Raw genomic sequence first — 72,089 nt, forward strand, 5'->3', positions numbered from 1 at the left:
AAGATTTTGAAAATAACTCGCCTCCGTTTTAAAATGCGGAATAATTTCGAAGAATGGGACTCGCCTGTCGGTACGAGGTTCAACCGTTCTTGGCGCCTTTACCAGGGGTAATTGAACCAAGGATCAACTGTGTGCTTAGCTTTCCTCAACTTGTCTAAATCATGTTCTATTTCCTAAATGCACAAAGAATCAGGCATGTGCTATGAATTTTCTGAAAAATGCAGATTTGAAAACATGATGTTTGATTTGAATATTTGAAATACTTGGAAAACTCTTGAAAAAGATGTCACTTTGAAAATCGTGAATCATGGTGAAAGAATATTTCTGGGGAAAATGAAAATCGATTTCTGAAGAATATAGAGTGTTTTGTGAAAATGGATTTATGAGGAATTTCAAGTAACTTTGGAAAACTTGATTTTTCTAAATTTAAACTTTGAAATTGAATATATAACTTGAAAGATCGAATTTTGAACTTTGAAAAATACTTGAAATACCATTTGAAAGCTCAGAGTTTTGAGAAAATCAATTTCTGAGTAAGACTTAGAAAATTTTAAGAAAATCGATTTCTCTGAGTTGGAATTGGAATTTGTAAATGAATGCAATGAATGGATATGGATTTGAAAGACTTGATTTTGAGAAATTGAGTAAATCCTTTTGTATTTTTGAGAAATGCAGTGCATTTTGAAGTTAGCCTAAGAGTGTAGGTTGAATGTGGCTAATACGAAGATCACAAATCTGAGTCTCATTTGTATTCTGACTATGGCCATAAATACAAATTCCACCAAGTTTGTCAACTCCCTAAGAGCTAGTGCATGTGCCATTCGTGTAGACCATAGTGAATTTGTAAAAATATGCATGAATTGGCATACATAGCAGTTATATATCAAAGTTTAAAACTATATGCAATGCAAATCCTAATCTAAGAAGAAATTGAAATTCTTATTCCAAATTTAATTACAATTTACATCACTAATTGAATTTAAATACAGAAAATCAAAGACTTCAATATCCCTGCAGAACTAGAAAACTTGTTAGTGAAGATATGTTGGCTTTTCTAGGTTTATCCAACAATATCTGGAAATTGCTGGATTTTGCTAGATATAAGCCTTTTTTCATGATTCCCTGATATAAACTTAATGAAATATGAAATAAAATTGAATAAATAATAAAGATGAGATTTGAAAAATCGAAATTGGGGTCAAAATAACCAAAATACCCCTGATAGCAAGACTATGGCCTTGAAATCAAGGTTTTTAGAAAGATATTTTGTAAAATGCAAGTTTTAAAATTCAAATAAGGATAAATTGAACCAAAAATGATATGGCATGATTAAAAATATGAAAACTAGGGTTTATAATTTCGAAATTAGGGTCAAATGGCCAAATTACCTTTGATAGCAAGACTATGGCCTTGAAATCAGGGTTTTCTGAAATAAATTTTGGTAAAAACTTTGGGTTTAGGGTTTAAATGAAGTCAAATAAGCACAAAATTGATCATGAAGCATCCTAATATGATTCTAAACATGAAAAAATCCTAAAAACATGAACTTATACACGAAAATCCAAAAATATCATGAAAATCACAATTTTTGCAGTGTTTCTGGATCCTACAGGTACCCTGTTTGGCAATTTGATCCATTCAAGCATCAAATGGATTTTAAAATTTACAAAAATCGGCACCTGCACTTATTATAACCCTAAAATCATATTGGAATTATAAAAATATATTTTTGACATTATTCCAACTCGAAAATTGCATTAAAACCCTAAAATAAGCTATTTTTACCCATGGTCACAGACCAGTTTTAGTGTTAGACCCAAATCAGGGATCAATTCACCATGAAAATTTCTGAAATTTTACAGAGATAAAATAGACAGGTAAGCAAAGATTTCCCTTTTTACAGATTGGAAAAATCATCTCCGGTTAGGGAGATGTCATTCCGGCAATTTGGACTTAAATATAACTTATCTAAAATGGGTTAAAACAGGGACTTCTGATTGAAAATATAGAAACAAATAGCAGACTTCATAAAAAATTCTTGAAATTTTAACAGTGAATAGTAGACATAAAAATAATGAACTTCTATTTTTATAGATTATGAATCGGATACACGTTTGAAGATCTATGATCAGTACAAGTCAGATTAGGGTTTTGGTAAACCCTAACGAGTTTTAAATTTTGAATCCGACTTTCTGTCAAAGGAAAAATACCAAAAAGAAGCAAAAAAATATAAACATTTCACAGTAAATAGTTTACATCAATATAAATCCACTGCACTTTACGGATCTCAAATCGGATATCGGATGAGAAAAATAACACAACTGCAAGTTATCTATGAATTTCCATAACGATTCTAAATGATTGAAAATCACAGTTTATTCTTTTATTTTTTTGACAAAGTTCTCGAATTTCAAAATATCTGATTTTTTTACAGTAATTCACTGACATATCCGTGTATCCAATATAAAAAAATCAAAATTTTATAGTGAATATTTCAATATGAACTAACATGCTCTTTGTTGATCTAAGCTTAAAACACACAGAAATTTAAGAAAACCTAATAAAACATGCTTTAATCAATGAAAACAATAAAAGAAATATCCAAACAGTAAAATAAAATTAATTTCTATGCTGGAACACATGTAATAAACATTAATATGTAAATAAATAAATAAAACACAGGGAATCCATGGCTAGAATTTGATTTTACCTTTGAAATCATGGATTTAACCCATTTAACGAGTAAATCTCATGTTTTCATGGTTAAGAACATGAAAATCAATGCAATAATCGATTCTAACGGATTAGAATCCCTGGTAAAACAATAAAACAGGGTTAGATCATCTTCTTGGACCGTTCTTGAGGTTGAATCCATGGTTTAATCCATGCAATAGAAGGTGCCAATGGCTAAACTTGGATTAAAACATGTAAAAGTATTAAATAAAACTCAAAAATTTTAAAAATTCATTACCTTGAAGTTGCAGCAATGGAGGAAGGGCTGGAGAGGAGAGAGAAGCTCCAAGAATCCAATAGGAGAGAGATGGGGAGGTCGACCCCCTATGGGCTTCTATTTATAATAATTTTTTTAGGTTAAAATCAAAAGTTAAAAAAAAATGGACTCTAAAAGGGGGGGGGCGATTTTGGTGTGGTGTTACCTAACTACCCCTAGCCTAATTAACCTAATCAACATCTAATCAAACTCCTAACTAAACCTAAAGACCCCCAAATGTGGTGCCACTTGGCGTTTTTCTACATTTGGTTTTTAAAGTTTTAACTAAAACCTTTAAAAACAATAGTTTAAAAGCCAAATTTTAAAATGGATTTTGACTTTTCTAAACTTCTAAAACTAACCAAGACACTGACTAACCCTAGTCTAACCTTGACTTTCTCAAATGTGGCGCCACCTTGAGTGGACCCCACTTGATTTTTCAAAAACGATTTTAAAACTTGAAATTGAGAGAATTTTCAAAAGTAAACTTGGAATTAAAAGTTTTGAAATGACATAGAGTTCCAACTGGGTCAGAACTCCTCTGGATATGGCGCCAACTGAGTGGGCCCACATCAGGTTTTAAAAATTTTGAATAAACACTGAAAATAACTTTGAAAAGGGGTTAGAATCAATGGTTGAAATTCAGAGTTTTTGAAAATAGAGTCTCAAGCGAATTGAAACTCCGGGTTAGAGTCCTGAAATTTTAGGACTCTAAGATTTTGGGTTTTAAAAGCCAAATGAAGGAGTTTTTGAAAAGATTTTATCAAAAATGGTGAAATGAGTCAGAAAATACAGCCAGGGTTAAACTCCTTAATCAGATCTCTGAAATAGAGTCCTGGATTAACTGCACTCTACAAAATGACCTAATTTTTTAAACCAAATAGAAAGGAACGAAAATGAAAGTAAAAAAAAATAGACTTCAAAACAGACTCCTGACTGGACTAGGACTCTAGGACAGAGTGCTGATCGGACTGAAACTCTAGATTTTTTGGTATTTTTCTGAAAAACAGATGAAAGAACTTGTGAAAACAGTGAAAACAGTGAAAACAATAACAAATATTGAAATAAAACAGAGTTCTGATTCAATTGAGACTCTGGGACAAAGTCCTAATTGAACTAAGACTCTCAGATTTTTGGATTGAAACTCTGAGTTTTTTACTCCTCTTTGATAGATTTTGAAAGATTTGATTAAAAACAGGTAAAAAATAGTGACAAAAGACAGCGTCCTAATCCGACTAAACTCTGAAGAAGAGTCCTAATCCGATTGGAATCTTGAAGAAGAGCCCTAATTCAACTAGGACTCTGGGATTTTGGCCAAAGCAGAAGATTTTGAAAGGTTTTCTCTAAAAACAGGTAGAAAAGGTAGTAAAAAGTAGAGTTCTGATCCGACTGGACTCTGAAAAAAGAATCCTGATCCGACTAGGACTCTAAGATTTTGGCCAAAATGGAGGAAATGGACAAGGGATATGACCATAACTGGTTTAAAATCAAAATGGAGTTTTGAAAATGTTTTAAAAGGATAAAAACAGATGAAAATACAGAGTCCTGATCCAACTAGGACTAAAATTTTTGAGAATTTTGATAAATGAAAGAATCCAGAAGTGACACCACCTAAATGGGTCTCATCTGAGAATTGAAATCAGTTGAGAATTGAGATTAAAATGAATCCAGATCATTTTCTGAGAAGACATTTCAAAATATAAGGTCCTGGGGGTTGGCAAATGACAGAATGTCGATTAAAAACCAAGGTTTTAAAATTGATTTTGAAATAAAAGTTTTAAAACCCGTATCTCGATTAAATATTTTAAAAACAGGAGTTCTGGATCTCGATAATGAGATGCAATGACATGCAATGCTATGCAATGCAATGAAATGACATGTTAGATGCATGCAATGACCTGCAGTGACACATGAAATATAAGTACTGGATGAGGGTGAAAATTTGGAGTGTTTACAGATGCCCCTCTTTGCTACTAAGCTGGTATAGGGCCGAGCTTAGTGGCAAAGAAAAACACACCAAATTTGGACTATATAAAAAAATGCCCCAGTTAGGAAAATCTGACTGGGTGTGAAAGAATTAATTCAGATGATGATGGTAGACATGGAATGGAGAATAAAGAAGAAGATTCACCTCATCGGAATGAGGCTCAGGCTTAGCCCTTAACCTGGATGGGGCGGGAAATGAAATACCTCATCAGAATGAGGCTCAGGTTTAACCCCTTGACCTGATCGGGGACGATAAACAGAATCTTCAGATGAAGAAACCTTGATGGGACCTTCGAATAAATTCGAGAGGGTTTGCAAAAGGAAGGAAAATGGGGTCCCTAAAGCTTGAAAAGGGATTGATCTTGGGCGCCTCATTGCTGAGACTAAATAACTTTTGAAATTAGTGACCTTTTGTGAGAAAATGATTGGTGGCTTAACCTCAAGCTGAAATTTGACTGTCTATGGTGAGACAGTTGGGAGACAAGAAAGTGTACGAATCTGAGAGCCCCGGCGCTCAGATTATACCAAAGAAGGGAAGGAATCTTGAAAAATCCCATTATCAAGTCCTAAAAGGGATAACAACTGATGTCAGGATGCGCCAAAGATGAACCCCAAGCTCTCGCTTCACGTCAAGATGGCTAGAAAATATTGTCAAAATGTTGAAAATTATTATTGATTCAAAATAATTGAAAACGATACACATTGTTTTGAAGATATTCCCTCTTTTCTACCTGAAGTATTACCTCTGATTGGGCTTAAACTCTGTAGAATTAAGATTCGAATTCAAATTGCTTTTAATTGACTTTCTTTCAAGGAAGCTATCAATTTCCTTGTTATGAATAGAAAAGAGATTATTCTTGATATTATGAAAGCAAATGGTGAAAGAATATTGATAAAAGAATTTCACAAAATTAAAGAAGATCCTTGGTAGATTTGGCAGTTTGATATCCTGGGATTCTTTTCTCAGAATGGTCTTTCTGCCTGTACTCTCTTTTTTTCGACAGAATTGGAGCTTTTTGGGTTTCTGGGAAATTCATTACATCATCCTTCATTTTGGAGATGTCCTAGCTTTTTCCCTCTTTTTAGAAAGGTACATCACAAACTCCTTCATCTTGGAGATGTTCGGATCCTTCTTTGCCTCAAAGATTATATTGACAATATTGGCTCATTGACTGGAAATCTCTTGGTGATAGCAGAAATTAAATATCTTTTAGGGTTTGTCGGGAGGCTCATCGCAGTCGCCTTTATCTTGACGGTGCTCTGAACTTTCCATGGAAGGATCCATCACAAACTCCGTCATCTTGGAGATGATTCAAATCTTCTTTGGCCCCAGGGGTCTACTCGCCTATATCGCCTTCATCTTGACGACAGTTGAGAGATCCCTTTTGCAGATATTTAATTGCAACTTAGATGATTGAGGAGATATGGAGATTGAGTGGATTTTTCTGTATCACTCAGGATATTTCGACTGCTTTAATTTCCAAGAATGATCTTCAAAAATGTGCCATTGACTGCGATCAATATCAATCACTTATGGCTTTGCAACAATATTGAATTTTCTTTGCTGGCCATATCACGGATTTATTCTGCATCCTTTTGGTTGGCCAATAGAAAGATTTTGAATTTTGAATCCTTTTTCGCGAAAGCTTTGTCCTTTCGGAAATAATACTGGAGGTATTCTGAAGTAATGTTTTTGTGAAATAAAAACTTTGAAATCAACAAGTATTTGACGTCAAATTGACAAAATATTCTTGAAATCCTTTGTGAAAGCGAGCATCTGAAGCACGACTCAACGCATTCCTGACAGAAATTTTCTTCTCCTTTCCCCAAAGGAGAAGATTTATAAATTGGAAATACAAATTACTCCTCTCTTCTCTGAAGAGGAGGTGTTTGCAAAACGAACTTTCGAAGAGAAATTAAGCTTTTGTCAAAACTTCCTAACATTAGGCTTCTCTTATGGAAAGTGGTCCGATAATGGTGAGGTCGGTGAATTGGTCATGAAGGAATGAGTCCATCACACTCTCCCTGAAAAGAGGGACCTTCATGATGGAATGGCCTAGTATGAAATTGTGGTCACAAGGAAGGCGAACTTCCGTTGAAGCTCTCTCTGAACTAAGAGTTCCTTGTATGAAATCAGAATTTTATTTTGCAAACGGTTCATATAGGCATGAGTCCCTTCAAACTCTCCCTGAAAAGGGGCTAGGTGAACAAAGGATAGCATGCGAAAAGAACGAGCTCCCTCGAACTCTCCCTGTAAAAAGGGTCTCTCTCAAGAGAAAATGATTGAAATTGGTATTGAGTGACCAAAAGGTCAAAATTAGAGGTTTGGAATTTGGAATTTGGAATTTAAAATTTAGAAATTGGAAATTGGAAATTGGAAACTGGAAATTGGAAATTGGAAATTGGAAATTGGAAATTGGAAATTGAAAATTAGAAATTTAGAATTTGGAAATTGAAAATTAGAAATTTAGAATTTGGAAATTGAAAATTAGAAATTGAAAATGGGAAATTGGTTGACCCGAAGGTCGAAATTAGAAATTTGGAAATTGGATGGCCCGAGGGCCGAAATTGGTAATGGGGTGGCCCGAGGGCCGAAATTTGGTAATTGGCTGGCCCAAGGGCCGAAATTTGGTAATTGGATCTTGAATTTTAATGAATGATCAACAAAAAGACTGAACCCAAGAGGTCGACTGACACGACCAACCAGTGAGACATTAACATTAGTGCTTAATTTTTTAAAGGAATACCAGTATGAATACCAAGTTTTGAAAATATGTCGATATATACATTGGATTTTGAGAATGTACCAGTTCGAGCACTGGGTTTTGAAAATATACCAGTTCAAGCACTGGGTTTTGAAAATGTATTTTATTTTTAAATTAGGTCTTTGAAATTTTTAAAAGAGACCGATGCTTCAAAAATATTTGGGAATTATGACAGGCATGATTGCTAGGTTTTCAGGATTATCCCTTATTCTGAATGGATAATGAACTTAATGCAGATGCCTGGCAATGAATATTGACGCCAATGAATGCAGATGTATGCAAATATGAAAATGATATAAATGAGTGCACATGCATGCAAAATAGAAGATTTGTTTATCCTGCCTGCATACAGGGTATTTGTAGATAAAAACAAGATTTTAAAATGCCCCAGTATAACTGGGAAAAGAGAATTTGATCATTATTTGAAGAAAATTTGGAGGAATTACAAAGAATAAGACATGATTTAAGTGTAGAATTTTTTCAAATGCCGAGCATTAATGGGATCTAGTAATTCCACTCCGTCAGCATTGATGAGCCGATATGAGTTACCAGGTAATGCCTCTTTGACAACATAGGGACCTTCCCAATTTGGTGACCATTTGCCACTTGGGTGGTGCTTGAGATAAGTCATTGATCTGAGCACTAGATCATTAATTCAAAATTTCCTTTCAATGACGGATTTTGCATATTGTCTGGCTATCATCTGACGATATGATTGAGCATGCTCTGCTGCTCTGAGCCTTCTTTCATTGAGCAAATCAAGCTGTACTAGCCGCTGTTGCTGATACTGATCAAGAGGTAATTCTTGAAGTGATGCAAATTTCAGAGCAGGTTTCTGGACATGTAGAGGCAGTACTACTTCAGTTCCGTAGACAAGTTCTGATGGAGTAGCATTAGTTGGAGTTCGAATGGTGGTTCTGTATGCCCACAACGCATCATGAATCTTTTCATGCCAGTCACAACCTGTTTCTAAGGTTCGCTTCAAGATTCAAATCAAAATCTTATTGGTGGCCTCTGCTTGAGCATTCCCTTGAGGATAATAAGGAGCGAAAAAATGATGATGAATTTTGAACTTCGAACAGAAAGTCCTCACCCTCTCATTCTTGAAATGAGTGCCATTATCTGACACAATATCATGCGGTTTGCCGAAACAACATAAGATATTCTTGTGGATGAATGAGACCACATGTCGACCTTCTACTGTATGTAGAGTGACTGCTTTTACCCATTTAGTAAAATATTCTGTTGCGGCAAGAAAATATTTGTGACCATTTGAAGAAGAAGGAGTAATAGGGCCTACGACATCAAAAGCCCACATGGAAAATGGCCATGGCGAGACAACATATTGCAAGTATGTTGCTGGCGCATCAATGGAAGGTGCATGCATCTGGCATTGAACGCACTTCTTCACAAAACGATAGCAATCTTGTTGCATAGTTCTCCAGTAATATCCTGCTCGGATGATTTGCTTGATAAGAGTTTGGTAGCCAACATGACCACCGCAAATGCCTTCATGTGCCTCTTGCACAACTTCTTTGGCTTCTTCTTCGTCCTAACATTTGGAATATTCAGAACTGAATCCACGACGATAAAGGACGTCGGCAAAAATAAAATATCGAGCAGACATACACTGAATTGCTCGTTGCTCTTTCTTTGAAAGTTCTGGAAGAAATTCGCCAGTTTCAATGAAATTTTTGATGTCATGATACCAAGGCTTTTTCTTTTACTCAACCTGGTTTATCTGCTCTACTAGGACGAAAGCAGGTTGATCCAGTCTTCCAATTTCAAAAGAGCGACAAGATTCTCCGCTCTTGAAAGACATGATGGATCCCAGATTGGCTAAACTGTCTGCAACTTGATTGAAGTCTCTCTTGATATGGAAAAGTTGGAATTCTTCGAATTTGTGGGCAAGAGCTGAGACAATCTTATGGTAAGGGAGTAATTTCTGATCCTTCACTTGCCATTCAGCTAAGACTTGATTGACAACGAGCAAAGAGTCTCCATAAGCATGCACTCTTTTGACATTGAAGTCCTGTAGAATTTTCAGACCCTGTATTAAAGCTTCATACTTGGCCATATTGTGAGTGCACTGAAAATCCAGTTTGAGAGAAAAGGGGATCATCTCCTTCTCTGATGTGATTAGCAGAATCCCGATTCCTATGCCTGCCATATTCTTGAAACCATCGAAGAATAAATTTCAAATTGGGAATTGTTGAATATTGCAGATCCGCTCATCGAGGAAATCATCCTCGACTTTAACATCCTCTGCTAGAGGAAAATCTACCAATTGGTCTGCAATTGCTTGGCCTTTGATAGATTGCTAGGAGACATACTCCAGATCATATTGCATCAACAAAACTTCCATTTGGCAATTCGTCTGCTAAGAAATGGTTGCTCAAGAATGTACTTGAGAGGATTTAATTTGGATAGAATTTTAACTTCAGATGCCAACAAATAATGTCTCAATTTCTGACACATCCAAACCAGAGCTAGACATGTCTTCTCTATCTGAGAGTATTTCTTCTCATAATCAATAAAGGTTTTGCTCACGTAGTAAATGGCGTGCTCTATCAGACTGCCTTCTTCATATTGTGCCAAGAATCCGCCGCAAGCAACTTGATTAACTGAAATGTATAGCAGTAGGGGTTTCCTCAATTCTGGCGGCTTTAAAACAGGAGGATTGTGAAGATATTTCTTTATGCGTTCGAACGATTGCTGACACTCTGGTCCCTATTCAAACTTCACTCCTTTTCTGAGCAAATGATTGAAAGGCTCACATCTCATGGCCAAATTGGATATGAATCGTTGGATTGATTGCATGCGTCCTTGAAGGCTACGCAATTCTTTGAGATTAGTTGGGGACGGCATGCCAATGATAGACTTTGCCTTAGCGGGATCCACTTCTATCCCCTTTTTGCTGACTAGAAAGCCTAACAACTTGCCAGATTCGACTCCAAAAATACATTTTTGTGGATTGAGTCTTAGCTTGTAAAGAATGAGCCGCTTGAAAACCTGATTGAGAGCTTCGATGTGATCTTCCTCTTCTTTGGATTTTACCAGAATATCATCAACATACGCATCCATGATTTTGTGCATCTGATCATGAAAGATGACGGCCATAGCACGCTGATAAGTGGCTCCAGCATTCTTAAGCCCAAATGGCATGACCGTATAATAAAAAGTGCCCCAAGGGGTGGTGAAAGATGTCTTGGACTGTTCACGAGCGGCCAACTTGATTTGATTATATTCGGAATATTCATCCATAAAACAGAACATGGCGTGACCCGCCGTGCTGTCAATCAAAAGATCAATATTAGGAAGTGGATAATCGTCCTTAGGAGTCGCTTTATTGGGATCTCTGAAGTAGATGCATATTCAAACTTTACCATTCTTTTTAGGGACGACGACGATATTCACTAACTAGTCTAAGTAGTCAATGGTTCGAATGAACCCTGCTTTGAGTAGGTCTTTCAGACCTTCCTTAACTTGTTGTTCCACTCGGGGATCCATTTTTCTTAGCTTCTGCTTAACTGGCTTGACATCTGGTTTCAGAACGAGGCGATGCTCAACCAATTTGGTATCCAGACCTGGCATATCTTCATACGTCCATGCAAACACTTCTTCATGTTGCTTAAGAAAATTGGTAAGCCTTTCTTTCTCTTTCGGGCTCAAGCTGCTGCCAATCTTGAGAATTTTAGGATCATCTTCTGATCCAATATTGATATCCTCAGTCGGATCTTGAACTAAGGATGATGGTTCATCTTGTTTTTGAATTGCTGTAAATTCTGGTAATTCTTGAAGAGCTGAATCGAATTCTGCATGTTCTTCTGACTACTTTGTAGTCTGACTGCATTCTGCTCTTATTTTGACCTGATGAATCATTGCTGGCTTCGAAAAGGCATTTGGATTAAGAACAAGCTTCTTGATAGATCGGGAAGGCATTCTGAAAATTGGAGAGAATAATTCAGAGAAATCGCCTTTCACAAAATAAATTGCCTTCATTGGAGAAATAAAAGAGCAAAATAATAGCGATTTTGCAAAGGTTTGAGAAGTAAAGAGACAAATGGCATCCGTATAGACAAAGGAAACTCGCAACTTTATTGAAGATACAATTGACCAAAATGACAATGATGAAAGTGAAATGGGATATCATCCCAACAAAAGAATAGAAATAAAAAGACAAGTAGATTCTTTTAATGTGTCCCCTTGACGAAAATAGTGCCCTTCTGAGATCTTCTGCCAGTGAAACCCAATCCGGCTCCTTTAGGATAGTGCTGAGGAATTACAGGCTCGAGACAACCATCTCCATTTTTGCCTAGGCCTTGAAAAGGCTGATAGCCATGCTTCATTAACAGATCAAATCCCCTTTTGGCCTTCATAAATTGAGAGAACAAAGGATGATCCTTGAATGTACTATAGTCAATTCGTCCTCCAATTTTGAAGAACTGTGGGCCTCTCTATTGAGTCATAGCTACTGTATGCTCTGGTTGTTTTGTCATCTGCAGCATTCCTGAGTCTTCTTTGAAACTGACCTCTTCAATACCCCTAAAGCTAGGGATATTAGTAGTGAAAGTGGGCCTGGGGACCATGGGTTGTGCTAGCCTCTGCTTCGGATCTTCGCCCAAAATTGTTGTGATCATTCCACCTTTTGACCACTTAATATACTGATGAAGAGTAGATGGCACTGTGTTCGTGTTATGGATCCAAGGTCTCCCGAGAAGCAGATTATAGGTAGGCGGCACATTGATCACATGAAAGAGAACTGAATGGACCGAGTAGTCAATGAAAATCTCTAGGAAGATTTTTCCTTTTGTTGTCTGGCCATGATTATCGAACCCATAAATGGTGATTGGGTCCGGGATGTATTCCTCCTCTTTGATGCCCAAAGCTTTGGCTGTCATTTCTGGGCATATATTGAGGTTGCTGCCTCTATCTATCAACACATGAGGAACAGTCATTCCTCTGGTTCAAATCACAACATATAGAGCATTGTTGTGAAATACTGATTCAATTGAGACTCTGGGACAAAGTCCTAATTGAACTAGGACTCTCAGATTTTTGGATTTTCTCAGAAAACAAATGAGAAAATTTTGAAAAATAGTTAAAAACTGGATAAAATTGAAGTTTTGGTTCAGACTCCTGATCTGATTAGGACTCTGAGAAAGAGTTCTGATTCGATTAGAACTCTAAGAATTTTGGTTTTCTGATAAGCAATGATGAAATTTAAATAGAAATTTTGAAAATCAGTGAAAACGGAGTGAGAAAACAAACTTGGGATAGAGTCTTGATTCGATCAGGACTCTGGGATAGAGTCCTGATTTGATCAGGACTCTGGGATAAAACCTCAGAATTTTGAAATTCTTTGACAAAAGTGTAACAATTTTGATAGATGGAAAGATTTTTGAAAGATCTTCTTAGAATTGAAATCAGGATCAGAGTCCTGATCCAACTAGGACTCTCTGAACAGAGTCCTGTTTTGATTGAAACTCTGAGTTTTTGACTCCTCTTTGATAGATTTTGAAAGATTTGATTAAAAACAGGTAAAAAATAGTGACAAAAGACAGAGTCCTAATCCGACTAAACTCTGAAGAAGAGTCCTAATCCGATTGGAATCTTGAAGAAGAGCCCTAATTCAACTAGGACTCTGGGATTTTGGCCAAAGCAGAAGATTTTGAAAGGTTTTCTCCAAAAACAGGTAGAAAAGGTAATAAAAAGTAGAGTTCTGATCCGACTGGACTCTGGAAAAAGAGTCCTGATCCAACTAGGACTCTAAGATTTTTGCCAAAATGGAAGAAATGGATAAGGGATATGACCATAACTGGTTTAAAATCAAAATGGAGTTTTGAAAATGTTTTAAAAGGATAAAAACAGATAAAAGTACAGAGTCCTGATCTAACTAGGACTCTAAAATTTTTGAAAACTTTGATAAATGAAAGAATCCAGAAGCGACACCACCTAAATGGGTCTCATCTGAGAAATAAAATCAGTTGAGAATTGAGATTAAAATGAATCCAGATCATTTTCTGAGAAGACATTTCAAAATATAAGGTCCTGGGGGTTGGCAAATGACAAAATGTCGATTAAAAACCCAGGTTTGAAATTTGATTTTGAAAGAAAAGTTTTAAAACCTGTATCTGGATTAAATATTTTAAAAACAGGAGTTCTGGATATCGATAATGAGATGCAATGACATGCAATGTAATGAAATGACAAGTCAGATGCATGCAATGACCTGCAGTGACACATGAAATATAAGTACTGGATGAGGGTGAAAATTTGGGGTGTTTACATTTCTGTAGTTTATCTTATGCTTGTATTCATATAATGATGTTCTTGTATATTGCTCGTATGTCTTATTTTCTGTTTGGCCTTATCTCATCTATGTTAAAAAAAAAAAGAAAAAAAAAAGGAAAATCCCTTAAAATCCATTCATGCCAACATGAGGAAATGTCATTGATATCCATTTTCCATCCTGTGATCTGTCTCTTGGTTTTTCCCTTGCTAGTAAACTTGCCTTGGGAGAAATCCCAGTCTAGGATGGGATCTCCCATGAATGAGCTTCAAGGAGTCCGGCATTGGTTCAGGTGATCTCTCTTGACAGGTAGGTAAGGGTATATTCTGCAGATCATGTGAAGAGTTGTGTTTGTTTCACCATTTTTGTGGTTGTTGAGGATAATCGTAGGTCTATGAGGAGAATTGATCAGTAAACCATGTTCACTTATTGGGCATTCACGATTTGGTCGTCATTTAGAGAAAGTTGATTCAGCAACATCATATGTGATGGTGCCCTGCTATTTTTGTGCACAGATTTCATTAGCATTATTTTTCTGTTCCGATCACATTAAAGAAATCAATGGTTCATCGTGTGAGTCATTTACCATATATATGTCTGAATCGTAATGTGAAGTCAATTGTCCAGTGGGTTTCTATTACTGCATGATCTCATGATATCCTGCATCTCCTCCCCATTTTCCCTTTTTTTTTGAAGCAATTTGCCAATTGCTTGATGGTATTAATCTGCTTTGTTGTCTTATAAACATTTTTAAGATACAGGTATATGATGACTACTCATATAGACATTCCCATATCTCTGCTTCCAGACCTATCAGTAAAAGCCTCTGTTAGCAGGCCATTGTAGGTCATGGTGCTGGCAATAGGATCACTACAAACGTGGACTTGACTTATGAAGGGGGTGGTGTTTATCACAACAGTTCTCTGTTGACTGTTAAAACTGCCTTGAATGATCAGCATAGGGTCGAGAATATCTGCATCATAATAAAATCTGGTGTCTTTTCTGATGGTGCAACTCTGTCTGCTGCTAGTGTTTCCTTTGGCATAAAAAAAAAGAAAAAAGAAAACTCTGTGGCATCTTATCATGTATAAGCATGCCCTGCGTTTCACTATCTCCATACCATCTATTGTCCATTGCTTATATCCATCTCAGAAACTATCTTCTGTGCATCATAAGGAAAACGCTGAAGCATGTGAATTGATTTCAGCATTTGGGGTTGAGGTAAAAGCTCCCCTTTTCCAGAGAATCAGGGGCTGAATGTTTAAGTTGCAAAGATCGATTATTGTACATTTTTTTTATCAGTTGTGTAATAGTTGCATTCAATGAATATCATCGTCACTTGCATTAGCAGCAACATTAGCTTAGGTGTTTCATCTTTATTTGACTTCATTTGTTGCGTCACCTTTGCTTTTGTAGTGGCATACTTAGCATTCAACATTAGTGTCAGCCACACACTCTGCATCTACTTTATCACATCCGTTCATTATCCTTACCACCTGTTTATGCACCTATGCGGCGTATACTATTTTCATTTCACTAACAAGGTACCCACCATCAACATATCATCTTGCAATACATGTCGTCACCTCCTTTTGCTGACACAGCCTCTTTGTATTCATTTTAGTCATTTACTAAACACTATCATCTGTGTAACTTGTAAAATTTCCCTTTCATCTGCACATTAATGTTATCTCTTGCATATGGGATTGCCATAAGCCATGTATCTGCTACTGTAGCATCAGCTTAGTTGTGTCATCTACCTGTGTGACTTGTGTGCCATTTCTAAATACATATTGTGTTTTCGCATGTTACACAGTATGTCATTACCTAGCAGTATCTCACGTCATATAGCATCCCATCTCCCACGACACTTCCATACATCATATAGCTGGTCATAAGCATATTCTATCAATCATCAGTATGCTTCACTTGCATTGATAATAGTTCATGCATCATCTGGGTGTCGTCTGACACCCTAACTATGTAGTTTTTTTTTTTAGTTTTAGGCATGATGGCTTTATATATTAGACATAATACCTAGGTTAGGCTACTATGTCACTCAATAGGTTTATTTCCCTATAGGCATCCTGTTGTCTTTTACTTCACCACAACATCATTTTCTTTTTTTTTCTTTCTTACTGTAACCTCCCTTGCGGCTTCCCTAGCATCGTCTATCATCCTTCACTGTTCATCACTTGCCATTTTCATAACCTTCCACCATATACCTCCAGTTCCTCCCATCTAACTGTTACCAGCCTTGTCCCTGTAGCTTCTCACATGTTCACAGCAGTGCCAACACACTGCTGTGTCTCACCCTTTTGAGGTTCATAGCAGTAGATGGGTACTTTTGTGGTTCTGTTTAGGCACCCATCAAGGTGTTGATTGCCTCCAGCATGTCTCACTGTGTTGCCACCAGCCCCTGTACACTCACATTTTTTTTTTCACTGCACTACCTACCACCTACTTGCTTCATATCACGGCTCACCTTTCCAGCCCATTACACATCTTCTATACCTGCTGCTGCACAGTAACATTCACTGCAATTCCGCCCTTTGCATAAGCAGCTACATAACCCATCCATTTGCATGTATTCCTTATACATGATATGCACTTATCTTCCCCACCCCATTTCTGTATATCTATCATCCATCACCTATCTACCCATCTATACCATTTTTCCTGCTATATTATCTGTTAATCATTTGCTTCAACTTGTACCAACACCTTCCCTGTGCATCTCTTCACTGATGTAGGCATAGCACAAGGCATAAGTGACTGCGTCTTTCCATTTTATAAGTAGGTCATATTTAAGCATGCATAGATATATTTTTCCCATTTATTATAAGCATAGCATTTGGGCCATACACATGCATTTTTTTTTTTTATTGTCCTATGCATCATTCACTTAGCCTAAGCATTATGCTCAAGCTCATGCATTCTCCATCATATTTGGTTCATCTAACCTATAGTATCTCACGAGAGCACAAGGTATTATATAAACTTCACTCTTGTCATTAAAATAGGAATGGGTGCATATGTATAGTCTCTTCATTGGAATATCCCACGCATGCATCAACACTTTCTACTACCTTTTAGGTCTTTACACTAACTCTGTTTTGCAGGAGATGTGTGAAAATGCTACTTTTCTTAGAATGTATGAGCATACATGTTTTAGAAATGCTTGTTTTCATATCATTCTTCCTCTTTTATTACAAATTGTCACAAATGGGAACACGAATGGCACGTGCACCATTTTACAAAAGGTGACTAAATCCTAAGTTGATGATTTGCATCAATGGCCATAGTCAGGATGTGAACAAGACTTAGGATTTTCATCTTTTATGAAATAACATTGGATCCACACTCGATTCTTTTCAAAAAATCATCATATTTTTAAAATATTTTCTTCTTTTATTAGAGTTTAAGTTAAAATTAACTCAAAATATATATCAATGACCATAGTCAGGATATATTGAGAGTCAACTTCATTTTAAACTCTATAAAAGCACCAAAATATGTTTTATTCTTCACCTTAATTCAAATATGATTATTATATAATACATTCAATGACCATAGTCAGAAATGTATTATATCCTCGATCTTATTTCAATTCATTTAAAGAATGAAATATGATTTTCAAATCCAATTTCAAATTCTTTAATTCATTTCTTCATTTAGGATAGAATTACATCATATTTTCAAAATTCTTTTTTTTTTAAGATCCAAGTGATTCTTGAGATATATTTTCAAATATCTTCTTCATTTCTCAAACCAATTTTCAATTTCTATTTCAAAATCATCTTTCTATTCAATTTCAAAGTCCAATTTGACTTTGAAATTTCGAATTCATTTTCTTATTTAAAATTCAATTTCCAATTTCAAAGTTTAAATTCAAACTTTAAAGTTCCAAATTCATTTCCAGGATTCAGAATCAATTTAACATTTCAAATCAAATTTCAAAGTTCAAATTAGACTTTGAAATTTCTGATTCATCTTCTGATTCCAAAATTCAAGCTTTAAAATCAAATTTATTCTTTAGTTTTCAAAGCTCTATCCCAAGATTGAGTCTTGATTCTCAATGCAAAATCAAAGTTTTGAGATTGATTCTGAATCTCAAAATTCGATTTTTCTTAAGTTTTAAATTCAAATTTGGATTTCTAAAAATCCAGATCCATCAACCAGTCTCATTTAGATCTTCAAAATCCAATCTCTATATTGGATCTCAGACCTCGGATCCAAATTCCATTTAGAATTCCAGATTTCGAATCCAACTCCACCTTGGGTCTCAGACTTCAGATCCAATCCCATTTAGGATTTCAGACTTCAGATCCAATTCCATTTAGGATTCCAGGTTTCAGATCCAACTTCATTTTGGATCTTAGACTTCGGATCCAATTTCATTTGGGATTCCTGATTTCAGATCCAACTCCATTTTGGATCCCAGACTTCGGATCCAATTCCATTTAGGATTCCAGATTTCAGATTCAACTTCATCTTGGATTCCAGACTTCGAATCCAATCCCATTTAGGATTCCAGATTTTGGATTCAACTCTATCTTGGATCCCAGACTTTAGATCCAATTCCATTTAGGATTCAGACTTTGGATTCAAATTCCATCTTGGATTCCAGAGTTCAAATCCAATTCTATTCCCAATTTCAGATTTCAAAACCAAATTCCATTTTCAGATCCTATCTGGACTTCTTAAATCAAATTTTATTTTCAAATTCCATTTGGAATTCTTAAATCCAAAACTCCATACTGACTTCAAACTTTAAATCTGGAGTTCAATTCTATTTCAAATTCCATCTCAACTTCGAAATTCAGATTCAAAATTCAAATTCAAAATCCATTTTTGACTTTGGAACCTCATTTTTTTCTATCTCAGCTTCAAATCCCCTTTCTCTTCATTCTTTTCAATTCAAGATTTATTTTTCCAAACTCTGATTATTTCAAGACTTAGAAACTTCAAATATCTTTTCAAGATCTATCTCAAAGTTCTAAGTTAGATTCGACTTTCAAAAACCATTTCTTCACTTTATTATCAAGTTCATCTCAGAATCACTTGGAAAAATCCCAAATTTCCAAACTGTTTTCTCAAAAGCATACATGTCTGCATTTGCATTGCACAAGCCTGATTCTTTGTGCATTTTAGACTTAGAATAATTTCTTAGATGATATTTTAGCAAAGCAAAAGGCATAAATTCGATCCTTGGTTCAATTACCCCTGGTAAAGGCACCATGAATGGTCGAACCTCGTACCGACGAGCGAATCTCGTCTTTCCATTTTCCCATAAATTTTTAAAACGGAGGTGAGTAATTTTAAAACATTTTTTTCAAAATTTTGGTCAGATGAGACCTTGCAAAAGAGTTCCTCTCTCTTTTTTCTTTTTCTCATTCTTTCTTCTTTCTTTGTCCTTTATTCCCCCTCAAAAAGGGAATAGAGGCTAGAAAGGCGAAGAGAAAGGAAAAGAGGAACGAGAGGAAAATTTTTTGCATGATCACAGTGAATCATACGAATGAGGCTCACTTTATCGAAACAAATGCCGGATATTTCATAACTTGTAAGCTTGAAACAAATTATGAGCATGATGTGTGATGAATGGTAATTGTATCGACTATGATGCAAATTGTCTATAGAAGCATGTGTAGAACAATATGTCTTGCTTGAAATGATGTAGAGAGCATATTTTGAATCATGAAAATATTTGACTGAATGCTGGATGCTATTGATAGTTTCACAGCACCTTGGCTGCCGCTGTTGCGGTGGTTAAATCATACCTTGGTTAGCATATAGTTGCCACCAATTCACTGCACCTATGACATCATTTTGGCTGCAATTACATTTTCATGTAAATAGGGTAATTCAAACCCAAATGAAGGTTATTGCCACATGAATGTGATGTAACACACTCACTTCTAAGCATGACTGTGAATCTTTCATTTATAAACATGATATTCAAGTATTGTAGTTTTGCACAATATGCGTGATTAAATTTCTTATGTCACGTGCACTTGTCACACATCTTGACACGGTTGCAAGTATACAAATGAGCATGATATGACATAAAAACATCAATGCTATAACACAAATGAAAACTTGCCACTTGCACATCATGTCACTAAACTCAAATGGATTGATTAAATCATGCTTATAGTGAAGTGCCTTATGCTTATAGTTGAGCTATGAATATGCAATGTTACTGCTTGTATAAATGTCTCGAATGAACTCTTGTATGTTTCACATCATAAGAATGTATCTGCACATTTGACACTTGACTCATCCGAATGACAAGGGGACATGAACATCACAGTAGGGTTATGACACGTGTTTGCAAATCCGGGGGCACGTTGGAACTCCATGGTGAGTTGTGTTGGGCCCATTTTGTGAGTAGAGCTCACTTGTACGTGTTGCATCATAAACCCCTAAATAATAAATGTGTGATGGTCGCCTTCACAGGCGAAGTGCTCTTTGTAGCCATGTGAGGCTTGAGCACGTGAATGAGCGGGCTAGACCTTCGTGTGTTGTTCATGTTGCCTTGTGGGGAACACAGGGCCGGATGGGCCTAAGTACCTCGAAAGGAGGGAAGGTTGCTAGATAAGCCTAATTATGATAAACCGCCCGGTTGCCCATAGACAAAACGGTTCATGTTAGAGTGGTTGGTTTGAAATCCGTTACTTATGTGAGGTTCCTTTGCATACCTAAAGCAGTAATCAAGATAGAGCAATTAAACTAACATGTTAACTATTGACTTATAAGTTTGATGATTTCTGCCATAGTTAATTGCTTAAAATACTAAATTGTTGAATTACTTAATTCCTTAATTACGCTGAGTTATGAATCTAGATGCATATTTGTTACACGATGAGATCACTCACTACTTAGTATTAACTCTGTCATTAAAGTTGTATTTCCCTGCTCATAGTTATAATTGCTGAAATGTTTATTGTTGCAATAGAATGTTAATTATCAATCACGTGAGCATTTTAGTCGCTTGATAATGTTCTTACTGCTTAGCTTTAATCATGTTGCTAAAGTTGTATTTTCCTGCTTACTGTTTCTTGCTTATAGTTGCACTTGTTATTGTTGCAAATGTTTCTAACTGTTTCATCATGTTAGATTTACTTGTGATTAGCCATTGTTGATAGTTGTGTACCATGCTATTACTGTTTATGTTTTTCATAAAATGGTATGTTGTGGATATTATCTCACCAACTCGCAAGACTACTGACCCCATTTTATGGAGATACAGATGATGATTTCTAGTGATGAGATGACATCAGATGTGCGGTAGAGAATTGAACCCACACTTTGCACTGCTGCGATCTTGGCAATTGGTTTTGGGAAAATCCCTTGTTTTGGGAGACATTTTGTAAAGTAAATGATGTATAATTTCTTTCTGTCTCATTTTATAAACCAATGGTAATGAAATGTTTCTTCTTGTTGTTCACCCTGTAACTCACTCAAAACTTCCAACTATTTTTTCCCTTATGATTTTTCGGCTTGCGTAATGTTTAAAAAAAAAAATTCTCTAGAAATCTAAGGATTTTCCAAGTTTGGATTTTGGGGCGTTACATTTCTCTCCTTACTTGTATGGTTTCTGCATAGTTTAATTCTTTTTTGCTTTAAGCAATGAATTTTTTTTTCAATCTCTTATTTTTTTTTAATTGAGCTCTACATGCATCATCAGACTTCATAACCCTTGTAACGAGCATTGGGGCGATATCTCCCAGGCCAAACAACCTTAAGGTACCAAATACAAAGATTTCTTGGCCTTCATAACTTGAGTTACTAGGTCCTAGACTTTTGTAGTATATGTAGTGTAACACCCCAATTTTTATAACCCAAAAAATGGTGATTTTTTTTTTTGAAATGCTTTAACAAATACAACAAAAAAATATATCGAGTCAAAAATTGGGCATGCTACTTCACATGAACACTTGCAAACATATAATTATGGAATTCAGAATTTAACAATTAATTAACTATGCATAAAATAAAATTAAATATCCATAATATCCAAAATTTATTACAATTATCCTTGAATTGAATTAAAATAAAATCAGAGTCCAAAATTTTTGTGAATGCAAAGGAAAGGTAGGCTTAGTCTCCATCACAACCTTTCGCCTTTACATGTAAGCAGCTATTCATCACCTGAAAAACATTAAAATCAGAGGGGGTCAGTGTAAGATCTGAAATTTTATATGAAAAGCTCGAGTCGAATTATGGTCTCGACGGATCTGCGTTAGTCGCTAGGCTTTAAGAGCCTGGAAATCGGGAGGCTCACGAGAGTGATGCTCTAGTCATCTCTCAAATTAATCAAATTATCGAAGTGGCAAAATTAATTCTCGAGGAATTATAAATGAAGAAGTATCGAATTTTAGAAAATAAAATAGAATGTTCAAAAAAATTTCATCATAGGCGGATTTGGGCTTGACCAGAGGGTCAAACCCCACCATGGCCCGACCTCACTGGGCGTCACCCAGTGAGGGAGCCTAGCTGGTCAAGTTGACCAAGCTGGGTGGTGGCAAGGTGGTAAGAAAGGTAAGAATTTTAAAAGAAAGCATGTGGATTGGCCAAGTGGGCGGCAGCCCATGGCATCCATGTAATTTCAAGAAATGTAATGATTAAAGAAGAGAGCTTCTATTGGGTGCATGGAGTGACAGCCCCATGGCACTTTTGAAAGTTTTAAAAGTAGATTTAAAAAGGATAATGCTAATGGAGCATTTGGGCGGCCATGCAAGAGTCTTTCACTCTTGTCATTGCCTTGATGGGTGTGAAACACACCATGGCTGTCGGATCCTCCAAATCAATCCTAGCAATCCAATCTAGCCATGCATGATATAAAAACTTTTTAGAAAGAAAGAGAAGGCCCAAAAAGTGGTATTTTTCTTTGTCTCTCTCTCCTCTCCACCAATTTTTTTTGGCTTGTGTGCGTGTGAGTTCTTGCTGAGATTCATTTCAAGCTAGAGAAGAATATCATCTTCTCCGCCTCCATCTGAAAGCAAGGTGAGATGTTCCACTCCTTTTTCCGTTTTTGAGTTAGACAAAATGTTGAATGCATATTCGGTTTGAGCATGAAGCCAAAACCTTCTTTGCATTTGGTGCATGCAAGGGTTTTCGGCAGACTAGAGTGTGCATGTGTTAGAATAGTTGTTTCTTCATGTTTTTGAGCACCCACACAATCATTTGTTCACATAAATGCATTTCTCATCCGCGGTTTCTCGTTTCTTGCTGAAATGAGTTCATTTGATTTTTTTGTAATGCTTAGAACCCGAAACTCCCTTCTTTCATTCTGTGGAATTCAAGGGGTTCTAGGTAAATTTATGAAAGAATGTCTTTTTTTGTTCTTGTGCATAGTGGAAGTATGCTTTCTTCTTTCAAGCATATATGTCATTGTGTGTCTTTTTCTTTCTTTTATTTTTCTTCGTCTATCCCTCTTGAAGGGGTTCGGTTGGATGCATGCATAACCAGACTAGGCTCACTCGTAGTCAGCCCAGTCACTGTAATGCCCCAGATTTCTAAAACAAGGCTAAGTTGAAATTTTCATGAATTTCTCTTTTTTTTTTCTTTGCAGCGGAACTTAGAAAAGCTTTTAGTAGCAAAATCAGACGATAATGAGTCATCAGTTTTAGAAAACCCCAGGCACCTTACAGGTATGTAGCCAAGCAATTCATTGACCACCAAAGTGTTCCATTTTATCGAAAACCACATGTTTATTACATCACTGCTTGAAAAAGCAGTATAGGTTCAATAAAAGGAAGCAGTACAACTCTATCTAGAGAAACCCTGGAACTCGATGCCGCCTTGCTCAGCATATCGCAACGCAGGTCCAATACCTGAAATCCCCATTAAACGGGGTCATAACCACTGATGGTCTGGTAAGCAAGCAATCATACATCCATTTAACTCAAGTAAATGCGTAGACCACTCAGGGTCGCAGTTTGTAATAACGACGCTCAAGCCTCCGCGACTTAGCGTATATCGCAAGACTTGAGTGCAAGCATCTTCAGGGCTGTGATTTGAATAACCGCTTAAGTCTCCATGACTTAGCCTTGACCTCTTCCGGGTCTCAAAGGGATGTCTAGCTCAAGTCTTCATACTTGGCACATCCATATCCCACGCATCTAAAGATAGCTCCTCGAGTTTCGCTTAGTCGTGAGGATACAACATGGGTCGTTGCCAGTCAGTCCAATCGTATACTGATCATGACACCTTCACAAAGGTTATGCAGGATTGACTTAACAACGTCCATTCACTCATACATTCAAGCATCGCTGAACCTAAGTTAATGCTTTGTTTTGATAATTAACCCCTCCCCCTGGGCTTAAGGGAAGTATATCTGAGCACCAACGCGACGATCTGGGGGTTGATTATTCTATGTACTTTTAGATACCTTAGAGGTCAGTTGACCCCATCCCTCTAGTAGGATGGTACAATCATACCGGAAGAAGTCCCTACTAGGTATTCAAATGCATTCTACTACTGTAGTAGTTGGGTTCAATCCTTAGAATCTAAGGATAACCATGACCTCCATACCTCTGAGTGACGGAGGCCATCAATGAACTCTATCAGGTTCAGGTGTAACATATGACACTCAAGGTTGCTCCATCACCGTCTTCCTCGGTGAGAAATTCTAAAGGGGTTCGCCGGTCTGACAAGCTAATTAATGCATGCCTATAGGGCAACCGTTGAGGAGTATATACCCGACCCCGTTCAGTATGCCCCTAACACGGTTATCAACCATGAGGTCTTTTCATTTTATTCATATACATTCTTGACTCTGCTCTTGGCACTGCGGCCATCACGAGCATCACACGTCTTTCGGGTGGACAACATACCCTGGCTCTGCGGCCCTTACGAGTCTAGTTGTGTATCAGTCTCTCAATAAGCATGCATATGACACGAGCACAATGGATCAGTTGCTCGACATATTTTTACGTAACGAGCCCATAACCTAGTCAAGACGCAACCACTACTCTGGCGCAGCGGCCCTTACGAGCAAGGTGCCCTTACAGGTATCAAGGAGATGAGCCAATCTGGCATCCTTTCAACAATGAGAATCATTGTGCCATTTAATCGATTCTGGCATTTCTTCTGCCAACAATTTTGTCAGCACCTCCCCTGCTCTATCGGCAGTGGTGCGACGATCCTTTCTACGTTATAGAAAGTATTCCATGAACTGGGTATCACTCTGCTATATGACAGAGTATTCTGCTACGTTCTTTCTGAGCTACTTATAGCTTCTTCAGAATTTTCTGCAGCACTTCCTCTCTTTGACAGAGAAAGCATGTGTTTCTTTTTATTCATTTCAGTGGCATCTCCCCTCTTTGGCGGGAAATCGCTATGCTTAACTCGAGAAATGGATACGCACCGTTGTGCGTACCTTGCATCCATCAAGGTTGTTGAGAACCTTGGGCCATAGCCAGGCCATACGTAAATGACTTAGTCTTTACATAAAGAGCAGTTTTGCCAAAAAGTGAAGCCTTTCCAATAGGGGCTTTATTCGTCAAGCAAAATCTTGAACGAGGAGCGGTAAGGGAATCATAATGGCGATTTGGAGTTGATCTCCATTTGAACACTCATTTACGCACCATATATGTAATATAAGTAGAAGCTTGTGCTTTATATGGCGGCGGTGTAAGAAAATGTATATACTAGTGTTCAGGGTGTTTAACCGAACGAAATATTCTACATATATATTTGTAGAAAGCAGGAGCCTTGGCATCATTCAACGTGACAACGTAAGTAAATGCATAATCAGAAATTGCAGAAAGCAGGGAGCCTTGGCATCATACAACACGATGACAAAGGTAAATTACAAAGCCTTGGCGATATAAGACACGATGGCAGTCACCAGATGATATACACAAAGTTCGGCATCCAATGAGAGTTACGAGGCGAGCAGGTCAACACCAAAGTGTTTTGAAGGGCTCAACGAAGAACTAGGGTAAGATACTATTTTTAAGAACGCATATACTGCGTATTCAACATATATATCCGACGATAGTTACGAGGTGAGCGGTTGAACACTAAAGTGTCCCAAAGGGCTCAACCAAGAACTAGAATTAGATACTACTTCAGAAAGTATATGCTATATACAAACAAGCAAATACTTGAGAGAGATGGATCAACGAAGCAAACTTACTTCAAATTGCGGAAGAAATGACTCTGAAACGCTCTGACTGCTTCAAACGGGGTTGGAGCCTTCCTTCGAGAGGTCAGACTAGGTTAGATGAGGTCGACCTAATTGAGAAAGAGGAAGAGTAGGTCAAGCTACTCAACCTAAGTGGTTTGAACCAAACTGGGTTCGATCCAAGTCAACTGGGTTCGGCAGGTTCAGACTTAGCCTAAGCTGGCTAGGTCTAGGTTCAGAAAATCAAACCAGGGTTTAAGACCAAAAATGACTTTGACCTGAAACCCAACTATGTTCAAGTCAAGTCAACTAGGTTTGGACTAGGTCAAGTGGGTTCAGACTAGGTCAGGTGAGCTAGGACCAGGTCAGGCAGGCTCAAACCAGGTCAGGTGGGTTCAAGCCATGTCAGATGGGCTCAGACCCACTTGGGCTCACTAGGGGAGGTTTAGGAGAGAGAGAGAAGGCAAGAGAGAGAGGGGGGGTCCAAATTATGAGAAGAGAAAGAGTGGGGAGGGCTATTTATAGCCCAAGCCCACCTCCTTTATGGATTTTTCTGGAAAAACCTAGAAAAATCTCATTCCCTTTATGACTTTAGATTTATTTTAATTCCAAGAGGTTCCTTTTGAGGTGGGTCCCACAAGATATTTCCATAGGATATTTTGTGGGTCCCACAAGATATTTTCTGATAAATATTTCTGTAGGTCCCACCAACATTTTTGTGGGTCCCGCGAAAATTTTAGGTTTTTGGCAATTTTTTTTCGAAAAATTCTGAGTATGCCATTCTCTTCGTATTGACGTAACTAAGAAAGTTGGCTCATGAAAATCTCTTGATTTCGTTTAGGTAGGAAGTTATGACTTTCAGAGTGTTCAAGCATATATTCGCGAAGATATGAATATCTTAAGTATATCTGGCTCGTACAAATCGATTTGATGCGTATTTTGAATTCAGATGTTATTTTTACTTAGAAATGCCTCTTGAATTTCTTCAGAAAGATACAAAAAAATTACAGGTCTTATAGTCACCATCCTCTTTTCTCTATTTTGGGCTGCCATAGCCCTGTTTGTGGCAGCTGCATACGCTGCAGTCATGACCCAGGCCGACCGAGTGATGGTCAGCCAGGGCCACCCTTTCCCTTCCCTTTTCCCTATCCACAGTCGATCTACAACAACACCCCCAATCCGGGGCTTGTTGCAGCCCCTCTATCTTCGGTTTGGCTAGTCTGAACCTTCTCGGTTCAAACCTGCCAAGAGCGCCCTGGTCTGAGCAGGGGCTGGCAACCGGGAGCAGGCTGCACCCAGGTAGCTGGTTGCTGGCCGCAGACCTCCCAGCATGGGCCCACGGCCTGTACCATTTTCCTCGATCTGAACCTCTCTGGTTCAGACCAGGGACCTCCTTGTTCCAGTAGGGTCTGGTCCCTCATGGACCGGACCAGGCTGGAAGCCGTTTGGCCGTTGGAGTGCCCGGACTGTCCCAGTCTGGGGCTATCTGCGTGAACCGCACCTCACCTCCCTGGTTCAGACCAAGGCGTGGGTGTGTGTGAACACCCCAAATTTTTCAAAATGTTGTAAATATCCCCTCTTTTGCCCTTTATCTTCATTTTCTGGTTAATCGAGTCAGTTTTAAATCTAAATTCCATTTTATTTCTCAAGTTTTATTGAAATTAAATTCATTTTATATATCTGACTCAATTTCGGATCCGGATCCAGATAAAAGATCTAAATCTGAGCTTCGTTGTCCAATGTTTAAAATCAAATTCTCGAAATTTCCAAAATAACCTTTTTAAAAGCTCAGACAGTTCGTCCGGTATTCGTTTAGATTAGTCAAATGGTATTTCTCAATTCGAGGTTTAAAACCCCAATATTTTCTCAAAACTTGGGTCCAAACCCATTTTCTGAAGAAATTTTCCCAAAATAGCCTTGAAAACCTTCTTTTGTAAATATTTCCCAAAAATACAAAAAATTTAATTTAAATCCTTGTTTTCTCGTAAATTTTAAGGTTTTATTCCGAAAATACCAAAAAAAAAATGGAAAAATGTAAAGGAAAATATATATATATATATATATATATATATATATATATATATATATATATATATATATCTAACAAAAATCGGTTTTTTGAGAAAACCTCTCTCTGAAAATATCCCTTTTTAAGAAAAACCACCTTTTCAAAAAAAATCCCAAAAAGAGCCCCCCTTGTTATAAATATTTTAAATCAAAAGGGGCTCGTGGAAAAGCCTTTTTAGGGTTTTGAGAACCACTCGCGAGAGAAGGTCGGAGGCCCAGGGGCAGCGCCTCTCTTCCCCTTTCAGAAGGTTTCTTCCCATCGGACGGCCTCACGAGTCTTCCCCCTTTTTCTCAACCATGGATCTGCAACAACCTCTCTCAAAATACCCTCCTTCGTCCATCTCCAACGAACTTGCATGCCTCCACCTCCCGAGCTCCTCCTCCTTCACGAAGCTTCCACCAAACACCCCCATGTGCAATCTTCCTCCAAAACCCTCGCACGCCTCATCCTCAACGGCCTCACCCTTCTCGAGCCTTCGCTTGCTTTCCTATAAGAGCACACACAGGAGGGGAAGACGGGGATCAGATTTTCGGGAGCAACATCCATCATTCGCCACAAATCGCATCTCCACCATCGATCATCACCCATCTCTTCCCCCTTTTTACCTTCATCCTCTTCATCGTCTACGAGGCTCTCTGCCCCATTTTCCATCCCCAGGCTCCCTGAGACGTCCACCTTAAGCGATTGAAGATCGACTCTCCTTCGGCAGCCGGTTTCGGAAAATCAAGATTTGCAGCAATAGAAAAGGTTTTTGTGAACAGGGGTTGAAAAATTGTAAAGGCATCGATCGTTCTTGCATCGCCTTTCACCTCTCTTTTATCACCGAGCTCGATCCGATCCCCCCCCCCCTTAGCCGACTGAAGGTCAATCACCGTTCGAGAGAATCACGGTAAGTGATCGTAATCTCTCTTCTTCTTTGATATTCTGTGAAAAATTTCTCATACCTACATTATTTCTTTGTCTTGATTGTCGTTCTTCTTCATTTTTTTTTTATGCACCAGTGGTGGTATCGACCTGCATATAGCAGGATCGATCCACCCGTTGCAACATTGACGGAATCCGCTGATTCCAACATCTAAATCTCTTGTTTCTTTTCTTTTAGTTATCTTTTATACTTTGATTTCTGATCTTAGATAGCATCAGAGGGCCTTTTATTCATTCCAGTTTACCGTGTTCGTTCATTTTTCTCTATTTTCTCCTAATTTGTTTCTCTGCAATTTCACTTGGTATTCCTAAAATGTGTCATTCATTGCGCTCTGTCGTTGGTGTTCAGATGAGGCACCTCTGGGTATTGAATACCCAACTGCCAATGAATCATATAAACAACGATCCGTGGAAATCCTGCCCCCATCTACTTTTAATTGACCTCCAGTAAAACATCCTCTGGTAAGTTTGTCTGGAGGCCAAGATCAAACTTGAACGCCATTAACGGAGTCTTACTGAGTTTCACTAAGTTTGACTTGGAAGATTAATATGGCATTTTACTGATTTCATTTTCTTTTTGTTTTTTTCTCTTTCTTTTTTGTGTTTGATTTACTGTTTTTCCATTATCTGCTTGTGCTTAAATTCACTTTGATTTCCTCTACTTATTCCAATTTCCTGTCTATGTCTAGTTTCTCATTCCATTTTTTTTTAGTTGGTTTGCATTTTCCCCTTTTGTATTTTTCAATTTAGCTTACAGTGATCGTCCTCTGATTTTCATTCTCCGCTTTTCTTTCAATTATTTATTCGTACTCCAACCTCATGTTTCTCTCTAAGTTTTGATTTGCATTTGATTTCATCACGCTCCACAACATATATGCATTTACGCTCATTTCCTCCAGCATTCATATGCTTCGCTTCACTACGACATTAACCACATCAATAAGTTTTGTTAGCATCCAGGCATCTGTACTTGGATTGATCACCGGAGAAATATACATCATTTTCCTTTTCAAATGACAACTACCAAGATCTTGAGTTCTAGAGTGTGTGTTCAGTCTTTCGCTGCACATCTGTTATCATCACAAAATTTTTACTTTTTGCGATTCAAACTGACCTTTGAAAAAGATTTTGAAAATAACTCGCCTCCGTTTTAAAATGCAGGATAATTTCGAAGAATGGGACTCGCCTGTCGATACGAGATTCAACCGTTCCTGACGCCTTTACCAGGGGTAATTGAACCAAGGATCAATCAAATGTTTTGCTTTGTTCAACTTGTCTAAACCATATTCTAATTCCTAAATGCACAAAGAATCAGGCATGTGCTATGAATTTCTAAAAATGCACATTTGAAAACATGATGTTTGCTTCAAAGATTGGAAAATATTTGGAAGATTCTTGGAAAATAAACTCTTTGAAAATTGTGAACTATTTTTGAGATGCTGTATTTGAGAAAGTGAAAATCGATTTCTGATGAAATATAAGGATTTTGTGAAAATCGATTTTGAGAAATATAAAATAACTTTGAAAAACTCGATTTCTTTGAATTCAAACTTTGAGATTGAAAATCTAACTTAGAAAATCGAATTTGAAACTTGGGAAATACTTGAAATATCATTGGCAAATCCATATTTTGAGAAAATCAATTTTGAATAAGACTTAGGAAATTTTGAAGAATTTGATTCCTTTGACTTGGAATTTGAATTGGAAAATTCATGAAATGAATGAATATGATTTTGAGGAATTGGGAAAAACTCTTTGTATTTTTGAGAAATGCAGTGCATTTTTGAAGTTAGCCTAAGAGTGTAGGCTGAATGTGGCTAATGTGAAGATTATAAATCTGAGTATCATTCGTATTCTGACTATGGCCATAAATACAAATTCCACCAAGTTTATAAACTTCATAGAAGCTAGCGTATGTGCCATTCGTGTAGACCATGGTGAATTTGTTAAAATATGCATGAATCATCATCCATCACACATTAAAATTATAAAAATAAACTATATGCAATGCAACCTAAGCTAAGCAGGAAATGTAAATTCTTATTCCAAAGTTTAATTACAAATTACATCACTATTGAAATTTAAACACATGAAAAAAAAAGTCTTCAATGTACCTGCAAAACTAGAAAACTTTGTTAGTGATGATATGTTGGCTTTTCTAGATTTATCCAGCAATATCAGGAAATTGCTGGATTTTGCTAGATATAAGCCTTTTCGCCATGATTCTTTTAAATCAAAATGATAAAGTATGAAATAAAATTGAATAAATAAAGAAGATAAGATATGAAATTTCGAAATTGGGATCAAAATGACCAAAATACCCCTAATAACAAGACTATGGCCTTGAAATTAGGGTTTTCAGAAAGATATTTTATAAAATGCAAGTTTTGAAATTCAAATGAAGATAAATCAAACTAAATATGATATGACATGATTAAAAATATAAAAATTAGGGTTAGGGATTTCGAAATTTAGGTCAAATGACCAAATTGCCCCTGATAGCAAGACTATGGCCTTGAAATCAGGGTTTTTAAAAAATATTTTGGTAAAACTTAGGTTTTATGCACTAAATGAAATCAAATGAACATCAAATTTAACCTAAAGCATCCTAATATGATTATGAACAAGATAAAACCCTAAAAATATATGCTTATGCACGAAAATCCAAGAATATCATAAAAACTGTGATTTTGGCAGTGTTTTTGGATCTTTCAGGAACCCTGTTTTGCAATTTGCTTAATTCAGCCATGAATTGGATTCCAAAATTCATCAAATTTGGTACCTACACTTGTTATAACCCTAATTTTGAATTAGAATTATAAAAATATTTTTTTGACATTAAATTAACCCGAAAATTGCATCAAACCCTAAAAATATGCTATTTTTGACCTAGTTCACCAACCAGTTTCAGAGTTAGACCCGAATCAGGAGTCAATCTTTCATGAAAATTTATGAAATTTTACAGAGACAAACTAGGAAGAAAAACAGAGATTTCCCAATTTACAGATCATAAAAATCATCTCCAGTTAGGGAGAAACCCTTCCAGCAATCTGAACTAAAATCTAACAAACCTAACAGGGGTCAAAACAGATACTTTCAATTGATAATTTCGGGATAAATATAAATACTGATCTACAATATTTGATATTTTAGCAGTAAATATTAGACAGAAAAATAACAATACTCACTTTTTACAGATCATAAATCGGATCTGTGGTTTGGGATTTATAAACAACACAAGTCTGATTAGGGTTTTGGTAAACCCTAACGAGTTTTAAATTGAAAATCAGACTTTCTGTCAAAGGAAAAATACCAAACAGAGATCAAAAAATCTCAAAATTTCACAGTAGATAGATCTAATCAATATGAATCCATGGCACTTTACGTATTTTAAATCGGATATCGGATGAGAAAAATATCATCACAGCAAGTCACCCTCCTGATTTTAACACCGATTTTAAAGTTTTAAAAACCCGACCTGATGTCTGATTTTTTTGACAGGGTTCCCAAAGTCCAAAATCACTGATTTTTTTACAGTAGTTCAATCACATATGCATGCATCACATATAAAAAAATCAGAAATAAACAGCAAGTATTTCAATCCGAAACAGCATGCTCTTTTCTGTTCTAAATTAAAAACACACAGAAATTTAAGAAACTTGAGAAAATATGCATTAATTAATGAAAAACAATAAAACAAACCATAAAACAGCAAATAAAAATTATTTCTATGCTGGAAAACGTGTAATCAACATAAACAAACACATTAATAAATAAAACTTAGGGAATCAATGGCTGGAATTTGATGTTACCTTTAAAAGCATGGATTTAACCCATTAAAAGGGTAAATCACATGTTTTATTGGTTAATAATGTAAAGACCCATGTTAAAATTGATTCTAATGGATTAGAATCCCTGTAAACACCATGAAATAGAGTTAGATCACTTTCTTGAACCGTTCTTGAGGTTCTTGAGGTTGAATCCATGGTTTAATCCATGAAGGGGATGACACCAATGGCTAAAATTGATTTAAAACATGAAAAAGTATTAAATAAAACTAAAAAATATTAAAAATATTACCTTGGTGCTTGCATCTGCAATGGAGGAAGGTGGAGGTGCTGGAGAGGAGAGAGAGACCACGAAAATTTGAGAGAAAAGACCCCCTCCTTTTGGCCCCCTTTAGGTCCCCTTTTATAGTTTTTCAAAAAGTCACTTAATTAGGGTTAATTAAGAGGTTTTTCATTTTTTCAGGACTCTTTCTAATAAATCCACTAAAGGCAACGATTTGTTGTGGTTTTCTAGCCTAGGTGGGACTCTAATTAATCCCTAATTAGCCCCTAACTAAACCTAGAAATCCCCCAAATGTGATGCCACTTGGCATCTTTCACATTTGGGTTTTTAAAACACCTTTAAAAACATTTAAAAACACTAGTTTTAAAAACTAATTTTCAAAATGAGTTTTCAAAATGGTTTTGACTTTTCTAAACTTGTAACACTAACCAAGACACTAACTAACCCTAGTCTAGCCCTGACTTACTCGAATATGGCGCCACCCCGAGTGGGCTCTACTTGAGTTTTTCAAAAAAAAGCGATTTTAAAACTTGAAATTGAAGGATTTTTCAAAAGATTTTCAAAAGTAAACTTAAAATTAGAATTTTTGAAATGGCATAGGGTTCTAACCGAGTCAGAACTCCTCTGGATATGGTGCCAACTGAGTGGGCCCACATCGAGTTTTGAAGAATTTTGAAATAAACACTGAAAATGGCTTTGAAAAGGGGTTAAAATCAATATTTGAAATTCAAGATCTTTGAAAATAGGGTCTCAAGCGAACTGGAACTCCAAATTAGAGTCCTGAACTCTTAGGACTCTGTGATTTTGGATTTTAAAAACCAAGTGAAAGAATTTTTAAAAGAATTTATCAGGAAATGGTGAAAACTAGTCAGGGTCAGACTCCTAACTCAATCAGAACTCTGAAATAGAGTCCTGGATTAACTGGACTCTACAAAATGACCTAATTTTTGAAAACAAATGGAAATAAATAAAAAAACAGAGTAAAAACAATCTTCAAAACAGACTCCTGGTTGGACTAGGACTCTGGGACAGAGTCCGGATCGGACTGAAACTCTAGATTTTTTTGGTATTTTCTGAAAAACAAATGAAAGAACTTGTCAAAACAGTGAAAACAATAACGAATATTGAAATAAAACAGAGTTCTGATTCAACTGAGACTCTGAGGACAGAGTCTTGATTGAACTAGGACTTTCAGATTTTTGGATTTTCTGAGAAAACAAATGAGAGAATTTTGAAAAACAGTTAAAAACAGGATGAAATGGAAGTTTTGGTTCAGAGTCCTGATCTGATTAGGACTCTGAGAAAGAGTCATGATTCGATCAGAACTATAAGAATTTTTGTTTTCTGATAAGCAGATGATGAAACTTGGGCAATGCTTTTGAAAACCAGTGAAAATGAGGTGAGAAAATCAATTTTGGATAGAATCCTACTTCGATCAGGACTCTTGGGTAGAGTCCTGATTTGATCAGGACTCTGAGATAAAATCTCAGAATTTTGAAATTCTTTGATAAAAGTGTAATTGTTTTGGTAGATTGAAAGATTTCTAAAAGATTCTCTCAAAATTGAAATCAGGATCAGAGTCCTGATCCAACTAGAACTCTCTGAACAGAGTCCTGTTTTGACTAAAACTCTGAGTTTCTGACTCATTTTGAAAGATTTGATTGAAAATAGATAAAATAGTTATAAAAGATTAGAGTCCCAATCCAATTGAAACTCCGAAGAAGAGTCCTGATCTGACTGGACTCTTGAAGAAGAGTCCTGATCTGACTGGACTCTTGAAGAAGAGTCCTGATCCAACTAGGACTCTGAAATTTTGGCCAAAACAAAAGATTTTGAAAGGTTTTCTTCAAAAATAGGTAAAAAGGTAGTGAAAAATAGAGTTTTGATCCGACTGGAAAAAGAGTCCTGATCCAACTAGGACTCTGAAGTTTTTGGAGATTTTTGACAAGTAAAGAAATCTAGAAGCGACACCACCTAAATGGGTCTCATCTGAGAATTGAAATCAATTGAAATCAATTGAAATTGAGTTTGAAATGAATCCAGATTGTTTTCTGAGAAAATATTTCAAAATATGAGGTCCTGGGGTTGGAAAATGATAGAATGTTGAATAAAAACCCAGGTTTTGAAATTGATTTTGAAAGAAAGCTTTAAAACTCAAATCTGGATTGAATGTTTTGAAAACAGGAGTGCTGGATCTCGAAAATGAGATGGGATGCTATGCAATGCGATGAAATGATATGCAAAAATGCATGCAATGATATGCAATAACACATGAAATGTAAGTACTGGATGAGGGTGAAAATTTGGGGTGTTTACAGATGCCCCTCTTTGCTACTAAGCCGGTTGAAAGCCGAGCTTAGTGGCAAAGAAAACACACCAAATTTAGACTATAAAAATGCCCCAGTTAGATGAATCTGACTGGGTATGAAAGAATTAGTTCAAGTAATGATGATAGATATGAACTGGAGAATAAGGAGAAAATTTTATTTCAAAAGAAAGTAAGATTCAGGTTTTGCCCTTAACCTGGATGGGACGGGAAATACCTCGTATGGAACGAAGCTTAGGCTTAACCCTTAACCTGACCGGGTTGAAAATGGAATACCTCATGAAGGGAGGCTCAAGTTTGTACCCTTGACCTGATTGGGCAGAAAATGGAATACCTCATCAAATGAGGCTCAGGTTTATACCCTTAACCTGATTGGGCAGAAAATGGAATACCTCATCAAAGGAGGCTCAGGTTTATACCCTTATCCTGATTGGGCAGAAAATGGAATACCTCATCAAAGGGGGCTCAGGTTTATACCCTTAACCTGATCGGGCAGAAAATGGAATACCTCATCAAAGGAGGCTCAGGTTTATACCCTTATCCTGATTGGGCAGAAAATGGAATACCTCATCAAAGGAGGCTCAGGTTTATACCCTTAACCTGATTGGGCAGAAAATGGAATACCTCATCAAATGAGGCTCAGGTTTATACCCTTAACCTGATTGGGCGGAAAATGAAATACCTCATCAAATGAGGCCCAAGTTTGTACCCTTAACCTGATTGGGCAGAAAATGAACGGAATCCTCGAAAGAAGAGACCGTGATGGAACCTTCAGATTTCCGCACAATGAATCCGATAGGGGTTTTGCAAAAGGAAGGAAATTGGGGTCCCTAAAGCTTGAAAAGGGTTTGATTTTGGGCGTCTCATTGCTGAGAATAAATAGCTTTTGAAATTGCCTTTTGCTGGAATTGGTGGCTTAACCTCAAGCCAAAATTGGACTGTCTATGGTGGGACAGTGGGGACACAGGGAAGTGTGCGAATCTGAGAGCCCGTGCGCTCAAATTATACCAAAGAAGGGAAGGAATCTTGAAAACTCCCGTAATCAAGTCCTAAAAGGGATGGTGTCAGGATGCGCCAAAGATGAACCTCAAGCTCTCGCTTCATGCCAGGATAGCTAGAAAATATTGTCAAAATGTTGAAAATTGTTGTTGATTCAAAATAATTGAAAATGATGCACATTGTTTTGAAAGTATTCCCTCTTGTCTACCAGAAGTATTACCTCCAACTGGGCTTAACTCCGTAGAATCAAGATTCGAATTCAAATTGCTTGCAATTGGATTTCTTCCAAGGAAGCTATCAATTTCCTTGATATGGTCGGGAAAGAAAGTATTCTTGATATTGCGAAAGCTATTGGTGAAAGAATATTGATAAAAGAATTTCACAAAATTAAAGAAGATTCTTGGTAGATCCGGCAGTCTGATATCCTGGGATTCTTTTCTCATGATGATCTTTCTGCACTTTTTTTTAACAGAATTGGAGCTCTCTTGGATTTTTCGGGAATTACATCATCCTTCATTTTGGAGATGTCCTGACTTGTCTCTCTCTTTTTTTTTTTGGAAGGGTACGTCACAAACTCCTTCATCTCAGAGATGTTCCGATCCTTCTTTTCTCTCAGGGATTATCTTGATAGTTATTGGCTCTTTGGTAGGAAATCTCTTGATGATAGCAGAAATTAAATACCTTTTAGGGTTTGTCGGTAGGCTCATCACACTCGCCTTCATCTCGACGGTGATCTGAACTTTTCCTGGAAGGATCCGTCACAAACTCCGTCATCTTGGAGATGATCCAAATCTTCTTTGGCCTCGGGGGTCGACTCGCTTAATTCGCCTTCATCTTGACGACAATTGAGATATCCCTTTTGCAGATATTTAATTGCAGCTTAGGTGATTGAGGAGATATGGAGATTGAGTGGATTTTTCTGTATCACCCAGGATATTTCGACTGCTTTATTTTTCCAGAAAGGTCTTTAAAAATGTGCCATTGACTGCGATCAATATCAATCACTTATGGCTTTGCAACAACATTGAGTTTTCTTTACTGGCCATATCGCGGATTTATTCTTCATCCTTTTGGTTGGCCAATAGAAAGATTTTGAATTTTGAATCTTTTTTCGCGAAAGCTTTGTCCTTTCGGAAGTAATACTGAAGGTATTCTGAGGTAATAATTTTGTGCAATAAAGATTTTTGAAATCAACAAATATTTAATGACAAATTGGCAAAACTTTCTTGAAATCCTTTTGTGAAAGCAAGCATTTGAAGCACAACGCAACACATCCATGACAAAAATTCTCTTCTCCTTTCCCCAAAGGAGAAGATTCAGAAATTAGAATTGGGAATTACTCCTCTCTTCCCTTAAGAGGAGGTGTTTGCAAAACGAACTTTCGAAGAGAAATTAAGCTTTCGTCAAAACTTCCTAACATTAGGCTTCTCTTATGGAAAGGGGGCCGGAATTGGTGAGGTTGGTGAATTGGTCATGAAGGAACGAGTTCATCACACTCTCCCTGAAAAGAGGGTCCTTCATGATGAAATGACGTAGTCTGAAATTATGGGGCCACAAGGAAAGCAAGTCTCCGTCGAGTCTCTCCCTATAAAAAGGGTTCCTTGTGTGAAATCTGGAATTTTGTTTTGCAAACGGTTCACAAAGACACGAGTCCCTTCAAACTCTCCCTGAAAAGGGGCTAAGTGAACGAATTGGATAGCATGCGAAAAGAGCGAGCTCCCTCGAACTCTCCCTATAAAAAGGGTCTCTCGCAGGAAAAAATGATTGAAATTGGTATTGGATGACCAAAAGGGTCAAATTTTGGAAATTGGAATTTTGAAATTGGAAATTGGAAATTGGAAATTGGAAATTGGAAATTAGAAATTGGAAATTGGAAATTGGAAATTGGAAATTGGAAATTGGAAATTTGAAAATTGATAATTGGAAATTGATTGACCCGAAGGTCGAAATTGTGAATTGGTTTACTGAGAATGACATGGGTTCTATAGGGATTCATCCTAAGAACGACATTGGTTCAATTGATAATGACATTGGTTCACTGGAAACGACATGGGTTCTGATAGGTATTCAGCCTAAGAACGACATTGGTTCAATTGAGAACGACATTGGTTCCGCAGGGGTTCGACCTACGAACTATCAATTCCATAGGAATTCAACTTAAGGATCATAGCTTAAGAAGGAATGATTCCAACTTGTGAGCTTTGAATGGACCAGGTGCTAAACATGGTTTTTGAGGGAAGATTCGAATCGGAATTCAATTCTTCAAGGAAAACTAGATGAATTGGATTTTGAAAGACAATTCGAGTCGGAACTCGGATCTTCTAGACCAACTCGCAGGATAGTTTGAGTAGAAGTTCAAACTTTTAAAGGAAAACCAGGCGAATTGGATTTGAAAGAAAATTCGAGTCGGAACTCTGATTTTCTAGACCAATTCTGAATTGGATTTGGAAGAAGATTCGAATCGGAACTCGACTCTTCTAGACCAATTCTAGAATCTGGAGGAAAGAAAATTATACGAATTGGATTTGTAAGAAAATTCAAGTCGGAACATGGATTTTCTAGACCAATTCTGAATTGGATTTGGAACAAGATTCGAATCGGAACTCGAATCTTCTAGACCAATTCAAGACATTTAAAGGAAAGAAAATTATACGAATTGGATTTGTAAGAAAATTCTAGTCGGAACTTGGATTTTTTAGACCAATTCTGAATTGGATTTAGAAGAAGATTCGAATCGAAACTCGAATCTTCTAGACCAATTCAAGACATTTAAAGGAAAAAAAATTATACGAATTGGATTTGTAAGAAAATTCAAGTCGGAACTTGGATTTTCTAGACCAATTCTGAATTGGATTTGGAAGAAGATTCGAATCGGAACTCGAATCTTCTAGACCAATTCAAGACATTTAAAGGAAAGAAAAGTTTATAAGTATAAAGATGACATTTGGGACAAGTTCAACTAGTATGAGCATCAGATTTTGGAAGAGTACCAGTACGAGCACTGGATTTTGGAAGATTACCAGTACGAACACTGGGTTTTAAAAGGTTACCAGTACGAGCACTAAGTTTTAAAAGGTTACCAGTACGAGCACTGGGTTTTAAAAGGTTATCAGTACGAGCACTGGGTTTTAAAAGATTACCAGTACGAGCACTGGGTTTTAAAAGATTACCAGTACGAGCACTGGGTTTTAAAAGATTACCAGTACGAGCGCTGGGTTTTAAAAGATTACCAGTACGAGCACTGGGTTTTAAAAGATTACCAGTACGAGCACTGGGTTTTAAAAGATTACCAGTACGAGCACTGGGTTTTGAAGGGTCATCAATTGACGATGACTTGGACGACTTGCCGGGGTCTCAGGATTTATCCCTTATCCTGAATGGGAAGTTCAATTCAAATTGATGTAGATGAATGCAGATGAATGCGAATGAATGCATGCAAATGCAAATGAATGTAAATGGGTGCACATGCATGCAAAATGAGAGATTTATTTGATCCTGCCTGCATACAGAAAGTTTTGAAGCCAATTTTCAAAATAATGCCCCCGTATAACTGGGGAGTGAGAGTTTGGATGAAAGGATAAGTAGTTGATATTTGATGAGAATTCTCTGAGGATAACGAGGTAAAAACTGACAATGAGCTTCTTGGTTGATCAGAGAGGCACTTTGAAAAAGGTTACCCCTTATAAGAAGACATTTAAACATTTGCAAATGAGGAATATGAAAGATGACGCCAGGCCATAAGAAAGATTGACAAATTTATTAATGCATAACAAATTGATAGAAGAACTGGGACTACATTGTCCCTTCAAAATGACAAAATGATGAAAGTGACATAGTCTCGACATTGTCAATTTTTAGAAAACTTGCTCAGGATGGTCGACTGGTATTTTTCTCATCTTCAATAAGGATATTCTTGTTGATGCAATCTTGAATGATATTCTTCAGGATGAAACAATTCTCAGTGTTATGTCCCACCGCCCGATGAAATTTGCAAAATTTTTCTTTGAATCTGCCCATGATTGTTGCGGGATCAACTGCTTTAGGTAAACAGACCATATCTTTCGCGAGCATGTATTCTAAAAAACTTTCAAATATTTGATCCAAAGGGGCCATCTTGCGGTCCTGATTTCGATCATCATGTTGTACCTCTTGCCGAGTGCTTGATTTCTGCTGAGACTTGGCAAAGACAGTCGACTGGTATTCTTTCTCATCCTTAACAAAGAAATTCTTGTCGATATAATCTTGGACAATATTCTTAAAGATGAAACAATGTTCAATATCGTGCCCCGTTGTTTGGTGGAATTTGCAGAAGCGGTCTTTCCATTTCCCTAGGGCGACCAGAGGATTAGCAATTCTTGGAAGCTTAACCATTCCTTTGCTTAGCATGTATTCCAGGACCTCTTCGAGGGGCTGATCTAGAGGAGTGAATTCGCGATCGTAACCCCAACCGTCATGCTTTTTCTTCTCTTTCTGTTGACTCAATTTTTCACTCTGCTTTAAAGATTTCTCTTTCTGACTTGTATGATTGCCTTTGCTATCCTTGCACCCCTCGCGGTGGGCCTTGACAAAATTTGTCTTTTTTGAATCTTGATTATTCCTGACGGGAGTGATGCTCTTGTAGAAATCTTTGCTCGTGAAGACCTTCTTTCCCTTGTCGCGGGCTTGCAAATCTTTAATCTTCTTTGCCATTTCCTTCAGTTGTATTTGGACCGGATCGTCCATTGCTTGATTTTTCCATTTATAGGTTGTCCCTTGCCTATGAGGGGATCTTTAAAATGCTTGCCAGACTTCATACTCTTCATCAGTGCCACCTACTAATTCTGATTCATCTGATGTATCCTCGTGTTGGATATGTTTCTTAGATAGTTTCAAAACTTTCTTGGCTGACCGGCCTTTTGCCTTTTGCTTAAACCGAGTCTTTTTTGTACTAGTTTCAGTTTGTTCTGCCAGCATCTTGGTCATCATTTCTTTGAACATAACAGACACTCGAGGATCGATATCATCCTCTGCTTGCTGACCCTGACTTCTGACTGATCGAGGTGAGTCCATTTCCTCTTCTGAAGCGAGCAACGCCTTCAACTGATGAGGTTTTCTTTCCGAACCTTGTATGAACCATCGAGTATCATGAGTATTCTTTTAGATGTTGCTGATGCTCTTTGCAAGGTAGAACTGATGGTTAGGCTTTTGAAGGAAATTTGGTTTGGAGGAAAATATTTATTGAGAATTTTGGTAGACAATTGAAAGAGTATCCCATTACTAGGGATTGAGTCGTCGCTGGGATTACGACAATTGCGCTGCTATTCCTTTGCAAAAATAAACAACTGAAAAATATGCCTTGTTACCTAGGCGAGGTCGTCAAACCAAGATAGGATGAAATTTAAAGGAATTTTATTGAAGAAAAAGACATGATTTTATTAATAATAGACTTGACAGAGGGGAGGGGGACAGACAATTTTCCACCACTCCAGATAATTAGATGACACTTGAGGGCCAGAAAAAATGGTGAGAGTGACAAAAGAATCTCAGCCATGTCTGGCAGAATGATATGCTCCGGACCACTGATCTGATGTGAGATCGAACTCTGGCAAGACCCCCGATAGTGGACGAATCTCTACACGTTTTTGTCTCTGAGAGAACTGCCTGACACACCGCTCTGGATAGTAGTATGCGCAGAAGAATGGACCAAGTAGCCTGAACCGCTTGTCGTATGCATAAGTGTATCTAGGAGGTGATTCCTGACGATCAAAGTGGTCCCATACGACTTCTTTCTCCTGAAGGTTGTCGATCAAGAACCGGTATCGCGCAACTGGCAAAAGCTTTTTTCCATTATATCTGAATGAACTGGCTCGGACTGGCACATGCCGGAGGAACCAAGACTGCAAGGCATAAGTGCATCCTTCAACTAGGATCGACTCTCCAAGTGTGGAACGGGTCAACCCTCGGTATAGAAAGGCGAGTACGGCCATGGCTATCGAGAGGCGGCTGGTCTGTCGACTTCCCCACCTCCTTAAAAGCTGAACTATTCTGATATCCATATAATTCCGTCCATCGGGAAAGAAAGCCAATCCCACCGTGCACAGAACCATCGCATGCTGAATTCTTTCTCGAGTTGTCCTGGACAACGAGCTGACTTCTACGAATATCCCATACTGTCTGTAGATTTCGAGCAGGTCCACATATTCATTTCCATCTTCTTCAATCAAAGGCCAAGACTTGTGCCCTGTCATGCGAGCTAAAACATCTTTAGGGTCCAGACCCTTGACATTAATCAAAAACAATTTCTCCAATGGATCTCCAGGCTGACCGGCTGGCTCGGGCAATCCCATGATTTCTGAAAATTCATCCATCAGCAACGTCATTTCTCCCCACGGGAACCAGAAGGTAGAAGTGCTTGGATTCCATCGCTCGGCCAGTGCGTGGATCAAATTGCCGTTAACTGCCTGCTTTCCCACTGCGGACGCCAGTTCTAACCCACAATCATCCAAGTGGTCCGGAAACATACGAGAAAAATTCTTGAACCATAAATAGTACCACCGGGGAAAGAAGGATCCGGTGCTGAGGACTCGATGTTCTGGAAGACTTTGTCGCACCTCGTAGGAGATGTGACCCTCAGGGAAGACTGAATCAAGCTGACTGGATGCCATCAGACTGGAAAACATGGAAAATTGGAATAAGACTTGGAAAAATACAAGAAATTTGAGGAAAATGCAGGCAGGATAAAAATAAAGTAGGAAATTCGAGATCCAGAAGACAGGAAAGATGGGAAATCACCTGGAGTTTTGAAGGAAATTAAGGGAAATTTGGAAAATCGTCCAGGGTTTGATGAAATATGAAGAAATAAATGGAAAATGAAGTATTAGGAACATGGACAGTACATGGACATAGATTGGGGAATTTTGAAAAATCGTCCAGTATTTTTAGAAAATTGGGAAAATATGGAAAATAAAAAGAAATGACTATAACACATTATGCACAAACAAGTATGCACATACAGCATTCCCTAAAAGCTGACTTTAGATGCACAAATTTTGAAATAGCTGTAGGACCTTAATCCTAACTCTAAGGTTCAGATCAACTGTATCCGATCCAGTTATGCCTATATACTCAAGCCAAGGCTTGATGTACGTGGCATAAAATCAAATTCTCCGGTTCTATGTTCAAGTTTTCCAACATCCTTGAGCACCTGCCGATATACGTTGGACTATGGCCCTTGGTACGTGGCAGGGGGGTTTTCACCCAAATAAGTGGCCCAGTTGTGAGGCTCTGTCCCGAACTATGGTTCTGGAAAAGAGCCCAGCAACGTGAAGACCGGGACAATATAGGTGGGGGTGGTTTTTGAAATATGAGCACATGCAAGAAAACAGAGGGCTCTAAGTCCTAAAGAGATAGAATTTTGAAATATTTGAAGAAGCAAACATTGTTTTCATACAATTCCTAAATTGAGGAGTGTTGTATTAGACCTAAGTCTATGTGAGCATGAATAATTCTCCTCAATATGGTCCTACCAAACCATACCTAGTCTACATGCATTCCATGTCAGCTGGGTTCAAGTCTAGGCTCCTAGGTTCACATGATAGCATAAATCAAAAGCAGACATTCCATGGAATACAATTTTGACAATTTGAACTAAGTTGAGCATTAGATTGATCAAGCGAAGACAGGTCCCATCACGGTCGCCAAACCTGTTATCATCACAAAATTTTTACTTTTTGCGATTCAAACTGACCTTTGAAAAAGATTTTAAAAATAACTCGCCTCCGTTTTAAAATGCAGGATAATTTCGAAGAATGGGACTCGCCTGTCGGTACGAGATTCAACCGTTCCTGGCGCCTTTACCAGGGGTAATTGAACCAAGGATCAATCAAATACTTTGCTTTGTTCAACTTGTCTAAACCATATTCTAATTCCTAAATGCACAAAGAATCAGGCATGTGCTATGAATTTCTAAAAATGCACATTTGAAAACATGATGTTTGCTTCAAAGATTGGAAAATATTTGGAAGATTCTTGGAAAATAAACTCTTTGAAAATTGTGAACTATTTTTGAGATGCTGTATTTGAGAAAGTGAAAATCGATTTCTGAAGAAATATAAGGATTTTGTGAAAATCGATTTTGAGAAATATAAAATAACTTTGAAAAACTCGATTTCTTTGAATTCAAACTTTGAGATTGAAAATCTAACTTAGAAAATTGAATTTGAAACTTGGGAAATACTTGAAATATCATTGGCAAATCCATATTTTGAGAAAATCGATTTTGAATAAGACTTAGGAAATTTTGAAGAATTTGATTCCTTTGACTTGAAATTTGAATTGGAATTGGAATTGGAAAATTCATGAAATGAATGAATATGATTTTGAGGAATTGGGAAAAACTCTTTGTATTTTTGAGAAATGCAGTGCATTTTTGAAGTTAGCCTAAGAGTGTAGGCTGAATGTGGCTAATGTGAAGATTATAAATCTGAGTATCATTCGTATTCTGACTATGGCCATAAATACAAATTCCACCAAGTTTATAAACTTCATAGAAGCTAGTGTATGTGCCATTCGTGTAGACCATGGTGAATTTGTGAAAATATGCATGAATCATCATCCATCACACATTAAAATTATAAAAATAAACTATATGCAATGCAACCTAAGCTAAGCAGGAAATGTAAATTCTTATTCCAAAGTTTAATTACAAATTACATCACTATTGAAATTTAAACACATGAAAAATAAAGTCTTCAATGTACCTTCAAAACTAGAAAACTTTGTTAGTGATGATATGTTGGCTTTTCTAGATTTATCCAGCAATATCAGGAAATTGCTGGATTTTGCTAGATATAAGCCTTTTCGCCATGATTCTCTTAAATCAAAATGATAAAGTATGAAATAAAATTGAATAAATAAAGAAGATAAGATATGAAATTTCGAAATTGGGGTCAAAATGACCAAAATACCCCTAATAACAAGACTATGGCCTTGAAATTAGGGTTTTCAGAAAGATATTTTATAAAATGCAAGTTTTGAAATTCAAATGAAGATAAATCAAACTAAATATGATATTACATGATTAAAAATATAAAAATTAGGGTTAGAGATTTCGAAATTTAGGTCAAATGACCAAATTGCCCCTGATAGCAAGACTATGGCCTTGAAATCAGGGTTTTTAGAAAATATTTTGGTAAAACTTAGGTTTTATGCACTAAATGAAATCAAATGAACATAAAATTTAACCTAAAGTATCCTAATATGATTATGAACATGATAAAACCCTAAAAATATATGCTTATGCACGAAAATCCAAGAATATCACAAAAACTGTAATTTTGGCAGTGTTTTTGGATCTTTCAGGAACCCTGTTTTGCAATTTGCTTAATTCAGCCATGAATTGGATTCCAAAATTCATCAAATTTGGTACCTACACTTGTTATAACCCTAATTTTGAATTAGAATTATAAAAATATTTTTTTGACATTAAATTAACCCGAAAATTGCATCAAACCCTAAAAATATGCTATTTTTGACCTAGTTCACCAACCAGTTTCAGAGTTAGACCCGAATCAGGGGTCAATCTTTTATGAAAATCTATGAAATTTTACAGAGACAAACTAAGAAAAATAACAGAGATTTCCCAATTTACATATCGGAAAAATCACCTCCAGTTAGGGAGAAACCCTTCCGGAAATCTGAACTAAAATCTAACAAACCTAACAGGGGTTAAAACAGATACTTTCAATTGATAATTTCGGGATAAATAGAAATACTTATCTAAAATATCTTATATTTTAGCAGTAAATAGTAGACAGAAAAATAACAATACTCACTTTTTACAGATCATGAATCGGATCTGTGGTTTGGGATTTATAAACAACACAAGTCTGATTAGGGTTTTGGTAAACCCTAACGAGTTTTAAATTGAAAATCAGACTTTCTGTCAGAGGAAAAATACCAAACAGAGATCAAAAAATCTCAAAATTTCACAGTAGATAGATCTAATCAATATGAATCCATGGCACTTTACGTATTTCAAATCGGATATCGGATGAGAAAAATGTCATCACAGCAAGTCACCCTCCTGATTTTAACACCGATTTTAAAGTTTTAAAAACCCGACCTGATGTCTGATTTTTTTGACAGGGTTCCCGAAATCCAAAATCTCTGATTGTTTTACAGTAGTACAATCACATATGCATGCATCACATATAAAAAAATCAGAAATAAACAGCAAGTATTTCAATCCGAAACAGCATGCTCTTTTCTGTTCTAAATTAAAAACACACAGAAATGTAAGAAACTTGAGAAAATATGCATTAATTAATGAAAAACAATAAAACAAACCATAAAACAGCAAATAAAAATTATTTCTATGCTGGAAAACGTGTAATCAACATAAACAAACACATTAATAAATAAAACTTAGGGAATCAATGGCTGGAATTTGATGTTACCTTTAAAAGCATGGATTTAACCCATTAAAAGGGTAAATCACATGTTTTATTGGTTAATAATGAAAAGACCCATGTTAAAATTGATTCTAATGGATTAGAATCCCTGTAAACACCATGAAATAGAGTTATATCACTTTCTTGAACCGTTCTTGAGGTTCTTGAGGTTGAATCCATGGTTTAATCCATGAAGGGGATGACACCAATGGCTAAAATTGATTTAAAACATGAAAAAGTATTAAATAAAACTAAAAAATATTAAAAATATTACCTTGGTGCTTGCAGCTGCAATGGAGGAAGGTGGAGGTGCTGGACAGGAGAGAGAGGCCACGAAAATTTGAGAGAAAAGAGCCCCTCCTTTTGGCCCCCTTTAGGTCCCCTTTTATAGTTTTTCAAAAAGTCACTTAATTAGGGTTAATTAAGAGGTTTTTCATTTTTTCAGGACTCTTTCTAATAAATCCACTAAAGGCAATGATTTTTTGTGGTTTTCTAGCCTAGATGGGACTCTAATTAATCCCTAATTAGCCCCTAACTAAACCTAGAAATCCCCCAAATGTGATGCCACTTGGCATCTTTCACATTTGGGTTTTTAAAACACCTTTAAAAACATTTAAAAACACTAGTTTTAAAAACTAATTTTCAAAATGAGTTTTCAAAATGGTTTTGACTCTTCTAAACTTCTAACACTAACCAAGACACTAACTAACCCTAGTCTAGCCCTGACTTACTCGAATATGGCGCAACCCCGAGTGGGCCCTACTTGAGTTTTTTTTCTTCAAAAAACGATTTTAAAACTTGAAATTGAAGGAGTTTTCAAAAGGATTTTCAAAAGCAATCTTAAAATTAGAATTTTTGAAATGGTATAGGGTTTTAACCAAGTCAGAACTCCTCTGGATATGGTGCCAACTGAGTGGGCCCACATCGAATTTTGAAGAATTTTGAAATAAACACTGAAAATGACTTTGAAAAGGGGTTAAAATCGATATTTGAAATTCAAGATCTTTGAAAATAGGGTCTCAAGCGAACTGGAACTCCAAATTAGAGTCCTGAACTCTTAGGACTCTGTGATTTTGGATTTTAAAAACCAAGTGAAAGAATGTTTTAAAAGAATTTATCAGGAAATGGTGAAAACTAGTCAGGGTCAGACTCCTAACTCAATCAGAACTCTGAAATAGAGTCCTGGATTAACTGGACTCTACAAAATGACCTAATTTTTGAAAACAAATGGAAATAAATAAAAAAATAGAGTAAAAACAATCTTCAAAATAGACTTCTGGCTGGACTAGGTCTCTGGGACAGAGTTCTGATCGGACTGAAACTCTAGATTTTTTTGGTATTTTCTGAAAAACAAATGAAAGAACTTGTCAAAACAGTGAAAACAATTACGAATATTGAAATAAAACAGAGTTCTGATTCAACTGAGACTCTGAGGACAGAGTCTTGATTGAACTAGGACTTTCAGATTTTTGGATTTTCTGAGAAAACAAATGAGAGAATTTTGAAAAACAGTTAAAAACAGGATGAAATCGAAGTTTCGGTTCAGAGTCCTGATCTGATTAGGACTCTGGGAAAGAGTCCTGATTCGATCAGAACTATAAGAATTTTGGTTTTCTGATAAGCAGATGATGAAATTTGGGCAAAGCTTTTGAAAACCAGTGAAAATGAGGTGAGAAAATCAATTTTGGATAGAATCCTACTTCGATCAGGACTCTCGGGTAGAGTCCTGATTTGATCAGGACTCTGAGATAAAATCTCAGAATTTTGAAATTCTTTGATAAAAGTGTAATTGTTTTGGTAGATCGAAAGATTTCTAAAAGATTCTTTCAAAATTGAAATCAGGATCAGAGTCCTGATCCAACTAGGACTCTCTGAACAGAGTCCTGTTTTGACTAAAACTCTGAGTTTCTGACTCATTTTGAAAGATTTGATTGAAAATAGATAAAATAGTTGTAAAAGATTAGAGTCCCAATCCAATTGAAACTCCGAAGAAGAGTCCTGATCTGACTGGACTCTTGAAGAAGAGTCCTGATCCAACTAGGACTCTGAAATTTTGGCCAAAACAGAAGATTTTGAAAGGTTTTCTTCAAAAACAGGTAAAAAGGTAGTGAAAAATAGAGTTTTGATCCGACTGGAAAAAGAGTCCTGATCCAACTAGGACTCTGAAGTTTTTGGAGATTTTTGAAAAGTAAAGGAATCCAGAAGCGACACCACCTAAATGGGTCTCATCTGAGAATTGAAATTGAGTTTGAAATGAATCCAGATTGTTTTCTGAGAAAATATTTCAAAATATGAGGTCCTGGGGTTGGAAAATCATAGAATGTTGAATAAAAACCTAGGTTTTGAAATTGATTTTGAAAGAAAGCTTTAAAACTCAAATCTGGATTGAATGTTTTGAAAACAGGAGTGCTGGATCTCGAAAATGAGATGGGATGACATGCAATGCTATGCAATGCGATGAAATGATATGCAAAAATCCATGCAATCATATGCAATGACACATGAAATGTAAGTACTGGATGAGGGTGAAAATTTGGGGTGTTTACAACATCGAGCTCCATCGCACCACGAGTGTAAGAACCAGAAAAAAAAATTTGTTTGGATCCGGGCCGGATCAGGACCCTGTGATCATCGCAAAATTTTTCCTCTCTCTCTTGTGGTTTCTCTCTCTTCCTTCTCTTTTCCTTTTCTAACCTCTATTTTCCTCCCTTTTGAAAGGAGAAAAATAAAAGAGAGAAAAAGAGAAAGAGAAGAGAAAAGAAAGAAATAAAGAGAGAAGAGGAACTATTTTGCGCGGTCTCACTTGACCTTAATTTGAAAAATATTTAGAAATTTAACTCGCCTCCGTTTTGAAAATATTGCGGGAAAATGGAGAGACGGGATTCGCTCGTCGGTACGAGGTTCGACCGTTCCTGGCGCCTTTACCAGGGGTAATCGAACCAAGGATCGAATCTATGCCTTTTGCTTTGCCTAAATATAATCTAAGAATTTATCCTAACTCTAAAATGCACAAAGAATCATGCTTGTGCAATGCAAGGATGTATGCTCTTTTGAAAGATGTTTTTGAAAATTTCCAAGTATTTCTGAGATAAACTTGATAAGGGAGTGAAGAAATGATTGAATCTAACTTAGAACTTGAGATAGATCAGAGAAGTTCTAAGTCTTTAAAGTAATTTAGAGTTTGGAAGAATAGATCTTGGCTTTGAGAAAGAATGATTTGAAGCTCTGAAATGAAAAGAAATGAAGTTTCAAAGTCAAAAATGGACTTTGAATTTGAATTTGAATTTAGGAAAGGAAATAAATACTTGAGATGGAATTGAATTTGGATTTTTTTGGAATGGATCTGAGATAATCAAATGGTATTTAGGAATAGAAATGGAATTAAGAGATTCAGATTAGATCCGAAAATGGAATTGGATTTGAAATCTAGAATTGGGAATGAAATTGGATCTAAAGATGGATTTAAGATCTGAGATCTGAGATCCGAGATAAAATTCGGTTCTAGATCCTAAGATGGATTTGGATCTGAAGTCTGAGATCCAAAAGTGGAATTGGATTCTGGATCCTAAGATGGATTTGGATCTGAAGTCTGAGATCCAAAAGTGGAATTGTATTCTGGATCCTAAAATGGATTTGGAGTTTGTTAAATTCAGAAGATGAATGAAGAATTTCCAAGTTTGATTTGAATTTGGGAAAAGGAATTTTAGAAATTGAATTTTGAATATACAGATGAATCCCAAAGTCAATTTAGACCTTGGATTTGAGGTTTGAATTTGAAAATTTTAAAAAAATGAAACAAGAATCTCAAAGTTAAATTGAACTTTGAGTTTGATTGGAGCTTTTGAAAATGAATTTGAAATTTCAAAGTCAAATTGAACTTTGAAATCTGATTCGAATTTGAATATATAAAAATGAATTTGAAATCTCAAAGTTGAATTGAACTTTGAGATTAAAAATAAAATTTCGAAAAATGAAAGGATGAATTGGTTTTTTATAAGAATTGAAGATAGATTGAAGAAGATATTTACATTACTTGGAGTTTTGAAAAAAAGGAATTTTGGAAAATATGATGTAGTTCTATCCTAAATGATGAATGAATTTAAAGAATTTGAAATTGGATTTTGAAAAGCTATTTCATTCTTTGGATGAATTAAAACAAGATTGAAAATATAATACATCCTTGACTATGGTCATTGAATGTATTACATAATAATCTATATTTAAATTCAAGAGAAGAATAAAATACATTTGGTGTTTTTATAGAATTTAAAATGAAATTAACTCTCAATATACCCTGACTATGTCCATTGGTATATATTTTGAGTCAATTTTAAGTTAAATTCTAATAAAAGGAGAAAATATTTAAGGAAATATGATGAATTTTGAAAATAGATCCAGTATGGATCCAGTGTTATTTTGTAAAAGATAAAAATACTAAGCTTTGTCCACACCCTGACTATGGCCATTGATGTGGATCATCAACTTAGGATTAATTTACCTTTTACGAAATGGTGCACGTGTCATTCGTGTTTCACCATTGTGAGGTTTTGAGAAATAAAGGGAAAAATGCATGAAGAACAAGTAACTCATGATATTTACAATGCTCATTCATTCTATCTAAAGCAGGAAATGTAAATTCTCATTGATATCTAACTATTTACAATACACAAAATTGAATTTACAATTCCCAATGATGATATTTTCCACATATTTCCTACAAAAGACTCGATTAGTAGAGGAAAATAGAAGGAAATTGTATATATCATATAGATGTCAAAAATGTTTATTCATGATGAAATGATGGGAAATGATGTATATATGTATATATCTATATACATACATATATATGTATATGGGTACATCAATAACTTGGGAAAACATATGGGCATGTATATATATATATATATATATATATATATATATATATATATATATATATATATATATATATATATATATATATATATATATATATATATATATATATATATATACACATTTGGGTATGGATGGTGGTGAAAATACAAAAGTATATGGAGGTGGCAAATGCGCATGAAAACACAGCAGGAGATTTCCCCTGCGCCTGTGTTAAGTGTTGGGGTTTATGAAAGACAAATCGCAGCAGTGCCTTGGCACTACTGCATAACAGTGCCAGGCACGGCTATGGATATATATATAAAAAAAAAACTTTGACAGCAGTGTATTGATACTGCTGTAAATCTCTATGAAAGGCTAACTGTTGTATGTGAAGACATATGCAGGATATAATGTAGGCAAAATGAGAAGCACGACAATGTGATGCAGGTGTTAGGAATTCACAGCCAACAAGGTGGATTGTTGATGGTCAATACCAACTCATGTCAATGCCTCCAGACCATCAGCAATGGTTTTGTAGTGCAACCATCTATGCACCCGATCACAAATGGCACCAAGTTTTATAGCATTATTTTCAATATTAGCAAGATGCACAAGAGGAACTTTATGACTATCAACACCACATTTATAAGAAACAGGATGCAAGGTACATTGATCAGGAGCAAGCCAATGAAGAGGATCAAAATGGAATATCTCTAATATAATTCCGCAATTTGCAATCAGTTACCAGTCTATGAAGGGTTGCATTACATGCAACCCATAATCTACTTAGCAGACAATTGTCCTCCATGCTTCTTTGGATATTTCAGAAAAAGATTGCAGCTGACAACATATTTTAAAACAGAATCTCCAAGCAATTTCAAATGCTCCATGGAGGAGTCTCCTGAACACCTTTTAGCTGTAAGGGCCTCAGAGATCAAATTAGTTGGAATCCAACAACCATTTGAAGGACCGCGAGCTTTCCTTTGGAGCTGAGTGGCCAAACTCATTGATTCCAACCAATGGATCAAAGAAGGCAGCAGATATAATCACCTTAATATATTTCTTGGCACATCAAGACTAATCAATAATTCAGGTGGCCTGTGAATGAGCCTTGGTTTTATCACAACATAGCAACTCAAAAGGGAAAGAAAATGAATAAAGAAAGAAGAGAGAAGGAAAGAAAAAAAAAAAACTTAGCAGTAAGTTAATCCACAACAGACAGACTTCTACAGATCGCTTTGATAGTTTTAATAAATTTCATTAAAATTGGAACTTACCGATTAAAAGCTTGGATGGATAACAGCCCTGCATTCAACAAGGAATAAAGAAAAGTCAGGACGAAAGACTCAGTGCCAATAAATCAGTGGTTGGAATCGCAAAATGTAAAGGGGCTCCAAAATGTAATGCTAGTAAATGGAAGCTGGAACTCAGAAAGTTTTTTTTTTTTTGATATCTGAACACCAATAGCTTAGTATTTAGGCAAATCAATGAGGATTTAAGATTCATGAGCGAAAAGAATATCAACTAATTGATTTCCAAAATAGTGCTTACCGAAATTCTCGATGAATGGTACCTGCTTGAACCGGAGAATTTAACAAGTCGATGATCGCTCCAGTCAGGGATCAGTGATCAAATGATCAAAACTCAAATTGCTATCAATCTACTAGGAGTAATCTTTACTCAAACTCTCAGATCGTGAGGATCTGATCATTGGAGATAATCAGGAAACCAATTATTTTGATAAAGGCACAGGGCATCATGTTATCATCGCAAAATTTTTACTTTTGCAAGTCAAACTGACCTTTGAAAAAGATTTTGAAAATAACTCGCCTCCATTTTTAAAATGCAGGATAATTCCGAAGAATGGGACTCGCCTGTCGGTACGAGGTTCAACCGTTCCTGCCACCTTTAACAGGGGTAATTGAACCAAGGATCAATCTTATGCTCTACTCTATTCAACTTGTCTAAATCATATTCTAATTTCTAAATGCACATAGAATCAGGCATGTGCTATGAATTTCTGAAAATGCATATTTGAAAACATGATGTTTGCTTTGAATGACTAAAATACTTGGAAAAGATATCACATGGAAAATCGTGAATCAGGACTTGGAAAATATTTCTGAGAAAAGTAAAAATCGATTTCTGGGGAAATCTTGGAATTTTATGAAAATTGATTCTGAGAAAACTTGGTTTCTTTGAATTCAAACTTGGAATTGAATGTGCAACTTGAAATTTCGAATTTTGAACTTGAGAAACACTTAAAACATACTTTGAGATTTTCATATTCTGAGAAAATCGATTTCTCCATATGACTTAGAAAATTTTGAGAAAATGAACTTCTTTGAATTGAGATTTGAATTGGAATTGGCAAATGCATGAAATGAATGAATATGGATTTGAGGAATTGAGAAATACTTTTTGTATTTTTGAGAAATGCAGTGCATTTTGAAGTTAGCCTAAGAGTGTAGGCTGAATGTGGCTAATGTGAAGATCATAAATCTAGATATCCTTCATATTCTGACTATGGCCATAAATACGAATTCCACCAAGTTTATAAACTTCATAAAAGCTAGTGTATGTGCCATTCGTGTAGACCATGGTGAATTTGAAATATGTGTATGAATAATGCATTCATCAGACATTTAACATTATTAAAAAAAAATAAATAAACTATATGCAATGCTGCCTAAGCTAAGCAGGAAATGTAAATTCTTATTCCAATGTTTAGTTTACATCACTATTGAAATTTAAATACATGAAATTAAAATCTTCAATGTACCTGCAAAACTAGAAAGTTAGGTTAGTGAATATATGTTGGCTTTTCTAGATTTATCCAGCAATATCTGGAAATTGCTGGATTTTACTAGATATAAGCCTTTTTCATGATTCCCTTAAATTAAAATTGATAAAATATGAAATAAGATTGAATAAATATGAAAGATAAAATATGAAATTTCGAAATTGGGGTCAAAATGACCAAAATACCCCTAATAACAAGACTATGGCCTTGAAATTAAGGTTTTTAGAAAGATATTTGGTAAAATGCAAGTTTTGAAATTCAAATGAAGATAAATCAAACTAAATATGGTATGACAAGGTTAAAAATATAAAAATTAGGGTTAGGGATTTCGAAATTGAGGTTAAATGACCAAATTCCCTCTGATAGCAAGACTATGGCCTTGAAATCAGGGTTCTTAGAAAATATTTTGGTAAAACTTAGGTTTTATGCACTAAATGAAATCAAATGAACATAAAATTTAACCTAAAGCATCCTAATAGGATTATGAACATGATAAAACCCTAAAAATATATGCTTATGCATGAAAATCCAAGAATATCACAAAAACTGTGATTTTGGCAGTGTTTTTGGATCTTTCAGGAACCCTGTTTTGCAATTTGCTTAATTCAGCCATCAATTGGATTCCAAAATTTATCAAATTTGGTACCTGCACTTTTTATAACCCTAATATCAAATTAGAATTATAAAAATATTTTTTTGGCATTAAATTAATCCGAAAATAGCATCAAACCCTAAAAATATGCTATTTTTGACCTAGTTCACCAACCAGTTTCAGAGTCAGACCCGAATCAGGAATCAATCTTTTATGAAAATCTATGAAATTTTACAGAGACAAACTAGGAAAAATAACAGAGATTTCCCAATTTACAGATCGGAAAAATCATCTCCAGTTAGGGAGAAACCCTTCCGGCAATCTGAACTAAAATCTAACAAACCTAACAGGGGTTAAAACAGATACTTTCAATTGATAATTTCGGAATAAATAGAAATGCTGATCTAAAATATCTTATATTTTATCAGTAAATAGTAGACAGAAAAATAATAATACTCACTTTTTACAGATCATGAATCGGATCTGTGGTTTGGGATTTATGACTAAAACAAGTCTGATTAGGGTTTTGGTAAACCCTAACGAGTTTTAAATTGAAAATCAGAATCTCTGACATAGGAAAAATACTAAACAGCCATAAAAAATTCCCAAAATTTCACAGTAGATAGATCTAATCAATATGAATCCATGGCACTTTACGGATCTCAAATCAGATATCGGATGAGAAAAATATCATCATATCAAGTCACCCTCTTGATTTTAACACCGATTTTAAAGTTGTAAAAACCCGACCTGATGTCTGATTTTTTTGACAAGGTTACCGAAATCCAAAATCTATGATTTTTTTACAGTAGTTCAATCACATATAAATGCATCACATATAAAAAAATCAGAAATAAACAGCAAGTATTTCAATCCAAAACAGCATTCTCTTTTCTGTTCTAAATTAAAAACACACAGAAATCTAAGAAACTTGAGAAAATATGCATTAATTAATGAAAACAATAAAATAAACCATAAAACAGTAAATAAAAATTACTTCTATGCTGGAAAACGTGTAATTAACATAAAAAAAACACATAAATAAATAAAACTTAGGGAATCAATGGCTGGAATTTGATTTTACCTTTAAAAGCATGGATTTAACCCATTAAAAGGGTAAATCACATGTTTTATTGGTTAATAATACAAAAGACAATGTTAAAATTGATTCTAATGGATTAGAATCCCTGTAAACACCACAAAAAAGAGTTAGATCACTTTCTTGAACTGTTCTTGAGGTTCTTGAGGTTGAATCCATGGTTTAATCCATGAAGGGGATGACACCAATGGCTAAAATTGATTTAAAACATGAAAAAATATTAAATAAAACTAAAAAATATTAAAAATATTACCTTGGTGCTTGCAGATGCAATGGAGGAAGGTGGAGGTGCTGGAGAGGAGAGAGAGGCCACGAAAATTTGAGAGAAAAGAGCCCTTTTTGGCCCCCCTTAGGTCCCTTTTTATAGTTTTTCAAAAAGTCACTTAATTAGGGTTAATTAAGAGGTTTTTCATTTTTTTAGGACTCTTTCTAATAAATCCACTAAAGGCAACGATTTTTTTGAGAATTATAGCCTAGGTGGGACTCTAATTAATCCCTAATTAGCCCCTAACTAAACCTAGAAAACCCCCAAATGTAATGCCACTTGGCATCTTTCATATTTGGGTTTTTAAAACACCTTTAAAAACATTTAAAAACACTAGTTTTAAAAACTAAATTTCAAAATGAGTTTTCAAAATGGTTTTGACTTTTCTAAACCTATAACACTAACCAAGATACCGACTAACCCTAGTCTAGCCCTGACTTACTCGAATATGGCTCCACCTCGAGTGGGCCCTACTTGAGTTTTTTTTTCAAAAAGCGATTTTAAAACTTGAAATTGAAGGAGTTTTCAAAAGGATTTTCAAAAGCAATCTTAAAATTAGAATTTTTGAAATGGCATAGGGTTCTAACCAAGTCAGAACTATTCTGGATATGGTGCCAACTGAGTTAGCCCACATCGAATTTTGAAGAATTTTGAAATAAACACTGAAAATGGCTTTGAAAAGGGGTTAAAATCGATATTTGAAATTCAAGATCCTTGAAAATAGGGTCTCAAGCGAACTGAAACTCCAAATTAGAGTCTTGAACTCTTAGGACTCAGTGATTTTGGATTTTAAAAACCAAGTGAAAGAATTTTTTAAAAGAATTTATCAGGAAATGGTGAAAACTAGTCAGGGTCAGACTCCTAACTCAATCAGAACTCTTAAATAGAGTCCTGGATTAACTGGACTCTACAAAATGACTTAATTTTTTAAAACAAATGGAAATAAATAAAAAAAACAGAGTAAAAACAATCTTCAAAGCAGACTCCTGGCTGGACTAGGACTCTGGGACAGAGTCCTGATCGGACTAAAACTCTAGATTTTTTGGGTATTTTCTGAAAAACAAATGAAAGAACTTGTCAAAACAGTGAAAACAATAACAAATATTGAAATAAAACAGAGTTCTGATTCAACTGAGACTCTGAGGATAGAGTCTTGATTGAACTAGGACTTTCAGATTTTTGGATTTTCTGAGAAAACAAATGAGAGAATTTTGAAAAACAGTTAAAAACAGGATGAAATCGAAGTTTCGGTTCATAGTCCTGATCTGATTAGGACTCTGAGAAAGAGTCCTGATTTCGATCAGAACTCTAAGAATTTTGGTTTTTCTGGTAGGCAAATGATGAATTTTAAGCAAAGCTTTTGAAAACCATTGAAAATGAAGTGAGAAAATCAATTTTGGATAGAGTCCTACTTCGATCAGGACTCTGGGGTAGAGTCCTGATTTGATCAAGACTCTGAGATAAAATCTCAGAATTTTGAAATTCTTTGATAAAAGTGTAATTGTTTTGGTAGATCGAAAGATTTCTAAAAGATTCTCTCAAAATTGAAATCAGGATCAGAGTCCTGATCCAACTAGGACTCTCTGAACAGAGTCCTGTTTTGACTAAAACTCTGAGTTTCTGACTCATTTTGAAAGATTTGATTGAAAATAGATAAAATAGTTGTAAAATATTAGTCCCAATCCAATTGAAACTCCGAAGAAGAGTCCTGATCTGACTGGACTCTTGAAGAAGAGTCCTGATCCAACTAGGACTCTGAAATTTTGGCCAAAACAAAAGATTTTGAAAGGTTTTCTTCAAAAACAGGTAAAAAGGTAGTGACAAATAGAGTTTTGATCCGACTGGAAAAAGAGTCCTGATCCAACTAGGACTCTGAAGTTTTTGGAGATTTTTGACAAGTAAAGGAATCTAGAAGCGACACCACCTAAATGGGTCTCATCTGAGAATTGAAATCAATTGAAATCAATTGAAATTGAGTTTGAAATGAATCCAGATTGTTTTCTGAGAAAATATTTCAAAATATGAGGTCCTGGGGTTGGAAAATGATAGAATGTTGAATAAAAACCCAGGTTTTGAAATTGATTTTGAAAAAAAAGCTTTAAAACTCAAATCTGGATTGAATGTTTTGAAAACAGGAGTGCTGGATCTCGAAAATGAGATGGGATGACTTGCAATGCGATGAAATGATATGCAAAAATGCATGCAATGATATGTAATGACACATGAAATGTAAGTACTGGATGAGGGTGAAAATTTGGGGTGTTTACAGATGCCCCTCTTTGCTACTAAGCCGGTTGAAAGCCGAGCTTAGTGGCAAAGAAAACACACCAAATTTGAACCATAAAAATGCCCCAGTTAGATAAATCTGACTGAGTATGAAAGAATTAATTCAAATGATGATGGTAGTTATAAAATGGAGAATTTTATTTCAAAAGAAGTGAGATTCAGGTTTTGCCCTTAACCTGGATGGGACGGGAAATACCTCGTATGGAACGAAGCTCAGGCTTAACCCTTAACCTGATTGGGAAATGAAATACCTCATCACGTGAGGCTCAGGTTTGTACCCTTAACCTGATTGGGCAGAAAATGAAATACCTCATCAAAGGAGGCTCAGGTTTATACCCTTATCCTGATTGGGCGGAAAATGGAATACCTCATCAAAGGAGGCTCAGGTTTATACCCTTAACCTGATCGGGCAGAAAATGGAATACCTCATCAAAGGAGGCTCAGGCTTATACCCTTAACCTGATTGGGCAGAAAATGGAATACCTCATCAAAGGAGGCCCAGGTTTATACCCTTAACCTGATCGGGCAAAAATGGAACACCTCATCAGAAGAGGCCCAGGTTTATACCCTTAACCTGATTGGGCAGAAAATGAAATACCTCATCAAAAGAGGCTCAGGTTTTTACCCTTAACCTGATCGGGCAGAAAATGAACGGAATCCGCGAAAGAAGAGACCGTGATGGAACCTTCGGATTTCCGCACAATGAATCCGATAGGGGTTTTGCAAAAGAAAGGAAATTGAGGTCCCTAAAGCTTGAAAAGGGTTTGATTTTGTGCGCCTCATTGCTGAGAATAATTAACTTTTGAAATTGCCTTTTGCTGGAATTGGTGGCTTAACCTCAAGCCGAAATTGGACTGTCTATGGTGGGACAGTGGGGACACAGGGAAGCGTGCGAATCTGAGAGCTCGTGCGCTCAGATTATACCAAAGAAGGGAAGGAATCTTGAAAACTCCCGTAATCAAGTCCTAAAAGGGATGGTGTCAGGATGCGCCAAAGATGAACCTCGAGCTCTCGCTTCATTCCAGGATAGCTAGAAAATATTGTCAAAATGTTGAAAATTGTTGTTGATTCAAAATAATTGAAAATGATGCACATTGTTTTGAAAGTATTCCCTCTTTTCTACCTAAAGTATTACCTCCAACTGGGCTTAACTCCGTAGAATCAAGATTCGAATTCAAATTGCTTGCCATTGGATTTCTTCCAAGGAAGCTATCAATTTCCTTCATATGGACGAGAAAGAAAGTATTCTTGATATTGCGAGAGCTATTGTTGAAGGAATATTGATAAAAGAATTTCACAAAATTAAAGAAGATTCTTGATAGATTCGGCAGTCTGATATCCTGGGATTCTTTTCTCATGATGATCTTTCTGCACTCTCTTTTTAGCAGATTGGAGCTCTCTTGGATTTTTCGGGAATTACATCATCCTTCATTTTGGAGATGTCCTGACTTGTCTCTCTCTTTTTTTTTTTGGAAGGGTACGTCACAAACTCCTTCATCTCAGAGATGTTCCGATCCTTCTTTTCTCTCAGGGATTATCTTGATAGTTATTGGCTCTTTGGTAGGAAATCTCTTGATGATAGCAGAAATTAAATACCTTTTAGGGTTTGTCGGTAGGCTCATCACACTCGCCTTCATCTCGACGGTGATCTGAACTTTTCCTGGAAGGATCCGTCACAAACTCCGTCATCTTAGAGATGATCCAAATCTTCTTTGGCCTCGGGGGTCGACTCGCTTAATTCGCCTTCATCTTGACGACAATTGAGATATCCCTTTTGCAGATATTTAATTGCAGCTTAGGTGATTGAGGAGATATGGAGATTGAGTGGATTTTTCTGTATCACCCAGGATATTTCGACTGCTTTATTTTTCCAGAAAGGTCTTTAAAAATGTGCCATTGACTGCGATCAATATCAATCACTTATGGCTTTGCAACAACATTGAGTTTTCTTTACTGGCCATATCGCGGATTTATTCTTCATCCTTTTGGTTGGCCAATAGAAAGATTTTGAACTTTGAATCCTTTTTCGCGAAAGCTTTGTCCTTTCAGAAGTAATACTGAGGGTATTCTGAGGTAATAATTTTGTGCAATAAAGATTTTTGAAATCAACAAATATTTAATGACAAATTGGCAAAACTTTCTTGAAATCCTTTTGTGAAAGCGAGCATTTGAAGCACAACGCAACACATCCATGACAAAAATTCTCTTCTCCTTTCCCCAAAGGAGAAGATTCAGAAATTGGAATTAGGAATTACTCCTCTCTTCCCTGAAGAGGAGGTGTTTGCAAAACGAACTTTCTAAGAGAAATTAAGCTTTCGTCAAAACTTCCTAACATTAGGCTTCTCTTATGGAAAGGGGGCCGGAATTGGTGAGGTTGGTAAATTGGTCATGAAGGAACGAGTTCATCACACTCTCCCTGAAAAGAGGGTCCTTCATGATGAAATGGCCTAGTCTGAAATTATGGGGCCACAAGGAAAGCAAGTCTCCGTCGAGTCTCTCCCTATAAAAAGGGTTCCTTGTGTGAAATTTGGAATTTTGTTTTGCAAATGGTTCACAAAGACACGAGTCCCTTCAAACTCTCCCTGAAAAGGGGCTAAGTGAATGAATTGGATAGCATGCGAAAAGAGCGAGCTCCCTCAAACTCTCCCTATAAAAAGGGTCTCTCGCAAGAGAAAATAATTGAAATTGGGTATTGGGTGACTCAAAAGGGTCAAATTTTGGAAATTGGAATTTTGAAATTTGATATTTGAAATTGGAAATTGGAAATTGGAAATTGGAAATTGGAAATTTGGAAATTGATAATTGGAAATTGGAAATTGATTGACCCGAAGGTTGAAATTGTGAATTGGTTTACTGAGAATGACATGGGTTCTATAGGGATTCAGCCTAAGAACGACATTGGTTCTGCAGGGGTTCGACCTACGAACTATCAATTCCATAGGAATTCAACCTAAGGATCATAGCTTAAGAAGGAATGATTCCAACTTGTGAGCTTTGAATGGACCAGGTGCTAAACTGGGTTTTTGAGGGAAGATTCGAATCAGAATTCAACTCTTCAAGGAAAACTAGATGAATTGGATTTTGAAAGACAATTCGAGTCGGAACTCGGATCTTCTATACCAACTCGCAGGATAGTTTGAGTAGAAGTTCAAACTTGTAAAGGAAAGCTAGGCGAATTGGATTTGAAAGAAAATTCGAGTCGGAACTCTGATTTTCTAGACCAATCCTGAATTGGATTTGGAAGAAGATTCGAATCGGAACTCAACTCTTCTAGACCAATTCTAGAATCTAGAGGAAAGAAAATTATACGAATTGGATTTGTAAGAAAATTCAAGTCGGAACTTGGATTTTCTAGACCAATTCTGAATTGGATTTGGAAGAAGATTCGAATCGGAACTCGAATCTTCTAGACCAATTCAAGACATTTAAAGGAAAGAAAATTATACGAATTGGATTTGTAAGAAAATTCAAGTCGGGACTTGGATTTTCTAGACCAATTCTGAATTGGATTTGGAAGAAGATTCGAATCGGAACTCGAATCTTCTAGACCAATTCAAGACATTTAAATGAAAGAAAAGTTTATAAGTATAAAGATGACATTTGGGACTAGTTCAACTAGTACGAGCATCAGATTTTGGAAGAGTACCAGTACGAGCACTGGATTTTGGAAGATTACCAGTACGAACACTGGGTTTTAAAAGGTTACCAGTACGAGCACTGGGTTTTAAAAGATTACCAGTACGAGCACTGGGTTTTGCAGGATTACCAGTACGAGCACTGGGTTTTAAAAGATTACCAGTACGAGCACTGGATTTTCAAAAAAGTCACCAGTACGGGCACTAGGTTTTAAATGGTTGCCAGTACGAGCACTGGGCTTTGAAAGATTACCAGTACGAGCACTGGATTTTAAATGGTTGCCAGTACGAGCACTGGGCTTTGAAAAAGTCTGATCAGTGAATACTGAATTTAGAGGGTTCAACCAGTAAAAACCGGATTCAGGAAGTTCGACCAGTGAAAACTGGATTCAGAAAGTTCGACCAGTGAAAACCGGATTTAGAAAGTTCGACCAGTGAAAACTGGATTCAGGAAGTTCGACCAGTAAAAACCGGATTTAGGAAGTTCGACCAGTAAAAACCGGATTTAGGAAGTTCGACCAGTAAAAACTGGATTCAGGAAGTTCGACCAGTGAAACTGGATTCAGAAAGTTCGACCAGTGAAAACCGGATTTAGAAAGTTCGACCAGTGAAAACTGGATTTAGAAAGTTCGACCAGTAAAAACTGGATTCAGAAAGTTCGACCAGTAAAAACTGGATTCAGAAAGTTCGACCAGTGAAAACCAGATTTAGGAAGTAGGCTTCACCCGAAGGTTGACTGGTAAAAATGGTTTTGATAAAAACTCGGCCCGAACTTGAAAAAGGTTGGTGTTTAGAAAGCGCTTGATGATTGCAATGTGAGATTTTCAATCTTCACCCTCACGCTAACCTAGACAAATGCCATGAGTCTCAGAATTCATCCCTTATCCTAAATGGGTATTGGATTGATGCAAGTTGATGTATGCAAAAAATGCAAATGAATGCATGCAAATGCAAAATGATGTAAATGAGTACACATGTGTGCAAAATGAGAGATTTGCTTGATCCTGCCTGCATACAGAAAGTTTTGAAGCCAATTTTCAAAATAATGCCCCAGTATAACTAGGGAGTGAGAGTTTGGATGAAAGGATAAATAGTTGATATTTGATGAGAATTCTCTAAGGATAACGAGGTAAAAACTGACGATGAGCTTCTTGGTTGATCAGAGAGGCACTTTGAAAAAGGTTACCCCTTATAAGAAGACATTTAAACATTTACAAATGAGGAATAAAAAAGATGACGCCAGGCCATAAGAAAGATTGACAAATTTATCAATGCATTGAAGAAGGAAATAACAAATTGATAGAAGAACTGGGACTACATTGTCCCTTCAAAATGACAAAATGATGAAAGTGACATAGTCTCGACATTGTCAATTTTTAGAAAACTTGCTCAGGATGGTCGACTGGTATCTTCCTCATCTTCAATAAGGATATTCTTGTCGATGCAATCTTGAATGATATTCTTCAGGACGAAACAATTTTCAGTGTCATGTCCCACTGCCCGATGAAATTTACAAAATTTTCCTTTGAATCTGCCCATGATTGTTGCGGGATCAACTGCTTTAGGTAAACGGATCATATCTTTTGCAAGCATGTATTCCAAAACACTCTCTAGTGTCTGGTTCAGAGGGGTGAACTTTCGATCCGTACCCCAATCCTTGCGCTTTGGCTTTTCTTGATCTTTTTCTTTATGCTGAGGACTAGATTGAAGAGGCTTATCATTGTTGGAGAACTTTCCTTTTTGGCCCTTGGATCCCTCTGAATAGTGATCATGATTTTTCTTGTTGCTTTTGCTATCATTGGCAGAAAGAGTGAAGTGAGCCTTTGGAGATCTTACTGTATCTTTCGCGAGCATGTATTCCAAAAAACTTTCAAATATTTGATCCAAAGGGGCCATCTTGCGGTCCTGATTTCGATCATCATGTTGTACCTCTTGCCGAGTGCTCGATTTCTGTTGAGACTTGGCAAAGACAGTCGACTGGTATTCTTTCTCATCCTTAACAAAGAAATTCTTGTCGAAATAATCTTGGACGATATTCTTAAAGACGAAACAATGTTCAATATCGTGCCCCGTTGTTTGGTGGAATTTGCAGAAGCGGTCTTTCCATTTCCCTAGGGCGACCAGAGGATTAACAATTCTTGGAAGCTTAACCATTCCTTTGCTCAGCATGTATTCAAGGACCTCTTCGAGGGGCTGATCTAGAGGAGTGAATTCGCGATCGTAACCCCAACCGTCATGCTTTTTCTTCTCTTTCTGTTGACTCAATTTTTCACTCTGCTTTAAAGATTTCTCTTTCTGACTTGTATGATTGCCTTTGTTATTTTTGCAATCACTGCGATTGGCATCAACGAAGAAGGTGAGTTTTGTCTTCTTTTCTGAATCTTGATTATTCCTGACGGAGGTGATGCCATCATGGAAATCTTTGTTCCTGAAGACCTTCTTTCCCTTGTCATGAGCTTGCAAATCTTTAATCATCTTGGCCATTTCCTTCAGCTGTATTTGAACTGGATCATCCATTGCTTGATCTTTCAATTTATAGGTTGTCCCTTGTCTATGAGAGGATCTTTGAAGTGCTTGCCAGACTTCATACTCTTCATCAGTGCCAACTACTGATTCTGATTCAGCAGATGTATCCTCGTGTTGGATATGTTTCTTGGATAGTTTTAAAACTTTCTTGGCTGACCGGCCTTTTGCCCTCTGCTTGACCTGGATCTTTTCTGTACTAGCTTCAGCTTGTTCTGTCAACATTTTGGTCATCATCTCTTTGAACATAGCATATATCTGAGGGTCAACATCATCCTCTGCTTGCTGACCCTGGCTTCTGACTGATCGGGGTGAGTCCATTTCCTCTTCTAAAGTGACTGAGTATGCAACGCCTTCAACTGATGAGGTTTTCTTTTCGGACCTTGTATAAACCATCGAGTATCACGAGTATTCTTTTAGATGTTGTTGATGCTCTCTGCAAGGTAGAACTGATGGTTAGGCTTTTGAAGGAAATTTGGTTGGAGAAGAATATTTGTTGAGAATTTTGGTAGACAATTGAAATAATATCCCATTACTAGGGATTGAGTCGTCGCTGGAGTTTACGACAATTGCGCTGCTATTCTTTGCAAAATAAACAACTGAGAATATGCCTTGTTACCTAGGCGAGGTCGTCAAACCAAAGTGAAATGAAGATTAAAGGAACTTTATCGAAAATATGATGTTAATAATACACTTGACAGAGGAGAGGGGGACAGACAATTTTCCACCACTCCGGATAATCAGAAGACACACGAGGACCAGGAAAAATAGTAAGACTGACAAAGGAATCCCAGCCATGCCTGGCAGAATGGTATGCTCTGGACCACTGATCTGATGTGAGATCGAATTCTGGCAGAACCCCTGATAGTGGACGAATCTCTACGCGCTTCTGCCTCTGAGAGAACTGCCTGACGCACCGCTCTGGATGATAGTATGCGCAGAAGAAGGGGCCAAGTAGCATGAACCGCTTGCCATAAGCGTATGTGTATCTGGGAGGTGATTCCTGACGATCAAAGTAGTCTCATACGACTTCTTCCTCCTGAAGGTTATCGATCAAGAATCGGTATCGCGCAACTGGTAGAAGCTTTTTACCATTGTATCTGAATGAACTGGCTCGGACTGGCACATGCCGGAGGAACCAAGACTGCAAGGCATAGGTGCATCCTTCGACTAGGATCGACTCTCCGAGTGTGAAACGGGTCAACCCTCGATATAGAAAGGAGAGTGCGGCCATGGCTATCGAGAGGCGGCTAGTCTGTCGACTTCCCCATCTCCTTAGAAGCTGAACTATTCTGATATCCATATAATTCCGTCCGTCAGGAAAAAAAAGCTAATCCCACTGTGCACAAAACCATCACATGCTGAATTCTTTCTCGAGCTGTTCGAGACAACGAGCTGACTTCTGCAAATGTCCCATACTGTCTGTAGATTTCGAGCAGGTCCACATATTCGTTCCCATCTTCTTCGATCAACGACCAAGACTTGCGTCCTGTCATGCGAGCTAAAGCGTCTCGGGGATCCGAACCCTTGACATTGATCAAAAATTGTTTCTCCAATGGATCTCCAGGCTGACCGGCTGGCTCGGGCAATCCCATAATCTCTGAAAATTCATCTATCAATACTGTCATCTCTCCCTATGGGAACCAGAAGGTAGAGGTGCTTGGATTCCACCGTTCTGCTAGTGCATGGATCAAGTTGTCGTTGACTGTCTGCTTTCCCACTGCGGACGCCAGTTCCAATCCACACTCGTCCAGATGGTCCGGAAACATACGAGAGAAGTTCCTGAACCATGAATAGTACCACTGGGGAAAGAAGGATCCGATGCTGAGGACTCGATGTTCGGGAAGACTTTATCGCACCTCGTAGGAGATGTGACCCTCAGGGAATACTGAATCAAGCTGACTGGATGACATCGGACTGGAAGACATGGAAATTGGAATAAGATTTGGGAAAATACAGGAATTTTGAAAGAGAATTGCAGGCAGGATAAAATGAAGCAGAAATTCGAGATCCAGAAGAAAGTGAGGATGGAAAATCACCTGGAGTTTTGAAGGAAATTAAGGGAAATTTGGAAAATCGTCCAGGGTTTGATGAAAAATGGAAAATGAAGTATTTGAAAAATCGTCCAAGGTTTAAAACATGGACAGTACATGGACATAGATTGGTGAATTTTGAGAAAATCATCCAGTATTTTAGAAAATTGGGGAAAATATGGAAAATAAAAAGGAAATAACACATTCAATCACATTCTGCATAAACAAGTATGCACATACAGCATTCCCTAAAAGCTGACTCTAGATGTACAAATTTTGAAATGGTTGTAGGATCTTAATCCTAACTCTAAGGTTCAGATCAACTGTATCCAATCCAGTTACGCCTATATACTCGAGCCAAGGCCCGATGTACGTGGCATAAAATCAAATTCTCCAGTTCTAGGTTCAAGTTTTCCAACATCCTTAAGCACCTGCCGATATACGTTGGACTATGGCCCTTGGTACGTGGCAGGGGGGTTTTCACCCAAATAAGTGGCCCAGTTGTGAGGCTCTGTCCCGAACTATGGTTCTGGGAGAGAGCCCAGCAACGTGAAGACCGGGACAATATAGGTGGGGTGGTTTTTGAAAAATATGAGCACATGCAAGCAAATAGAAGGCTCTAAGTCCTAAAGAGATAGATTTTGAAAAATTTGAAGAAGCAAACATTGTTTTCATACAATTCCTAAATTGAGGAGTGTTGTATTAGACCTAAGTCTATGTGAGCATGAATAATTCTCCTCAATATGGTCCTACCAAACCATACCTAGTCTACATGCATTCCATGTCAGCTGGGTTCAAGTCTAGGCTCCTAGGTTCACATGATATCATAAAGCAAAGCTGACATTCCATGGAAATCGATTTTGACAATTTGAACTAAGTAGAGCATTAGATTGATCAGGCGAAGACAGGTCCCATCACGGTCGCCAAACCTGTTATCATCGCAAAATTTTTACTTTTGCAAGTCAAACTGACCTTTGAAAAAGATTTTGAAAATAACTCGCCTCCGTTTTTAAAATGCAGGATAATTCCGAAGAATGGGACTCGCCTGTCGGTACGAGGTTCAACCGTTCCTGCCACCTTTAACAGGGGTAATTGAACCAAGGATCAATCTTATGCTCTACTCTATTCAACTTGTCTAAATCATATTCTAATTTCTAAATGCACATAGAATCAGGCATGTGCTATGAATTTCTGAAAATGCATATTTGAAAACATGATGTTTGCTTTGAATGACTAAAATACTTGGAAAAGATATCACATGGAAAATCGTGAATCAGGACATGGAAAATATTTCTGAGAAAAGTAAAAATCGATTTCTGGGGAAATCTTGGAATTTTATGAAAATTGATTTTGAGAAAACTTGGTTTCTTTGAATTCAAACTTGGAATTGAATGTACAACTTGAAATTTCGAATTTTGAACTTGAGAAACACTTAAAACATACTTTGAGATTTTCATATTCTGAGAAAATCGATTTCTCCATATGACTTAGAAAATTTTGAGAAAATGAACTTCTTTGAATTGAGATTTGAATTGGAATTGGCAAATGCATGAAATGAATGAATATGGATTTGAGGAATTGAGAAATACTTTTTGTATTTTTGAGAAATGCAGTGCATTTTGAAGTTAGCCTAAGAGTGTAGGCTGAATGTGGCTAATGGGAAGATCATAAATCTAGATATCCTTCATATTCTGACTATGGCCATAAATACGAATTCCACCAAGTTTATAAACTTCATAAAAGCTAGTGTATGTGCCATTCATGTAGACCATGGTGAATTTGAAATATGTGTATGAATAATGCATTCATCAGACATTTAACATTATTACAAAAAAATAAATAAACTATATGCAATGCTGCCTAAGCTAAGCAGGAAATGTAAATTCTTATTCCAAAGTTTAGTTTACATCACTATTGAAATTTAAATACATGAAATTAAAATCTTCAATGTACCTGCAAAACTAGAAAGTTAGGTTAGTGAATATATGTTGGCTTTTCTAGATTTATCCAGCAATATCTGAAAATTGCTGGATTTTACTAGATATAAGCCTTTTTCATGATTCCCTTAAATTAAAATTGATAAAATATGAAATAAGATTGAATAAATATGAAAGATAAAATATGAAATTTCGAAATTGGGGTCAAAATGACCAAAATACCCCTAATAACAAGACTATGGCCTTGAAATTAAGGTTTTTAGAAAGATATTTGGTAAAATGCAAGTTTTGAAATTCAAATGAAGATAAATCAAACTAAATATGGTATGACATGGTTAAAAATATGAAAATTAGGGTTAGGGATTTTGAAATTGAGGTCAAATGACCAAATTACCCCTGATAGCAAGACTATGGCCTTGAAATCAGGGTTTTTAGAAAATATTTTGGTAAAACTTAGGTTTTATGCACTAAATGAAATCAAATGAACATAAAATTTAACCTAAAGCATCCTAATATGATTATGAACAAGATAAAACCCTAAAAATATATGCTTATGCACGAAAATCCAAGAATATCATAAAAACTGTGATTTTGGCAGTGTTTTTGGATCTTTCAGGAACCCTGTTTTGTAATTTGCTTAATTCAGCCATCAATTGGATTCCAAAATTTATCAAATTTGGTACCTGCACTTGTTATAACCCTAATATCAAATTAGAATCATAAAAATATTTTTTTGGCATTAAATTAATCCGAAAATAGCATCAAACCCTAAAAATATGCTATTTTTGACCTAGTTCACCAACCAGTTTCAGAGTTAGACCCGAATCAGGGGTCAATCTTTTATGAAAATCTATGAAATTTTACAGAGACAAACTAGGAAAAATAACATAGATTTCCCAATTTACATATTGGAAAAATCATCTCCAGTTAGGGAGAAACCCTTCCGGAAATCTGAACTAAAATCTAACAAACCTAACAGGGGTTAAAACAGATACTTTCAATTGATAATTTCGGGATAAATCGAAATACTGATCTAAAATATCTTATATTTTAGCAGTAAATAGTAGACATAAAAATAACAATACACACTTTTTACAGATCATGAATCGGATCTGTGGTTTGGGATTTATGACTAAAACAAGTCTGATTAGGGTTTTGGTAAACCCTAACGAGTTTTAAATTGAAAATCAGAATCTCTGACATAGGAAAAATACTAAACAGCAATCAAAAATTCCCAAAATTTCACAGTAGATATAGCTAATCAATATGAATCCATGGCACTTTACGGATCTCAAATCAGATATCGGATGAGAAAAATATCATCATATCAAGTCACCCTCTTGATTTTAACACCGATTTTAAAGTTGTAAAAACCCGACCTGATGTCTGATTTTTTTGACAGGGTTACCGAAATCCAAAATCTATGATTTTTTTACAGTAGTTCAATCACATATGAATGCATCACATATAAAAAAATCAGAAATAAACAGCAAGTATTTCAATCCAAAACAGCATTCTCTTTTCTGTTCTAAATTAAAAACACACAAAAATCTCAGAAACTTGAGAAAATATGCATTAATTAATGAAAACAATAAAATAAACCATAAAACAGTAAATAAAAATTACTTCTATGCTGGAAAACGTGTAATCAACATAAACAAACACATAAATAAATAAAACTTAGGGAATCAATGGCTGGAATTTGATTTTACCTTTAAAAGCATGGATTTAACCCATTAAAAGGGTAAATCACATGTTTTATTGGTTAATAATACAAAAGACAATGCTAAAATTGATTCTAATGGATTAGAATCCCTGTAAACACCACAAAAAAGATTTAGATCACTTTCTTGAACTGTTCTTGAGGTTCTTGAGGTTGAATCCATGGTTTAATCCATGAAGGGGATGACACCAATGGCTAAAATTGATTTAAAACATGAAAAAGTATTAAATAAAACTAAAAAATATTAAAAATATTACCTTGGTGCTTGCAGCTGCAATGAAGGAAGGTGGAGGTGCTGGAGAGGAGAAAGAGGCCACGAAAATTTGAGAGAAAAGAGCCCTTTTTGGCCCCCCATTAGGTCCCTTTTTATAGTTTTTCAAAAAGTCACTTAATTAAGGTTAATTAAGAGGTTTTTCATTTTTTAGGACTCTTTCTAATAAATCCACTAAAGGCAATGATTTTTTTGAGAATTATAGCCTAGGTGGGACTCTAATTAATCCCTAATTAGCCCCTAACTAAACCTAGAAAACCCCCAAATGTGATGCCACTTGGCATCTTTCATATTTGGGTTTTTAAAACACCTTTAAAAACATTTAAAAACACTTAAAAACACTAGTTTTAAAAACTAATTTTCAAAATGAGTTTTCAAAATGGTTTTGACTTTTCTAAACCTCTAACACTAACCAAGATACCGACTAACCCTAGTCTAGCCATGACTCACTCGAATATGGCGCCACCTCGAGTGGGCCCTACTTGAGTTTTTTTTCTTCAAAAAACGATTTTAAAACTTGAAATTGAAGGAGTTTTCAAAAGGATTTTCAAAAGCAATCTTAAAATTAGAATTTTTGAAATGGTATAGGGTTTTAACCAAGTCAGAACTCCTCTGGATATGGTGCCAACTGAGTGGGCCCACATCGAATTTTGAAGAATTTTGAAATAAACACTGAAAATGACTTTGAAAAGGGGTTAAAATCGATATTTGAAATTCAAGATCTTTGAAAATAGGGTCTCAAGCGAACTGGAACTCCAAATTAGAGTCCTGAACTCTTAGGACTCTGTGATTTTGGATTTTAAAAACCAAGTGAAAGAATGTTTTAAAAGAATTTATCAGGAAATGGTGAAAACTAGTCAGGGTCAGACTCCTAACTCAATCAGAACTCTGAAATAGAGTCCTGGATTAACTGGACTCTACAAAATGACCTAATTTTTGAAAACAAATGGAAATAAATAAAAAAACAGAGTAAAAACAATCTTCAAAGCAGACTCCTGGCTGGACTAGGACTCTGGGACAGAGTCCTGATCGGACTAAAACTCTAGATTTTTTGGGTATTTTCCGAAAAACAAATGAAA

The sequence above is a fragment of the Nuphar pumila genome, chromosome 1, assembly GCF_984573655.1.
Source record: "Nuphar pumila chromosome 1, dmNupPumi1.hap1.1, whole genome shotgun sequence".
Classification (NCBI taxonomy): domain Eukaryota; kingdom Viridiplantae; phylum Streptophyta; class Magnoliopsida; order Nymphaeales; family Nymphaeaceae; genus Nuphar; species Nuphar pumila.